The sequence below is a fragment of the Phyllobates terribilis genome, unplaced genomic scaffold, assembly GCF_046119375.1.
Source record: "Phyllobates terribilis strain yellow unplaced genomic scaffold, ASM4611937v1 Scaffold_11__3_contigs__length_659146591, whole genome shotgun sequence".
Lineage (NCBI taxonomy): Eukaryota > Metazoa > Chordata > Amphibia > Anura > Dendrobatidae > Phyllobates > Phyllobates terribilis.
The window spans coordinates 600,258,480-600,330,568 of NW_027362771.1; the positions used below are offsets into that span (position 1 = coordinate 600,258,480).

The following is a 72,089-nucleotide window of genomic DNA, read 5'->3' on the forward strand; positions in this document are numbered from 1 at the left end:
TATAGAGTGTCTGATAATATAAATAATACTGTTATATAATGTCTGATAATATAAATAATACTGTTATATAATGTCTGATAATATAAATAATACTGTTATACAGTGTCTGATAATATAAATAATACTGCTATAGAGTGTCTGATAATACAAATAATACTGTTATATAATGTCTGATATAAATAATACTGTTATACAGTGTCTGATAATATAAATAATACTGCTATACAGTGTCTGATAATATAAACAATACTGTTATATAATGTCTGATATAAATAATACTGTTATACAGTGTCTGATAATATAAATAATACTGCTATACAATGTCTGATAATATAAATAATACTGTTATATAATGTCTGATAATATAAATAATACTGTTATACAGTGTCTGATAATATAAATAATACTGCTATAGAGTGTCTGATAATATAAATAATACTGTTATACAATGTCTGATAATATAAATAATACTGTTATATAATGTCTGATATAAATAATACTGTTATACAGTGTCTGATAATATAAATAATACTGTTATACAGTGTCTGATAATATAAATAATACTGTTATACAGTGTTTGATAATATAAATAATACTGCTATAGAGTGTCTGATAATATAAATAATACTGTTATATAATGTCTGATATAAATAATACTGTTATACAGTGTCTGATAATATAAATAATACTGCTATACAATGTCTGATAATATAAATAATACTGTTATATAATGTCTGATAATATAAATAATACTGTTATACAGTGTCTGATAATATAAATAATACTGCTATACAATGTCTGATAATATAAATAATACTGTTATATAATGTCTGATATAAATAATACTGTTATACAGTGTCTGATAAATAATACTGTTATACAGTGTCTGATAATATAAATAATACTGTTATATAATGTCTGATATAAATAATACTGTTATACAGTGTCTGATAATATAAATAATACTGTTATACAGTGTCTGATAATATAAATAATACTGCTATACAATGTCTGATAATATAAATAATACTGTTATATAATGTCTGATAATATAAATAATACTGTTATATAATGTCTGATATAAATAATACTGTTATACAGTGTCTGATAATATAAATAATACTGTTATAGAGTGTCTGATAATATAAATAATACTGTTATATAATGTCTGATAATATAAATAATACTGTTATACAGTGTCTGATAATATAAATAATACTGTTATATAATGTCTGATAACATAAATAATACTGTTATACAGTGTCTGATAATATAAATAATACTGTTATATAATGTCTGATAATATAAATAATACTGTTATACAGTGTCTGATAATATAAATAATACTGCTATAGAGTGTCTGATAATATAAATAATACTGTTATATAATGTCTGATAATATAAATAATACTAACATACAATGTCTGATAATATAAATAATACTGTTATACAATGTCTGATAATATAAATAATACTGTTATATAATGTCTGATATAAATACTACTGTTATACAGTGTCTGATAATATAAATAATACTGCTATAGAGTGTCTGATAATATAAATAATACTGTTATATAATGTCTGATAATATAAATAATACTGTAATACAGTGTCTGATAATATAAATAATACTGTTATATAATGTCTGATAATATAAATAATACTGTTATACAGTGTCTGATAATATAAATAATACTGCTATAGAGTGTCTGATAATATAAATAATACTGTTATATAATGTCTGATAATATAAATAATACTGTTATACAATGTCTGATAATATAAATAATACTGTTATATAATGTCTGATATAAATAATACTGTTATATAATGTCTGATAATATAAATAATACTGTTATACAGTGTCTGATAATATAAATAATACTGCTATAGAGTGTCTGATAATATAAATAATACTGTTATATAATGTCTGATAATATAAATAATACTAACATACAATGTCTGATAATATAAATAATACTGTTATATAATGTCTGATATAAATAATACTGTTATACAGTGTCTGATAATATAAATAATACTGCTATAGAGTGTCTGATAATATAAATAATACTGTTATATAATGTCTGATAATATAAATAATACTGTTATATAATGTCTGATAATATAAATAATACTGTTATACAGTGTCTGATAATATAAATAATACTGCTATAGAGTGTCTGATAATACAAATAATACTGTTATATAATGTCTGATATAAATAATACTGTTATACAGTGTCTGATAATATAAATAATACTGCTATACAGTGTCTGATAATATAAACAATACTGTTATATAATGTCTGATATAAATAATACTGTTATACAGTGTCTGATAATATAAATAATACTGCTATACAATGTCTGATAATATAAATAATACTGTTATATAATGTCTGATAATATAAATAATACTGTTATACAGTGTCTGATAATATAAATAATACTGCTATAGAGTGTCTGATAATATAAATAATACTGTTATACAATGTCTGATAATATAAATAATACTGTTATATAATGTCTGATATAAATAATACTGTTATACAGTGTCTGATAATATAAATAATACTGTTATACAGTGTCTGATAATATAAATAATACTGTTATACAGTGTTTGATAATATAAATAATACTGCTATAGAGTGTCTGATAATATAAATAATACTGTTATATAATGTCTGATATAAATAATACTGTTATACAGTGTCTGATAATATAAATAATACTGCTATACAATGTCTGATAATATAAATAATACTGTTATATAATGTCTGATAATATAAATAATACTGTTATACAGTGTCTGATAATATAAATAATACTGCTATACAATGTCTGATAATATAAATAATACTGTTATATAATGTCTGATATAAATAATACTGTTATACAGTGTCTGATAAATAATACTGTTATACAGTGTCTGATAATATAAATAATACTGTTATATAATGTCTGATATAAATAATACTGTTATACAGTGTCTGATAATATAAATAATACTGTTATACAGTGTCTGATAATATAAATAATACTGCTATACAATGTCTGATAATATAAATAATACTGTTATATAATGTCTGATAATATAAATAATACTGTTATATAATGTCTGATATAAATAATACTGTTATACAGTGTCTGATAATATAAATAATACTGTTATAGAGTGTCTGATAATATAAATAATACTGTTATATAATGTCTGATAATATAAATAATACTGTTATACAGTGTCTGATAATATAAATAATACTGTTATATAATGTCTGATAATATAAATAATACTGCTATACAGTGTCTGATAATATAAATAATACTGTTATATAATGTCTGATAATATAAATAATACTGTTATACAGTGTCTGATAATATAAATAATACTGCTATACAATGTCTGATAATATAAATAATACTGTTATACAATGTCTGATAATATAAATAATACTGTTATATAATGTCTGATATAAATAATACTGTTATACAGTGTCTGATAATATAAATAATACTGTTATACAGTGTCTGATAATATAAATAATACTGTTATATAATGTCTGATATAAATAATACTGTTATACAGTGTCTGATAATATAAATAATACTGTTATATAATGTCTGATAATATAAATAATACTGTTATATAATGTCTGATAATATAAATAAAACTGTTATATAATGTCTGATATAAATAATACTGTTATACAGTGTCTGATAATATAAATAATACTGTTATATAATGTCTGATAATATAAATAATACTGCTATACAATGTCTGATAATATAAATAATACTGTTATATAATGTCTGATAATATAAATAATACTGTTATATAATGTCTGATACTATAAATAATACTGTTATACAGTGTCTGATAATATAAATAATACTGTTATATAATGTCTGATATAAATAATACTGTTATACAGTGTCTGATAATATAAATAATACTGTTATATAATGTCTGATATAAATAATACTGTTATACAGTGTCTGATAATATAAATAATACTGTTATATAATGTCTGATAATATAAATAATACTGCTATACAATGTCTGATAATATAAATAATACTGTTATATAATGTCTGATAATATAAATAATACTGCTATACAGTGTCTGATAATATAAATAATACTGTTATATAATGTCTGATAATATAAATAATACTGTTATATAATGTCTGATAATATAAATAATACTGTTATAGAGTGTCTGATAATATAAATAATACTGTTATATAATGTCTGATATAAATAATACTGTTATACAGTGTCTGATAATATAAATAATACTGTTATATAATGTCTGATAATATAAATAATACTGCTATACAATGTCTGATAATATAAATAATACTGTTATATAATGTCTGATAATATAAATAATACTGCTATACAGTGTCTGATAATATAAATAATACTGTTATATAATGTCTGATAATATAAATAATACTGTTATATAATGTCTGATATAAATAATACTGTTATACAGTGTCTGATAATATAAATAATACTGTTATATAATGTCTGATAATATAAATAATACTGTTATATAATGTCTGATAATATAAATAATACTGTTATATAATGTCTGATATAAATAATACTGTTATGCAGTGTCTGATAATGTAAATAATACTGTTATATAATGTCTGATAATATAAATAATACTGCTATACAATGTCTGATAATATAAATAATACTGTTATATAATGTCTGATAATATAAATAATACTGCTATACAGTGTCTGATAATATAAATAATACTGTTATATAATGTCTGATAATATAAATAATACTGTTATATAATGTCTGATAATATAAATAATACTGTTATATAATGTCTGATATAAATAATACTGTTATACAGTGTCTGATAATATAAATAATACTGTTATATAATGTCTGATAATATAAATAATACTGCTATACAATGTCTGATAATATAAATAATACTGTTATATAATGTCTGATAATATAAATAATACTGCTATACAGTGTCTGATAATATAAATAATACTGTTATATAATGTCTGATAATATAAATAATACTGTTATATAATGTCTGATAATATAAATAATACTGTTATATAATGTCTGATATAAATAATACTGTTATACAGTGTCTGATAATATAAATAATACTGTTATATAATGTCTGATAATATAAATAATACTGCTATACAATGTCTGATAATATAAATAATACTGTTATACAGTGTCTGATAATATAAATAATACTGTTATGTAATGTCTGATAATATAAATAATACTGCTATACAGTGTCTGATAATATAAATAATACTGTTATATAATGTCTGATAATATAAATAATACTGACATACAATGTCTGATAATATAAATAATACTGTTATATAATGTCTGATAATATAAATAATACTGTTATACAGTGTCTGATAATATAAATAATACTGCTATAGAGTGTCTGATAATATAAATAATACTGTTATATAATGTCTGATAATATAAATAATACTGACATACAATGTCTGATAATATAAATAATACTGTTATATAATGTCTGATAATATAAATAATACTGTTATACAGTGTCTGATAATATAAATAATACTGACATACAATGTCTGATAATATAAATAATACTGTTATATAATGTCTGATAATATAAATAATACTGACATACAATGTCTGATAATATAAATAATACTGTTATATAATGTCTGATAATATAAATAATACTGTTATACAGTGTCTGATAATATAAATAATACTGCTATAGAGTGTCTGATAATATAAATAATACTGTTATATAATGTCTGATAATATAAATAATACTGACATACAATGTCTGATAATATAAATAATACTGACATACAATGTCTGATAATATAAATAATACTGCTATACAGTGTCTGATAATATAAATAATACTGTTATACAGTGTCTGATAATATAAATAATACTGACATACAATGTCTGATAATATAAATAATACTGTTATATAATGTCTGATAATATAAATAATACTGTTATACAATGTCTGATAATATAAATAATACTGTTATATAATGTCTGATATAAATAATACTGTTATACAATGTCTGATAATATAAATAATACTGCTATAGAGTGTCTGATAATATAAATAATACTGTTATATAATGTCTGATAACATAAATAATACTGTTATACAGTGTCTGATAATATAAATAATACTGTTATATAATGTCTGATAATATAAATAATACTGTTATACAGTGTCTGATAATATAAATAATACTGCTATAGAGTGTCTGATAATATAAATAATACTGTTATATAATGTCTGATAATATAAATAATACTAACATACAATGTCTGATAATATAAATAATACTGTTATACAATGTCTGATAATATAAATAATACTGTTATATAATGTCTGATATAAATACTACTGTTATACAGTGTCTGATAATATAAATAATACTGCTATAGAGTGTCTGATAATATAAATAATACTGTTATATAATGTCTGATAATATAAATAATACTGTTATACAGTGTCTGATAATATAAATAATACTGTTATATAATGTCTGATAATATAAATAATACTGTTATACAGTGTCTGATAATATAAATAATACTGCTATAGAGTGTCTGATAATATAAATAATACTGTTATATAATGTCTGATAATATAAATAATACTGTTATACAATGTCTGATAATATAAATAATACTGTTATATAATGTCTGATATAAATAATACTGTTATATAATGTCTGATAATATAAATAATACTGTTATACAGTGTCTGATAATATAAATAATACTGCTATAGAGTGTCTGATAATATAAATAATACTGTTATATAATGTCTGATAATATAAATAATACTAACATACAATGTCTGATAATATAAATAATACTAACATACAATGTCTGATAATATAAATAATACTGTTATATAATGTCTGATATAAATAATACTGTTATACAGTGTCTGATAATATAAATAATACTGCTATAGAGTGTCTGATAATATAAATAATACTGTTATATAATGTCTGATAATATAAATAATACTGTTATATAATGTCTGATAATATAAATAATACTGTTATACAGTGTCTGATAATATAAATAATACTGCTATAGAGTGTCTGATAATACAAATAATACTGTTATATAATGTCTGATATAAATAATACTGTTATACAGTGTCTGATAATATAAATAATACTGCTATACAGTGTCTGATAATATAAACAATACTGTTATATAGTGTCTGATATAAATAATACTGTTATACAGTGTCTGATAATATAAATAATACTGCTATACAATGTCTGATAATATAAATAATACTGTTATATAATGTCTGATAATATAAATAATACTGTTATACAGTGTCTGATAATATAAATAATACTGCTATAGAGTGTCTGATAATATAAATAATACTGTTATACAATGTCTGATAATATAAATAATACTGTTATATAATGTCTGATATAAATAATACTGTTATACAGTGTCTGATAATATAAATAATACTGTTATACAGTGTCTGATAATATAAATAATACTGTTATACAGTGTTTGATAATATAAATAATACTGCTATAGAGTGTCTGATAATATAAATAATACTGTTATATAATGTCTGATATAAATAATACTGTTATACAGTGTCTGATAATATAAATAATACTGCTATACAATGTCTGATAATATAAATAATACTGTTATATAATGTCTGATAATATAAATAATACTGTTATACAGTGTCTGATAATATAAATAATACTGCTATACAATGTCTGATAATATAAATAATACTGTTATATAATGTCTGATATAAATAATACTGTTATACAGTGTCTGATAAATAATACTGTTATACAGTGTCTGATAATATAAATAATACTGTTATATAATGTCTGATATAAATAATACTGTTATACAGTGTCTGATAATATAAATAATACTGTTATACAGTGTCTGATAATATAAATAATACTGCTATACAATGTCTGATAATATAAATAATACTGTTATATAATGTCTGATAATATAAATAATACTGTTATATAATGTCTGATATAAATAATACTGTTATACAGTGTCTGATAATATAAATAATACTGTTATAGAGTGTCTGATAATATAAATAATACTGTTATATAATGTCTGATAATATAAATAATACTGTTATACAGTGTCTGATAATATAAATAATACTGTTATATAATGTCTGATAATATAAATAATACTGCTATACAGTGTCTGATAATATAAATAATACTGTTATATAATGTCTGATAATATAAATAATACTGTTATACAGTGTCTGATAATATAAATAATACTGCTATACAATGTCTGATAATATAAATAATACTGTTATACAATGTCTGATAATATAAATAATACTGTTATATAATGTCTGATATAAATAATACTGTTATACAGTGTCTGATAATATAAATAATACTGTTATACAGTGTCTGATAATATAAATAATACTGTTATATAATGTCTGATATAAATAATACTGTTATACAGTGTCTGATAATATAAATAATACTGTTATACAGTGTCTGATAATATAAATAATACTGTTATATAATGTCTGATATAAATAATACTGTTATACAGTGTCTGATAATATAAATAATACTGTTATATAATGTCTGATAATATAAATAATACTGTTATATAATGTCTGATATAAATAATACTGTTATACAGTGTCTGATAATATAAATAATACTGTTATATAATGTCTGATAATATAAATAATACTGCTATACAATGTCTGATAATATAAATAATACTGTTATATAATGTCTGATAATATAAATAATACTGCTATACAGTGTCTGATAATATAAATAATACTGTTATATAATGTCTGATAATATAAATAATACTCTTATATAATGTCTGATAATATAAATAATACTGTTATAGAGTGTCTGATAATATAAATAATACTGTTATATAATGTCTGATATAAATAATACTGTTATACAGTGTCTGATAATATAAATAATACTGTTATATAATGTCTGATAATATAAATAATACTGCTATACAATGTCTGATAATATAAATAATACTGTTATATAATGTCTGATAATATAAATAATACTGCTATACAGTGTCTGATAATATAAATAATACTGTTATATAATGTCTGATAATATAAATAATACTGTTATATAATGTCTGATATAAATAATACTGTTATACAGTGTCTGATAATATAAATAATACTGTTATATAATGTCTGATAATATAAATAATACTGTTATATAATGTCTGATATAAATAATACTGTTATACAGTGTCTGATAATATAAATAATACTGTTATATAATGTCTGATAATATAAATAATACTGCTATACAATGTCTGATAATATAAATAATACTGTTATATAATGTCTGATAATATAAATAATACTGTTATATAATGTCTGATAATATAAATAATACTGTTATACAGTGTCTGATAATATAAATAATACTGTTATATAATGTCTGATATAAATAATACTGTTATACAGTGTCTGATAATATAAATAATACTGTTATATAATGTCTGATAATATAAATAATACTGTTATATAATGTCGGATATAAATAATACTGTTATACAGTGTCTGATAATATAAATAATACTGTTATATAATGTCTGATAATATAAATAATACTGCTATACAATGTCTGATAATATAAATAATACTGTTATATAATGTCTGATAATATAAATAATACTGCTATACAGTGTCTGATAATATAAATAATACTGTTATATAATGTCTGATAATATAAATAATACTGTTATATAATGTCTGATAATATAAATAATACTGTTATAGAGTGTCTGATAATATAAATAATACTGTTATATAATGTCTGATATAAATAATACTGTTATACAGTGTCTGATAATATAAATAATACTGTTATATAATGTCTGATAATATAAATAATACTGCTATACAATGTCTGATAATATAAATAATACTGTTATATAATGTCTGATAATATAAATAATACTGTTATATAATGTCTGATAATATAAATAATACTGTTATATAATGTCTGATATAAATAATACTGTTATGCAGTGTCTGATAATATAAATAATACTGTTATATAATGTCTGATAATATAAATAATACTGCTATACAATGTCTGATAATATAAATAATACTGTTATATAATGTCTGATAATATAAATAATACTGCTATACAGTGTCTGATAATATAAATAATACTGTTATATAATGTCTGATAATATAAATAATACTGTTATATAATGTCTGATAATATAAATAATACTGTTATATAATGTCTGATATAAATAATACTGTTATACAGTGTCTGATAATATAAATAATACTGTTATATAATGTCTGATAATATAAATAATACTGCTATACAATGTCTGATAATATAAATAATACTGTTATATAATGTCTGATAATATAAATAATACTGCTATACAGTGTCTGATAATATAAATAATACTGTTATATAATGTCTGATAATATAAATAATACTGTTATATAATGTCTGATAATATAAATAATACTGTTATATAATGTCTGATATAAATAATACTGTTATACAGTGTCTGATAATATAAATAATACTGTTATATAATGTCTGATAATATAAATAATACTGCTATACAATGTCTGATAATATAAATAATACTGTTATACAGTGTCTGATAATATAAATAATACTGTTATATAATGTCTGATAATATAAATAATACTGCTATACAATGTCTGATAATATAAATAATACTGTTATATAATGTCTGATAATATAAATAATACTGCTATACAGTGTCTGATAATATAAATAATACTGTTATATAATGTCTGATAATATAAATAATACTGCTATACAATGTCTGATAATATAAATAATACTGTTATATAATGTCTGATAATATAAATAATACTGTTATATAATGTCTGATAATATAAATAATACTGTTATACAGTGTCTGATAATATAAATAATACTGTTATATAATGTCTGATAATATAAATAATACTGCTATACAATGTCTGATAATATAAATAATACTGCTATACAATGTCTGATAATATAAATAATACTGTTATATAATGTCTGATAATATAAATAATACTGTTATACAGTGTCTGATAATATAAATAATACTGTTATACCATGTTTACACATTATAATTCTAATATTATTTGACGCGGTGCAATCACGGTAGAAATGAGCCGATAAGATGCCCAAGAGCTGACAATCCCCCCTGAATGACCCATGAGTGTGTATGGTCAGGTGTGACACACATCCCCCCCGGTGTGTAATATGCTGCTATCAGGTCAGCCATTTACTGACATCTGGCTGGTTTCTTCCTGACGTGGGGCTGTGAGCGGGTGTAGTGATGGGTCGATGTGCTCCCCAGCCCACAGGTGGCGCTCTCCGGGGCGCCCGGCTATAATTACACACTGCCCGGGTCTAAGTGCGCAGACTGCAATGATATAATGTATATATACACAGTAACACATTGTATCTATGAATAATACATGGCTGTCAGCCCTCCTCCCTTCCCCCTCCGTCATCCCCTCCCTGCCCCCTCCCCCTCTGTAAAGCCCCGGATGTTGGTGACGTCATTGAGAGCCATCTTTTGTCAGAAGCTGGTGAAGAAGGAACTGCAGCAGCACCAGAGCAAGCGACCTGCAAGATGTGAGTGTCCTTCCCCATCCCCCTCCCCTGCACCCCTCACATGTACGCTGCACCCCCATATACATGTCCATACAGCCGGTATAGGCACCCAGTGTACAGTGCCACTGACAGGGACCATCCCAGATCTGAGCCCTGCACCCACCGCAATCTGCTGTGGTGTCACCCACTGCAGGAAAACACTCATCAGGGGCTGGAGACACTGCAGCCCACGGGCGTCTGTATATGTGTCCCACACCGGCTGCATGCAGGTGGACACCCACACTGCGCCCGTCACACACCGCCACACACTGCCATCTATACATATGTGCACTGCAGCCAGCGACAGGCCGATGTCACCACGACTGCAATCTGCTGCTGTCACACAGACAGATGCTGCAGCCCACCGGGCAGTTGTGTGACACACAAGCACTGCACGAGGCTGAAGGCCGAGGTCAGCCGTACACACAGTGCGGCCGTGATACACCGTCACACTGCAATCTACTAGCACCCTGTGTGACACACTGACATCTCAGTGACATACAGTGCACCCAGCAAGTACCTAATGTCCTCTATATACAGTGCACCCAGCGAGTGCCTAATGTGCCCTATATACAGTGCACCCAGCGAGTGCCTAATGTCCTCTATATACAGTGCACCCAGCGAGTGCCTAATGTCCTCTATATACAGTGCACCCAGCGAGTACCTAATGTACTCTATATACAGTGCACCCAGCGAGTGCCTAATGTACTCTATATACAGTGCACCTAGCGAGTGCCTAATCTGCCCTATATACATTGTACCCAGCGAGTACCTAATGTCCTCTATATACAGTGCACCCAGCAAGTACCTAATGTACTCTATATACAGTGCACCCAGTACCTAATGTCCTCTATATACAGTGCACCCAGCGAGTGCCTAATGTCCTCTATATACAGTGCACCCAGCGAGTGCCTAATGTGCCCTATATAGAGTGCACACAGCGAGTGCCTAATGTCCTCTATATACAGTGCACCCAACTAGAGCCTAATGTCACCCATCTATATACAGTGCACCCAACTAGAGCCTAATGTCACCCATCTATATACAGTGCACCCAACTAGAGCCTAATGTCACCCATCTATATACAGTGCACCCAACTAGAGCCTAATGTCACCCATCTATATACAGTGCACCCAACTAGAGCCTAATGTCACCATCTATATACAGTGCACCCAACTAGAGCCTAATGTCACCATCTATATACAGTGCACCCAACTAGAGCCTAATGTCACCATCTATATACAGTGCACCCAACTAGAGCCTAATGTCACCCATCTATATACAGTGCACCCAACTAGAGCCTAATGTCACCATCTATATACAGTGCACCCAACTAGGGCCTAATGTCACCATCTATATACAGTGCACTCAACTAGAGCCTAATGTCACCATCTATATACAGTGCACCCAACTAGAGCCTAATGTCACCATCTATATACAGTGCACCCAACTAGTGTCTAATGTCCTCTATATACAGTGCACCCAACTAGAGCCTAATGTCACCCATCTATATACAGTGCACCCAACTAGAGCCTAATGTCACCATCTATATACAGTGCACCCAACTAGAGCCTAATGTCACCATCTATATACAGTGCACCCAACTAGAGCCTAATGTCACCATCTATATACAGTGCACCCAACTAGGGCCTAATGTCACCATCTATATACAGTGCACTCAACTAGAGCCTAATGTCACCATCTATATACAGTGCACCCAACTAGAGCCTAATGTCACCATCTATATACAGTGCACCCAACTAGTGTCTAATGTCCTCTATATACAGTGCACCCAACTAGAGCCTAATGTCACCCATCTATATACAGTGCACCCAACTAGAGCCTAATGTCACCCATCTATATACAGTGCACCCAACTAGGGCCTAATGTCACCCATCTATATACAGTGCACCCAACTAGAGCCTAATGTCACCATCTATATACAGTGCACCCAACTAGAGCCTAATGTCACCATCTATATACAGTGCACCCAACTAGGGCCTAATGTCACCCATCTATATACAGTGCACCCAACTAGGGCCTAATGTCACCCATCTATATACAGTGCACCCAACTAGTGTCTAATGTCACCCATCTATATACAGTGCACCCAACTAGTGCCTAATGTCACCATCTATATACAGTGCACCCAACTAGAGCCTAATGTCACCATCTATATACAGTGCACCCAACTAGAGCCTAATGTCACCATCTATATACAGTGCACCCAACTAGAGCCTAATGTCACCATCTATATACAGTGCACCCAACTAGTGTCTAATGTCCTCTATATACAGTGCACCCAACTAGAGCCTAATGTCACCCATCTATATACAGTGCACCCAACTAGAGCCTAATGTCACCCATCTATATACAGTGCACCCAACTAGAGCCTAATGTCACCATCTATATACAGTGCACCCAACTAGGGCCTAATGTCACCATCTATATACAGTGCACCCAACTAGGGCCTAATGTCACCATCTATATACAGTGCACCCAACTAGAGCCTAATGTCACCATCTATATACAGTGCCCCCAACTAGAGCCTAATGTCACCCATCTATATACAGTGCACCCAACTAGAGCCTAATGTCACCCATCTATATACAGTGCACCCAACTAGGGCCTAATGTCACCATCTATATACAGTGCACCCAACTAGTGCCTAATGTCACCCATCTATATACAGTGCACCCAACTAGGGCCTAATGTCACCCATCTATATACAGTGCACCCAACTAGGGCCTAATGTCACCCATCTATATACAGTGCACCCAACTAGTGCCTAATGTCACCCATCTATATACAGTGCACCCAACTAGGGCCTAATGTCACCCATCTATATACAGTGCACCCAACTAGTGCCTAATGTCACCCATCTATATACAGTGCACCCAACTAGGGCCTAATGTCACCCATCTATATACAGTGCACCCAACTAGAGCCTAATGTCACCATCTATATACAGTGCACCCAACTAGAGCCTAATGTCACCCATCTATATACAGTGCACCCAACTAGAGCCTAATGTCACCCATCTATATACAGTGCACCCAACTAGTGTCTAATGTCACCCATCTATATACAGTGCACCCAACTAGGGCCTAATGTCACCATCTATATACAGTGCACCCAACTAGTGTCTAATGTCACCCATCTATATACAGTGCACCCAACTAGTGTCTAATGTCACCATCTATATACAGTGCACCCAACTAGAGCCTAATGTCACCATCTATATACAGTGCACCCAACTAGAGCCTAATGTCACCATCTATATACAGTGCCCCCAACTAGAGCCTAATGTCACCCATCTATATACAGTGCACCCAACTAGAGCCTAATGTCACCCATCTATATACAGTGCACCCAACTAGTGCCTAATGTCACCCATCTATATACAGTGCACCCAACTAGGGCCTAATGTCACCCATCTATATACAGTGCACCCAACTAGGGCCTAATGTCACCCATCTATATACAGTGCACCCAACTAGTGCCTAATGTCACCCATCTATATACAGTGCACCCAACTAGGGCCTAATGTCACCCATCTATATACAGTGCACCCAACTAGGGCCTAATGTCACCCATCTATATACAGTGCACCCAACTAGTGCCTAATGTCACCATCTATATACAGTGCACCCAACTAGAGCCTAATGTCACCATCTATATACAGTGCACCCAACTAGAGCCTAATGTCACCCATCTATATACAGTGCACCCAACTAGGGCCTAATGTCACCCATCTATATACAGTGCACCCAACTAGGGCCTAATGTCACCCATCTATATACAGTGCACTCAACTAGAGCCTAATGTCACCCATCTATATACAGTGCACCCAACTAGAGCCTAATGTCACCCATCTATATACAGTGCACACAACTAGAGCCTAATGTCATCCATCTATATACAGTGCACCCAACTAGTGTCTAATGTCATCCATCTATATACAGTGCACCCAACTAGAGCCTAATGTCACCCATCTATATACAGTGCACTCAACTAGTGTCTAATGTCATCCATCTATATACAGTGCACCCAACTAGAGCCTAATGTCACCCATCTATATACAGTGCACACAACTAGAGCCTAATGTCATCCATCTATATACAGTGCACCCAACTAGTGCCTAATGTCACCATCTATATACAGTGCACCCAACTAGTGCCTAATGTCACCATCTATATACAGTGCACCCAACTAGAGCCTAATGTCATCCATCTATATACAGTGCACCCAACTAGTGCCTAATGTCACCATCTATATACAGTGCACCCAACTAGTGCCTAATGTCATCCATCTATATACAGTGCACCCAACTAGAGCCTAATGTCATCCATCTATATATAGTGCACCCAACTAGAGCCTAATGTCACCCATCTATATACAGTGCACCCAACTAGAGCCTAATGTCACCCATCTATATACAGTGCACCCAACTAGGGGCCTAATGTCACCATCTATATACAGTGCACCCAACTAGAGCCTAATGTCATCCATCTATATACAGTGCACCCAACTAGTGCCTAATGTCACCATCTATATACAGTGCACCCAACTAGTGCCTAATGTCACCATCTATATACAGTGCACCCAACTAGAGCCTAATGTCACCCATCTATATACAGTGCACCCAACTAGTGCCTAATGTCACCATCTATATACAGTGCACCCAACTAGTGCCTAATGTCACCATCTATATACAGTGCACCCAACTAGTGCCTAATGTCATCCATCTATATACAGTGCACCCAACTAGTGCCTAATGTCACCATCTATATACAGTGCACCCAACTAGTGCCTAATGTCACCATCTATATACAGTGCACCCAACTAGTGCCTAATGTCACCATCTATATACAGTGCACCCAACTAGTGCCTAATGTCACCATCTATATACAGTGCACCCAACTAGAGCCTAATGTCACCATCTATATACAGTGCACCCAACTAGAGCCTAATGTCACCCATCTATATACAGTGCACCCAACTAGGGCCTAAGGTCACCATCTATATACAGTGCACCCAACTAGTGCCTAATGTCACCATCTATATACAGTGCACCCAACTAGAGCCTAATGTCACCCATCTATATACAGTGCACCCAACTAGGGCCTAATGTCACCATCTATATACAGTGCACCCAACTAGTGTCTAATGTCCTCTATATACAGTGCACCCAACTAGAGCCTAATGTCACCCATCTATATACAGTGCACCCAACTAGTGCCTAATGTCACCATCTATATACAGTGCACCCAACTAGAGCCTAATGTCACCCATCTATATACAGTGCTCTCAACTAGAGCCTAATGTCACCCATCTATATACAGTGCACCCAACTAGTGTCTAATGTCACCATCTATATACAGTGCACCCAACTAGTGTCTAATGTCCTCTATATACAGTGCACCCAACTAGAGCCTAATGTCACCCATCTATATACAGTGCACCCAACTAGTGCCTAATGTCACCATCTATATACAGTGCACCCAACTAGAGCCTAATGTCACCCATCTATATACAGTGCACCCAACTAGTGTCTAATGTCACCCATCTATATACAGTGCACCCAACTAGTGCCTAATGTCACCCATCTATATACAGTGCACCCAACTAGGGCCTAATGTCACCCATCTATATACAGTGCACCCAACTAGTGTCTAATGTCACCCATCTATATACAGTGCACCCAACTAGAGCCTAATGTCACCATCTATATACAGTGCACCCAACTAGTGCCTAATGTCACCATCTATATACAGTGCACCCAACTAGAGCCTAATGTCACCCATCTATATACAGTGCACCCAACTAGAGCCTAATGTCACCACCTATATACAGTGCACCCAACTAGTGTCTAATGTCACCCATCTATATACAGTGCACCCAACTAGGGCCTAATGTCACCATCTATATACAGTGCACCCAACTAGGGGCCTAATGTCACCCATCTATATACAGTGCACCCAACTAGGGGCCTAATGTCACCCATCTATATACAGTGCACCCAACTAGAGCGTAATGTCACCCATCTATATACAGTGCACCCAACTAGGGCCTAATGTCACCCATCTATATATAGTGCACCCAACTAGAGCCTAATGTCACCATCTATATACAGTGCACCCAACTAGAGCCTAATGTCACCCATCTATATACAGTGCACCCAACTAGAGCCTAATGTCACCATCTATATACAGTGCACCCAACTAGAGCCTAATGTCACCATCTATATACAGTGCACCCAACTAGGGCCTAATGTCACCCATCTATATACAGTGCACCCAACTAGGGCCTAATGTCACCCATCTATATATAGTGCACCCAACTAGAGCCTAATGTCACCATCTATATACAGTGCACCCAACTAGAGCCTAATGTCACCCATCTATATACAGTGCACCCAACTAGAGCCTAATGTCACCATCTATATACAGTGCACCCAACTAGAGCCTAATGTCACCCATCTATATACAGTGCACCCAACTAGAGCCTAATGTCACCCATCTATATACAGTGCACCCAACTAGAGCCTAATGTCACCATCTATATACAGTGCTCTCAACTAGAGCCTAATGTCACCCATCTATATACAGTGCACCCAACTAGTGCCTAATGTCACCATCTATATACAGTGCACCCAACTAGTGTCTAATGTCCTCTATATACAGTGCACCCAACTAGAGCCTAATGTCACCCATCTATATACAGTGCACCCAACTAGTGCCTAATGTCACCATCTATATACAGTGCACCCAACTAGAGCCTAATGTCACCCATCTATATACAGTGCACCCAACTAGGGCCTAATGTCACCCATCTATATACAGTGCACCCAACTAGAGCCTAATGTCACCCATCTATATACAGTGCACCCAACTAGAGCCTAATGTCACCCATCTATATACAGTGCTCTCAACTAGAGCCTAATGTCACCCATCTATATACAGTGCACCCAACTAGTGTCTAATGTCACCATCTATATACAGTGCACCCAACTAGTGTCTAATGTCCTCTATATACAGTGCACCCAACTAGAGCCTAATGTCACCCATCTATATACAGTGCACCCAACTAGTGCCTAATGTCACCATCTATATACAGTGCACCCAACTAGAGCCTAATGTCACCCATCTATATACAGTGCACCCAACTAGTGTCTAATGTCACCCATCTATATACAGTGCACCCAACTAGTGTCTAATGTCACCCATCTATATACAGTGCACCCAACTAGAGCCTAATGTCACCATCTATATACAGTGCACCCAACTAGTGTCTAATGTCACCCATCTATATACAGTGCACCCAACTAGTGTCTAATGTCACCCATCTATATACAGTGCACCCAACTAGTGCCTAATGTCACCATCTATATACAGTGCACCCAACTAGAGCCTAATGTCACCATCTATATACAGTGCACACAACTAGAGCCTAATGTCACCACCTATATACAGTGCACCCAACTAGAGCCTAATGTCACCATCTATATACAGTGCACCCAACTAGAGCCTAATGTCACCATCTATATACAGTGCACACAACTAGAGCCTAATGTCACCCATCTATATACAGTGCACCCAACTAGTGTCTAATGTCACCCATCTATATACAGTGCACCCAACTAGTGCCTAATGTCACCATCTATATACAGTGCACCCAACTAGAGCCTAATGTCACCCATCTATATACAGTGCACCCAACTAGTGTCTAATGTCACCCATCTATATACAGTGCACCCAACTAGTGTCTAATGTCACCCATCTATATACAGTGCACCCAACTAGTGCCTAATGTCACCATCTATATACAGTGCACCCAACTAGAGCCTAATGTCACCCATCTATATACAGTGCACCCAACTAGAGCCTAATGTCACCACCTATATACAGTGCACCCAACTAGTGTCTAATGTCACCCATCTATATACAGTGCACCCAACTAGGGCCTAATGTCACCATCTATATACAGTGCACCCAACTAGGGGCCTAATGTCACCCATCTATATACAGTGCACCCAACTAGGGGCCTAATGTCACCCATCTATATACAGTGCACCCAACTAGAGCGTAATGTCACCCATCTATATACAGTGCACCCAACTAGGGGCCTAATGTCACCCATCTATATACAGTGCACCCAACTAGAGCCTAATGTCACCCATCTATATACAGTGCACCCAACTAGGGGCCTAATGTCACCCATCTATATACAGTGCACCCAACTAGAGCCTAATGTCATCCATCTATATACAGTGCATCCAACTAGGGCCTAATGTCACCCATCTATATACAGTGCATCCAACTAGGGCCTAATGTCACCCATCTATATACAGTGCACCCAACTAGGGCCTAATGTCACCATCTATATACAGTGCACCCAACTAGGGCCTAATGTCACCCATCTATATATAGTGCACCCAACTAGGGCCTAATGTCACCCATCTATATATAGTGCACCCAACTAGAGCCTAATGTCACCATCTATATACAGTGCACCCAACTAGAGCCTAATGTCACCCATCTATATACAGTGCACCCAACTAGAGCCTAATGTCACCATCTATATACAGTGCACCCAACTAGAGCCTAATGTCACCCATCTATATACAGTGCACCCAACTAGAGCCTAATGTCACCATCTATATACAGTGCTCTCAACTAGAGCCTAATGTCACCCATCTATATACAGTGCACCCAACTAGTGCCTAATGTCACCATCTATATACAGTGCACCCAACTAGAGCCTAATGTCACCATCTATATACAGTGCACCCAACTAGAGCCTAATGTCACCATCTATATACAGTGCACCCAACTAGAGCCTAATGTCACCATCTATATACAGTGCACCCAACTAGGGCCTAATGTCACCCATCTATATACAGTGCACCCAACTAGGGCCTAATGTCACCATCTATATACAGTGCACCCAACTAGAGCCTAATGTCACCATCTATATACAGTGCACCCAACTAGGGCCTAATGTCACCCATCTATATACAGTGCACCCAACTAGAGCCTAATGTCACCATCTATATACAGTGCACCCAACTAGGGCCTAATGTCACCCATCTATATACAGTGCACCCAACTAGGGCCTAATGTCACCATCTATATACAGTGCACCCAACTAGAGCCTAATGTCACCATCTATATACAGTGCACCCAACTAGGGCCTAATGTCACCCATCTATATACAGTGCACCCAACTAGTGCCTAATGTCACCCATCTATATACAGTGCACCCAACTAGTGCCTAATGTCACCCATCTATATACAGTGCACCCAACTAGAGCCTAATGTCACCATCTATATACAGTGCACCCAACTAGTGTCTAATGTCACCCATCTATATACAGTGCACCCAACTAGGGCCTAATGTCACCATCTATATACAGTGCACCCAACTAGAGCCTAATGTCACCATCTATATACAGTGCACCCAACTAGGGCCTAATGTCACCCATCTATATACAGTGCACCCAACTAGTGTCTAATGTCACCCATCTATATACAGTGCACCCAACTAGGGCCTAATGTCACCCATCTATATACAGTGCACCCAACTAGAGCCTAATGTCACCCATCTATATACAGTGCACTCAACTAGTGTCTAATGTCACCCATCTATATACAGTGCACCCAACTAGTGTCTAATGTCACCCATCTATATACAGTGCACCCAACTAGGGCCTAATGTCACCATCTATATACAGTGCACCCAACTAGAGCCTAATGTCACCATCTATATACAGTGCACCCAACTAGGGCCTAATGTCACCCATCTATATACAGTGCACCCAACTAGTGTCTAATGTCACCCATCTATATACAGTGCACCCAACTAGTGTCTAATGTCACCCATCTATATACAGTGCACCCAACTAGGGCCTAATGTCACCCATCTATATACAGTGCACCCAACTAGGGCCTAATGTCACCCATCTATATACAGTGCACCCAACTAGTGCCTAATGTCACCCATCTATATACAGTGCACCCAACTAGGGCCTAATGTCACCCATCTATATACAGTGCACCCAACTAGGGCCTAATGTCACCATCTATATACAGTGCACCCAACTAGGGCCTAATGTCATCCATCTATATACAGTGCACCCAACTAGTGTCTAATGTCACCATCTATATACAGTGCACCCAACTAGAGCCTAATGTCACCATCTATATACAGTGCACCCAACTAGGGCCTAATGTCACCCATCTATATACAGTGCACCCAACTAGAGCCTAATGTCACCATCTATATACAGTGCACCCAACTAGGGCCTAATGTCATCCATCTATATACAGTGCACCCAACTAGAGCCTAATGTCATCCATCTATATACAGTGCACCCAACTAGAGCCTAATGTCACCATCTATATACAGTGCACCCAACTAGGGCCTAATGTCACCATCTATATACAGTGCACCCAACTAGGGCCTAATGTCATCCATCTATATACAGTGCACCCAACTAGAGCCTAATGTCACCCATCTATATACAGTGCACCCAACTAGAGCCTAATGTCATCATCTATATACAGTGCACACAACTAGAGCCTAATGTCACCATCTATATACAGTGCACCCAACTAGTGTCTAATGTCACCATCTATATACAGTGCACCCAACTAGAGCCTAATGTCACCCATCTATATACAGTGCACCCAACTAGTGTCTAATGTCACCCATCTATATACAGTGCACCCAACTAGTGTCTAATGTCACCCATCTATATACAGTGCACCCAACTAGTGCCTAATGTCACCCATCTATATACAGTGCACCCAACTAGTGCCTAATGTCACCCATCTATATACAGTGCACCCAACTAGGGCCTAATGTCACCCATCTATATACAGTGCACCCAACTAGTGCCTAATGTCACCCATCTATATACAGTGCACCCAACTAGGGCCTAATGTCACCATCTATATACAGTGCACCCAACTAGGGCCTAATGTCACCATCTATATACAGTGCACCCAACTAGAGCCTAATGTCACCCATCTATATACAGTGCACCCAACTAGAGCCTAATGTCACCATCTATATACAGTGCACCCAACTAGAGCCTAATGTCATCATCTATATACAGTGCACACAACTAGAGCCTAATGTCACCCATCTATATACAGTGCACTCAACTAGTGCCTAATGTCACCCATCTATATACAGTGCACCCAACTAGAGCCTAATGTCATCATCTATATACAGTGCACACAACTAGAGCCTAATGTCACCCATCTATATACAGTGCACCCAACTAGGGCCTAATGTCACCATCTATATACAGTGCACCCAACTAGAGCCTAATGTCACCCATCTATATACAGTGCACCCAACTAGAGCCTAATGTCACCCATCTATATACAGTGCACCCAACTAAAGCCTAATGTCACCCATCTATATACAGTGCACCCAACTAGAGCCTAATGTCACCCATCTATATACAGTGCACCCAACTAGGGCCTAATGTTATCCATCTATATACAGTGCACCCAACTAGGGCCTAATGTCACCATCTATATACAGTGCACCCAACTAGAGCCTAATGTCACCATCTATATACAGTGCACCCAACTAGAGCCTAATGTCACCATCTATATACAGTGCACCCAACTAGAGCCTAATGTCACCATCTATATACAGTGCACCCAACTAGAGCCTAATGTCACCCATCTATATACATTGCACCCAACTAGAGCCTAATGTCACCATCTATATACAGTGCACCCAACTAGAGCCTAATGTCACCCATCTATATACAGTGCACCCAACTAGAGCCTAATGTCACCCATCTATATACAGTGCACCCAACTAGAGCCTAATGTCACCCATCTATATACAGTGCACCCAACTAGAGCCTAATGTCACCATCTATATACAGTGCACCCAACTAGAGCCTAATGTCACCCATCTATATACAGTGCACCCAACTAGAGCCTAATGTCACCCATCTATATACATTGCACCCAACTAGGGCCTAATGTCACCCATCTATATACAGTGCACCCAACTAGGGCCTAATGTCACCCATCTATATACAGTGCACCCAACTAGAGCCTAATGTCACCATCTATATACAGTGCACCCAACTAGAGCCTAATGTCACCATCTATATACAGTGCACCCAACTAGAGCCTAATGTCACCATCTATATACAGTGCACCCAACTAGGGCCTAATGTCACCCATCTATATACAGTGCACCCAACTAGTGTCTAATGTCACCCATCTATATACAGTGCACCCAACTAGGGCCTAATGTCACCATCTATATACAGTGCACCCAACTAGTGTCTAATGTCACCCATCTATATACAGTGCACCCAACTAGGGCCTAATGTCACCCATCTATATACAGTGCACCCAACTAGTGTCTAATGTCACCCATCTATATACAGTGCACCCAACTAGGGCCTAATGTCACCCATCTATATACAGTGCACCCAACTAGTGTCTAATGTCACCATCTATATACAGTGCTCTCAACTAGGGCCTAATGTCACCCATCTATATACAGTGCACCCAACTAGGGCCTAATGTCACCCATCTATATACAGTGCACCCAACTAGTGTCTAATGTCACCCATCTACATACAGTGCACCCAACTAGGGCCTAATGTCACCCATCTATATACAGTGCACCCAACTAGGGCCTAATGTCACCATCTATATACAGTGCACCCAACTAGAGCCTAATGTCACCATCTATATACAGTGCACCCAACTAGAGCCTAATGTCACCCATCTATATACAGTGCACCCAACTAGGGCCTAATGTCACCATCTATATACAGTGCACCCAACTAGAGCCTAATGTCACCATCTATATACAGTGCACTCAACTAGTGTCTAATGTCACCATCTATATACAGTGCTCTCAACTAGGGCCTAATGTCACCCATCTATATACAGTGCTCTCAACTAGGGCCTAATGTCACCCATCTATATACAGTGCACCCAACTAGGGCCTAATGTCACCCATCTATATACAGTGCACCCAACTAGTGTCTAATGTCACCCATCTATATACAGTGCACCCAACTAGGGCCTAATGTCACCCATCTATATACAGTGCACTCAACTAGTGTCTAATGTCACCATCTATATACAGTGCTCTCAACTAGGGCCTAATGTCACCCATCTATATACAGTGCTCTCAACTAGGGCCTAATGTCACCCTAGTCAAAATGATTTTAAAAATAGAAATGTTAATTGATAAAAAATATGAACAAAATGGAAAGTCAATGAAAAAGAGAAATGTAAATCCCAATCCCACCAGTGATCACCCATCGCCCGTCGCTTTCATCACTTCTTCTTGTCACTTGTTCACGTTTTTTGAAGGATCTCAGCAGGAGATTGTTCCAAACATCTTGTAGCACTGCCCCCAGATCTTCGGTGTATGAGGCTTGTGCGGATCCTTCTGTCTCTTCACGTGAACCCAGACAGACGGGATAATGTGAGATCAGGGTTCTGTCGGGCCGGATCATCACGTCCAGGTCTCCTCATTCTAATTGACATTGGCTGGATCTTTGGGGTCGTTGTCCTTCTGCAGAATAAACTTGGAGCCGATCAGACGCCTCCTGATGGTATTACATGATGGATAAGTATCTGCCTGGGTTTCTCAGTACTAAGGACACCATAATCTTGATCAAGTTACCAACTCCTTTTGCTGAAATGCCGCCCCAAAGTTGCAGGACCCTCCAACATTCTTCACTGTTCCTGCAGACCCTCATTATTGTGCTGCTCTCCAGCGTTCGGAGAACATCTGCTTCTGTTACAGCCAAATAGTTCACATTTTGACTTCTCGTAGTTGAGTCATTCATTCTTGATTCCATGTAGATGTTATAGGGTTTGTTTTTTTTCTTCAATTCGTCAATGAAGATCTTCTCTGAACAAGACATGGCTGTAGCTAAATCACAGAGGTGGACCAGTTCTGAGCTGGTGGCACTGCTGGACATCTTCCTCTTTCGATGTGTCTTTCATCTGCTGCACTAAGTTTCCTTGGCTGTCCACTTCTTCTACTGCTCTTAACGTTGCTTATTTCTTGGTGTCCTCAGTGCTGAGAAATACAAGCATATACTTATCCATCATGTAATACCATCATGGAGGCATGTGATCGGCTCCAAATTTATTCTGCTGCTGAACAACGACGCCCGACATCCAGCCAATGTCATTAATAACGAGAAATCCTGGAGGTGATGATCCGACCCCCACAGAGTCCTGATCTCACATCATCCAGTCTGTCTGGGATTACATGAAGAGACAGAAGGATCCGCACAAGCCTCATACACAGAAGATCTGGGGTCAGTCCTCCAAGATGTTTGGAACAACCTTCATTGATAAACTATGTACAAGCGACAATTCCCAAATAGAAATGATTGAGGCGACAGGCGGTCACCAAATACTGATAGGATTTATACTCTTCTGTTGTTCATTCAGTTTACATTTTATTAATTGATAACAATAAATTATTAACACATATGATTAGCCAGTGGCTTCTTTGACATCTAGATCGGTGCCACAGGTTCCCATGCAAAGAGCAGCAGTCAAGATGAGCTTGTGATCCACTGTGACGAGATAACATAGGTGTCATGTCGATGGAGAGCTTTGTCATCTTGGTCGGTGCCAATGCAGAGCGCAGGAGCTTGATGACATCTTGACTTCTGCTCCGCTCACTGGTAATGGAAAGATCTGTCCTAAATGTAAAAAAAAAAATGTCCTTTGTAAAAAAGAAAACATTAACATTATAATAAACGAAGGGCCGATTTATCATTTGCGTTTTTTTTTTTTTTTTAAGTCCCTTTTCTTTTTTTTTGTCTTGAGGGATTCCTTGATGTTTTTTTCCGCCAAATAATTCAACCTGGCGCACGCGGAATTTAGAGCAAAACTAAAAAAAAACAAGTGATCCTTATAAAGTCTTACTAATTTTTTCTCTACAAAGTCAATGTTTTGCGCCAAAGTATGTGGCATACGCAAAATCACTCCGGGGAGGGGGGAGGGGACTGGAGCTAATTTGCGCCAACTTTTTCGACTTTTTAAAAAAGTCGCAATTAGTGAATTAGCCGAAAAAAACGGGAAAGACTAAGCCCCACCCATAATGGGGAGCTAAAAAAACCCCCCAAAAAACAGGTGAACAACACATATACTGTAAAATAGAGTTTGAGAAAGGCACAAATTAAATGAAGAATTAGGCGAAAATGGAAAACAGGTAAAAAAAAATACATTAAACTCGACAAATAAAGGCAGAAATGCAATAATGGATTAGGCACTAAGTTTTTATATACTTTTCGTGTTAAGACTACAGTGAGGGTTAGCGCTAGGTTTAGGGTTAGGAGTAGGATCAGGACTAAGGTTAGGGATAGGACTAAAGTTAATGTTAGTGATAGCGTTAGGGCTAGATTTAGTGCCAGGGTAATAAAATAATTAATAGAAGTTTTAACATACTTTTTCTAACCCTAACTAGGATTAAGGCTAGGGTTAGGGATAGGACCAGGGATAGGGTTAGGGATAGGACCAGGGATAGGGTTAGGGATAGGACCAGGGATAGGGTTAGGGATAGAACCAGGGATAGGGTTAGGGATAGGACCAGGAATAGGGTTAGGGATAGGACCAGGGATAGGGTTAGGTTTAGTGTTAGAGGAAAAAAATAATTACACAAAAATTAAATGCAAAAATCTAATTAAAAAAAATATAAGAACGCATAACTTTTAATTATTATGTTACGTCTAATGGTCCACTGGTTAGGGGCCCCAAAATACTTGCCTCCTCTTTCTCCAGCAGCCCCTTATCTATAGGGAGACCACCCTATAGGTGCCGCAAACACCCATCCCAGATCACCGCATTTACACATTACCAGACAAGATGGTGTCGCCAGATATTTGTGTGTCAGTGTCCCAGGACCTTGTATATAGAGCATCAATCACACCATCCACATGGACATATCAATGAGGAGCCGTGATTAGTGTCACACAAACATCACACACGGTCAGATCTACAGAAACCCGCCATACACTGCACTAGGACGGGAACTGGTGCAGCACACGCAGGTCTAGGGCCGAGCTGTGGTGATACAGCGTTCCCATCCGTCATACACAGTACTGTGCAAAAGAATTAGGCACTATAAGTATTTGGTGTTCACCCATCTCCTCCATCATCAGTATCTGGTGACCGTCCAGCTCCTCCACCATCAGTATCTGGTAACCGCCCAACACCTCCATCATCAGTATCTGGTGACTGCCCATCTCCTCCATCATCAGTATTGGGTATTCACCCGTCTCCTCCATCATCAGTATCTGGTGACAGCCCGTCGTCTCCATCATCAGTATCTGGTGACTGCCCGTCACCTCCATCATTAGTATCTGGTGACCGTCCATCTCCTCCACCATCAGTATCTGGTGACCGTCCATCTCCTCCACCATCAGTATCTGGTGACCGCCCGTCGCCTCCATCATCAGTATCTGGTGACCGCCCGTCGCCTCCATCATCAGTATCTGGTGACCGCCCGTCGCCTCCATCATCAGTATCTGGTGACCGCACGTCGCCTCCATCATCAGTGTCTGGTGACCGCCCGTCACCTCCATCATCAATATCTGGTGACCTCCCGTCACCTCCATCATCAGTATCTGGTGACCTCCCGTCACCTCCATCATCAGTATCTGGTGACCGCCTGTCGCCTCCATCATCAGTGTCTGGTGACTGCCCGTCGCCTCCATCATCAGTATCTGGTGACCGTCCATCTCCTCCACCATCAGTATCTGGTGACCGCCCGTCGCCTCCATCATCAGTATCTGGTGACCGCCCGTCGCCTCCATCATCAGTATCTGGTGACTGCCTGTCGCCTTCATCATCAGTATCTGGTGACTGCCTGTCGCCTTCATCATCAGTATCTGGTGACCGCCCATCGCCTCCATCATCAGTATCTGGTGACCGCCCGTCGCCTCCATCATCATTATCGGGTGACTGCCCGTCACCTCCATCATCATTATCAGGTGACCGCCCGTCGCCTCCATCATCAGTATCTGGTGACCGCCCGTCGCCTCCATCATCAGTATCTGGTGACTGCCTGTCGCCTTCATCATCAGTATCTGGTGACCGCCCATCGCCTCCATCATCAGTATCTGGTGACCGCCCGTCGCCTCCATCATCAGTATCTGGTGACCGCACGTCGCCTCCATCATCAGTATCTGGTGACTGCCCGTCGCCTCCATCATCAATATCTGGTGACCACCCGTCACCTCCATCATCAGTATCTGGTGACTGCCTGTCGCCTCCATCATCAGTGTCTGGTGACCACCTGTCGCCTCCATCATCAGTGTCTGGTGACCACCCGTCGCCTCCATCATCAGTGTCTGGTGACCGCACGTCGCCTCAATCATCAGTATCTGGTGACCGCCCGTCGCCTTCCAGTATCTGGTGACCGCCTGTCACCTCCATCATCAGTATCTGGTGACTGCCCGTCGCCTCCATCATCAATATCTGGTGACCACCCGTCACCTCCATCATCAGTATCTGGTGACTGCCTGTCGTCTCCATCATCAGTGTCTGGTGACCACCCGTCGCCTCCATCATCAGTGTCTGGTGACCGCACGTCGCCTCAATCATCAGTATCTGGTGACCGCCCGTCGCCTTCCAGTATCTGGTGACCGCCTGTCACCTTCATCATCAGTATCTGGTGACCGCCCGTCGCCTCCATCATCAGTATCTGGTGACCTCCCATCTCCTCCATCATCCGTATCTGGTGACCGCACGTCGCCTCCATCATCAGTATCTGGTGACTGCCCGTTGCCTTCATCATCAGTATCTGGTGACTGCCTGTCGCCTCCATCATCAGTATCTGGTGACCGCCCGTCGCCTCCATCATCAGTATCTGGTGACTGCCTGTCGCCTTCATTATCAGTATCTGGTGACCGCCCATCGCCTCCATCATCAGTATCTGGTGACCGCCCGTCGCCTCCATCATCAGTATCTGGTGACTGCCCGTCGGCTCCATCATCAGTATCTGGTGACTGCCCGTCGGCTCCATCATCAGTATCTGGTGACCGCCCGTCGCCTCCATCATCAGTATCTGGTGACCGCACGTCGCCTCCATCATCAGTATCTGGTGACCGCACGTCGCCTCCATCATCAGTTATCTGGTGACCGCCCGTCGCCTCCATCATCAGTATCTGGTGACCGCCCGTCACCTCCATCATCAGTATCTGGTGACCGCCCGTCTCCTCCATCATCAATATCTGGTGACCGCACGTCGCCTCCATCATCAGTATCTGGTGACCGGCCGTCTCCTCCATCATCAATATCTGGTGACCGCACGTCGCCTCCATCATCAGTATCTGGTGACCGCCCGTTGCCTCCATCATCAGTATCTGGTGGCCTCCCGTTGCCTCCATCATCAGTATCTGGTGACCGCACGTCGCCTCCATCATCAGTATCTGGTGACCGCACGTCGCCTCCATCATCAGTATCTGGTGACCGCCCGTCGCTTCCATCATCAGTATCTGGTGACCGCCCGTCGCCTCCATCATCAGTATCTGGTGACCGCCCGTCGCCTCCATCATCAGTATCTGGTGACCGCCCGTCGCCTCCATCATCAGTATCTGGTGACCGCCCGTCGCCTCCATCATCAGTATCTGGTGACCGCCCGTCGCCTCCATCATCAGTATCTGGTGACCGCCCGTCGCCTCCATCATCAGTATCTGGTGACCGCATGTCGCCCCATCATCAGTATCTGGTGACCACCCGTCGCCTCCATCATCAGTATCTGGTGACCACCCGTCGCCTCCATCATCAGTATCTGGTGACCGCCCGTCTCCTCCATCATCAGTATCTGGTGACTGCCCGTTGCCTTCATCATCAGTATCTGGTGACTGCCTGTCGCCTCCATCATCAGTATCTGGTGACCGCCCGTCGCCTCCATCATCAGTATCTGGTGACCGCCCGTCTCCTCCATCATCAGTATCTGGTGACTGCCTGTCGCCTCCATCATCAGTATCTGGTGACCGCCCGTCGCCTCCATCATCAGTATCTGGTGACCGCCCGTCGCCTCCATCATCAGTATCTGGTGACCGCCCGTCGCCTCCATCATCCGTATCTGGTGACCGCCCGTCGCCTCCATCATCAGTATCTGGTGACCGCCCGTCGCCTCCATCATCCGTATCTGGTGACCGCCCGTCGCCTCCATCATCAGTATCTGGTGACCGCCCGTCGCCTCCATCATCCGTATCTGGTGACTGCCCGTCGCCTCCATCATCAGTATCTGGTGACCGCATGTCGCCCCATCACTTCTTCTCAACACTTGTACAGTTTGTGAAGGATCTGGACAGGAGATTGCTCCAAACATCCTGGAGCACTGACCCCCGATCTCCTGTGTATGAGGCTTGTGCTGATCCTTCTGTCTCTCCATGTGATCCCAGACAGACTGGATGATGTGAGATCAGGGATCCTCCCCAGGACTCCTCGGTATTAATGACATCGGCTGGATATTTGGGGTCGTTGTCCGGCTGCAGAATAAATTTGGAGCCAGACGCTTCCTATATATATATATATACTGTATATACACACACTTAGATGAATCTGATTTTACCATACAGCTATGCGGGGAGAATTGGGGCTTTACAGATTATTCTTGATGATTGGATGACGAGCTACACACCGCCCCCTGTAGGCAGCATCTTGGGAGAGAGGGAGGACATGTTCTTAAAGGGACATGCACTGCTTCTTATTTGATAACCCCCTACCCACATTCACAGTCCTTAACATTGAAATTGTGACAGGAAAAAGGAAAAGTGGTGGAATGATGGAAATCACAGAATGGAGACGTCACTGATCTGCAAATGGTTGTAAATTCCAAATAACATCTTCAGTCTGGAGTCTGAGCCACGTGCTGATATCCCGGCACCTCCGGCCTCAGCTGCTATCACTGAGGTCATTAATGGTCGTCTGAGCAAGGTGCTGCCGCTGAATGCACTTGGGAAAATCATCAAGATCCACTGCTGGCAGCTCCTGTGTAATCACCCACCAATGACGTCCCTGATGTGCTCGATGGAGACAAGTCCGGAGGTTTACAAGACGCCGTCTCCATTGTGTCATCATTTGCAGATCAGTGCGGTCTCCATCCGCTGATTCCAGCATTCACCACTTTCCATCCCGGTGATGGAATTTCAATGTGGAGGAGAATGTTGTATATGCCGTATACTCCACAGTGCGTGTGTACGAGGCTCTGTACACCCTGTATATGCCGTATACTCCACAGTGCGTGTGTACGAGGCTCTGTACACCCTGTATATGCCGTATACTCCACAGTGCGTGTGTACGAGGCTGTGTACACCCTGTATATGCCGTATACTCCACAGTGCGTGTGTACGAGGCTGTGTACACCCTGTATATGCCGTATACTCCACAGTGCGTGTGTACGAGGCTGTGTACACCCTGTATATGCCGTATACTCCACAGTGCGTGTGTACGAGGCTGTGTACACCCTGTATATGCCGTATACTCCACAGTGCGTGTGTACGGGGCTGTGTACACCTTGTATATGCCGTATACTCCACAGTGCGTGTGTACGAGGCTGTGTACACCCTGTATATGCCGTATACTCCACAGTGCGTGTGTACGAGGCTGTGTACACCCTGTATATGCCGTATACTCCACAGTGCGTGTGTACGAGGCTGTGTACACCCTGTATAAGCCGTATACTCCACAGTGCATGTGTACGGGGCTGTATACACCTTGTATATGCCGTATACTCCACAGTGCATGTGTACGAGGCTGTGTACACCCTGTATATGCCGTATACTCCACAGTGCGTGTGTACGAGGCTGTGTACACCCTGTATATGCCGTATACTCCACAGTGCGTGTACGAGGCTGTGTACAGTCATGGCCAAAAGTTTTGAGAATGACACCAAAATTATATTTTCCCATGATCTGCTGGCCTCTGGTTTTTATTAGTGTTTGTCTGATGTTTATATCACATACAGAAATATAATTGCAATCATATTATGAGTACCAATAAGTTATATTGACAGGTAGAATGAGTTAATGCAGCAAGTCAATATTTGCAGTGTTGCCCCTTCTTCTTCAAGACCTCTGTAATTCTCCCTGGCATGCTCTCAATCAACTTTTGGACCAAATCCTGACTGATAGCAGTCCATTCTTGCATAATCAATGCTTGCATTTTGCCAGAATTTGTTGGTTTTTGTTTGTCCACCCGTCTCTTGATGATTGACCACAAGTTCTCAATGGGATTAAGATCTGGGGAGTTTCCAGGCCATGGACCCAAAATCTCTATGTTTTGTTCCATGAGCCATTTAGTTATCACCTTTGCTTTATGGCAAGGTGCTCCATCATGCTGGAAAAGGCATTGTTGGGCGCCAAACTGCTCTTGGACGGTTGGGAGAAGTTGCTCTTGGAGGACATTCTGGTACCATTCTTTATTCATGGCTGTGTTTTTAGGCAAGACTGTGAGTGAGCCGATTCCCTTGGCTGAGAAGCAACCCCACACATGAATGGTTTCAGGATGCTTTACAGTTGGCATGAGACAAGACTGGTGGTAGCGCTCACCTCTTCTTCTCCGAATAAGCTGTTTTCCAGATGTCCCAAACAATCGAAAAGGGGATTCATCAGAGAAAATGACTTTGCCCCAGTCCTCAGCAGTCCACTCCCTGTACCTTTTGCAGAATATCAGTCGGTCCCTGATGTTTTTTCTGGAGAGAAGTGGCTTCTTTGCTGCCCTCCTTGAAACCAGCCCTTGCTCAAAGAGTCTCCGCCTCACAGTGCGTGCAGGAGCACTCACACCAGCCTGCTGCCATTCCTGAGCAAGCTCGGCACTACTGGTAGTCCGATCCCGCAGCTGAAACAGTTTTAAGATACGGTCCTGGCGCTTGCTGGTCTTTCTTGGGCGCCCTGGAGCCTTTTTGACAACAATGGAAGCTCTCTCCTTGAAGTTCTTGATGATGCGATAGATTGTTGACTGAGGTGCAATCTTTGTAGCTGCGATACTCTTCCCTGTTAGGCCATTTTTGTGCAGTGCAATGATGGCTGCACGTGTTTCTTTAGAGATAACCATGGTTAACTGAAGAGAAACAATGATACCAAGAACCAGCCTCCTTTTAAAGTGTCCAGTGATGTCATTCTTACTTAATCATGACTGATTGATCGCCAGCCCTGTCCTCATCAACACCCACACCTGTTTTAATGGATCAATCACTAAAACGATGTTAGCTGCTCCTTTTAAGGCAGGACTGCAATGATGTTGAAATGTGTTTTGGGGGTTAAAGTTCATTTTCTGGGCAAATATTGACTTTGCAAGTACAGTAATTGCTGTTAAGCTGATCACTCTTTGACATTCAGGAGTATATGCAAATTGCCATTACAAAAAATGAAGCAGTAAACTTTGGAAAAATTACTATTTGTCTCATTCTCAATACTTTTGGCCATGACTGTACACCCTGTATATGCCGTATACTCCACAGTGCGTGTGTACGGGGCTGTGTACACCCTGTATATGCCGTATACTCCACAGAGCATGTGTACGAGGCTGTGTACACCTTGTATATGCCGTATACTCCACAGTGCGTGTGTACGAGGCTCTGTACACCCTGTATATGCCGTATACTCCACAGTGCATGTGTACGAGGCTGTGTACACCTTGTATATGCCGTATACTCCACAGTGCGTGTGTACGGGGCTGTATACACCTTGTATATGCCGTATACTCCACAGTGCATGTGTACGAGGCTGTGTACACCCTGTATATGCCGTATACTCCACAGTGCGTGTGTACGAGGCTGTATACACCCTGTATATGCCGTATACTCCACAGTGCGTGCGTACGAGGCTGTGTACACCCTGTATATGCCGTATACTCCACAGTGCGTGTGTACGAGGCTGTGTACACCCTGTATATGCCGTATACTCCACAGTGCGTGTGTACGAGGCTGTGTACACCCTGTATATGCCGTATACTCCACAGTGCGTGTGTACGAGGCTGTGTACACCTTGTATATGCCGTATACTCCACAGTGCGTGTGTACGGGGCTGTGTACACCTTGTATATGCCGTATACTCCACAGTGCGTGTGTACGAGGCTGTGTACACCCTGTATATGCCGTATACTCCACAGTGCGTGTGTACGAGGCTGTGTACACCCTGTATATGCCGTATACTCCACAGTGCGTGTGTACGAGGCTCTGTACACCCTGTATATGCCGTATACTCCACAGTGCATGTGTACGAGGCTGTGTACACCTTGTATATGCCGTATACTCCACAGTGCGTGTGTACGGGGCTGTGTACACCTTGTATATGCCGTATACTCCACAGTGCGTGTGTACGAGGCTGTATACACCCTGTATATGCCGTATACTCCACAGTGCGTGTGTACGGGGCTGTGTACACCTTGTATATGCCGTATACTCCACAGTGCGTGTGTACGAGGCTGTGTACACCCTGTATATGCCGTATACTCCACAGTGCGTGTGTACGAGGCTGTGTACACCCTGTATATGCCGTATACTCCACAGTGCATGTGTACGAGGCTGTGTACACCCTGTATATGCCGTATACTCCACAGTGCGTGTGTACGAGGCTGTGTACACCCTGTATATGCCGTATACTCCACAGTGCGTGTGTACGAGGCTGTATACACCTTGTATATGCCGTATACTCCACAGTGCGTGTGTACGAGGCTGTATACACCTTGTATATGCCGTATACTCCACAGTGCGTGTGTACGAGGCTGTGTACACCTTGTATATGCCGTATACTCCACAGTGCGTGTGTACGAGGCTCTGTACACCCTGTATACGCCGTATACTCCACAGTGCGTGTGTACGAGGCTGTATACACCTTGTATATGCCGTATACTCCACAGTGCGTGTGTACGGGGCTGTGTACACCTTGTATATGCCGTATACTCCACAGTGCGTGTGTACGAGGCTGTGTACACCCTGTATATGCCGTATACTCCACAGTGTGTGTGTACGAGGCTGTGTACACCTTGTATATGCCGTATACTCCACAGTGCGTGTGTACGAGGCTCTGTACACCCTGTATACGCCGTATACTCCACAGTGCGTGTGTACGAGGCTGTATACACCTTGTATATGCCGTATACTCCACAGTGCGTGTGTACGAGGCTGTGTACACCCTGTATATGCCGTATACTCCACAGTGCGTGTGTACGAGGCTGTGTACACCCTGTATGTGCCGTATACTCCACAGTGCATGTGTACGGGGCTGTATACACCTTGTATATGCCGTATACTCCACAGTGCATGTGTACGAGGCTGTGTACACCCTGTATATGCCGTATACTCCACAGTGCGTGTGTACGAGGCTGTGTACACCCTGTATATGCCGTATACTCCACAGTGCATGTGTACGGGGCTGTGTACACCCTGTATATGCCGTATACTCCACAGTGCATGTGTACGGGGCTGTGTACATCTTGTATATGCCGTATACTCCACAGTGCGTGTGTACGGGGCTGTATACACCCTGTATATGCCGTATACTCCACAGTGCGTGTGTACGAGGCTGTGTACACCCTGTATATGCCGTATACTCCACAGTGCGTGTGTACGGGGCTGTATACACCCTGTATACGCCTTATACTCCACAGTGCGTGTGTACGGGGCTGTGTACACCCTGTATATGCCGTATACTCCACAGTGCATGTGTACGAGGCTGTATACACCTTGTATATGCCGTATACTCCACAGTGCGTGTGTATGAGGCTGTATACACCTTGTATATGCCGTATACTCCACAGTGCATGTGTGCGGGGCTTTATACACCCTGTATATGCCGTATACTCCACAGTGCATGTGTACAAGGCTGTATTCATCTTGTATACGCCGTATACTCCACAGTGCATGTGTACAGTGCATCGGGATCAGTGCTTGTTCTCGCGGCACCAGGATCAGTGCTTGTTCTCTAGGTACCAGGATCAGTGCTTGTTCACTCAGCACCAGGATCAGTGCTTGTTCTCTATGTACCAGGATCAGTGCTTGTTCACTCTGCACCAGGATCAGTGCTTGTTCACTCTGCACCAGGATCAGTGCTTGTTCACTCTGCACCAGGATCAGTGCTTGTTCACTCTGCACCAGGATCAGTGCTTGTTCACTCTGCACCAGGATCAGTGCTTGTTCACTCTGCACCAGGATCAGTGCTTGTTCACTCTGCACCAGGATCAGTGCTTGTTCACTCTGCACCAGGATCAGTGCTTGTTCACTCTGCACCAGGATCAGTGCTTGTTCACTCTGCACCAGGATCAGTGCTTGTTCACTCTGCACCAGGATCAGTGCTTGTTCACTCTGCACCAGGATCAGTGCTTGTTCACTCTGCACCAGGATCAGTGCTTGTTCACTCTGCACCAGGATCAGTGCTTGTTCACTCTGCACCAGGATCAGTGCTTGTTCACTCTGCACCAGGATCAGTGCTTGTTCACTCTGCACCAGGATCAGTGCTTGTTCTCTAGGCACCAGGATCAGTGCTTGTTCTCTAGGCACCAGGATCAGTGCTTGTTCTCTAGGCACCAGGATCAGTGCTTGTTCTCTAGGCACCAGGATCAGTGCTTGTTCTCTAGGCACCAGGATCAGTGCTTGTTCTCTAGGCACCAGGATCAGTGCTTGTTCACTCAGCACCAGAATCAGTCCTTGTTCTCTAGGCACCAGCCACAGTCCTTGTTCTCTAGGCACCAGCCACAGTGCTTGTTCTCTAGGCACCAGCCACAGTGCTTGTTCTCTAGGCACCAGCCACAGTGCTTGTTCTCTAGGCACCAGCCACAGTGCTTGTTCTCTAGGCACCAGCCACAGTGCTTGTTCTCTAGGCACCAGCCACAGTGCTTGTTCTCTAGGCACCAGCCACAGTGCTTGTTCTCTAGGCACCAGCCACAGTGCTTGTTCTCTAGGCACCAGCCACAGTGCTTGTTCTCTAGGCACCAGCCACAGTGCTTGTTCTCTAGGCACCAGCCACAGTGTTTGTTCTCTAGGCACCAGCCACAGTGCTTGTTCTCTAGGCACCAGGATCAGTCCTTGTTCTCTAGGCACCAGGATCAGTCCTTGTTCTCTAGGCACCAGGATCAGTCCTTGTTCTCTAGGCACCAGGATCAGTCCTTGTTCTCTAGGCACCAGCCACAGTGCTTGTTCTCTAGGCACCAGCCACAGTGTTTGTTCTCTAGGCACCAGCCACAGTGCTTGTTCTCTAGGCACCAGGATCAGTCCTTGTTCTCTAGGCACCAGGATCAGTCCTTGTTCTCTAGGCACCAGGATCAGTCCTTGTTCTCTAGGCACCAGGATCAGTCCTTGTTCTCTAGGCACCAGGATCAGTCCTTGTTCTCTAGGCACCAGGATCAGTCCTTGTTCTCTAGGCACCAGGATCAGTCCTTGTTCTCTAGGCACCAGGATCAGTGCTTGTTCTCTAGGCACCATGATCAGTGCTTTTTCTCTTGCACTAGGGATCAGGATCAGTGCTTGTTCTCTAGGCACCATCCCTCTCATCTGCTGAAAATACTTTCTTCATGTAATCCCCTGAGAAAACCTCCAGCTTGTGTGTCCTGGCAGCTCAGTGTTATCATAGGGACATAAGACATAGATAAGAAAATCACATGGCTACTCCGACCAGAGGAATTTATCACTTATTTACTTGGATAGGTGTCAAAAGCTTCCATCAGGAATACCCTTTAACTGTGCAGACAGTCATATTTGTGAGTAGAGACAAGAAGGACAATGGCTCTGAACCCTTTAAAGTGATTGATGTTCATGAGAAAAGACATAGTTAGATAGCTAGTTATGCTGCCATGTGAGGATTAATAGTGACCATATAGGTTGTCACCTAAGTTTCCCATAAAGAGATATAACTAACATAGAACATCAGTGCTTGTTCTCTAGTCACCAGCCCTCTTCTGTGCTGAAAATACTTCTCTTCTTGTGTCCCCCTGGCAAAACCTCCAGCTTTTGAGCCCCAGCAGCTCAGTGTTGTCATAGGGTTCTTTTAGGAAGAAGGCTTTATCCCCTATTCACTGGATAGGATGATAGGACCACTGTAAGTGTAACTCAACCCAAAATGTCCAGTTCTGTAATAGTGACAATAAGAGGTTGTCACAGCCCCACCTCTATTACTAGTAATAGCTTAGGTTTTATTTTTAATTCCTCCTTACGCTGCTTAAAGTGGATCTGTCATTTGCAATAAATATGTATTTTTTTTAACCTATTGTAAACGCCGCTGTTCTCCTGAATCCGGCGATGTCTTTCTTTTCTTCCTGCGTCTTTCTGCTCCTGAGATATACTCCTGTTTTCAGCAGGAGTTTTCTTTCAGAACCACACCCAGTTGGCTTAATGGACTAGATTTATATACAGGAAAGAGGAGGCCGTATCTCAGGAATGGAGAGGCGCAGGAAGAAGCTTGTCTGATATAGGTTGGGGAAGGAGGAAAATAATAATCAGTCATGGCCGACCTCCTCCCTGTGCTCAGGAGGCTCCTATCCCAGGTATTTGCAGCTTAAAGGGTTTCTCCACCTAAAAATACTGTAAAAAAACATCTGAATAATAAGGTAAAAGGGATCGAGAAAAGTTGGGTTTACATCTTCCTTCCTCCTGATTTCAGTGTCAGATCATCCATCTTCCGAGTAATACATGACAGACTGGTCACTAGGAAATCTCATAGAATGCGGTTACTAGGCAGTGTATCCATAGCAACCACATTGTCAGACAAAGCTTACTAGCTCTTAAAGGGGCCATACATATTTGTAGGCAGAACCTACCAAAATGTTGCCTTTTTTAATCAGATTTTTGATGTCGTGTAAGACTACACCATGTTGGAGTATCCAAATAGACCGGACATTTTCACCTTCGGCTTATACGCCGCACCCGATAGTGCGCAAGGGTGAAAAATTTACGCAATTATTAAAAACAAAAAAAACCCCTGTGTGTGATATTCTGCGGTGAGAGTCGCAGTCACTGACACAGGCAGATACTGACACAGGCAGTCAGTGACACAGGCAGATACTGACACAGGCAGTCACTGACACAGGCAGATACTGACACAGGCAGTCACTGACACAGGCAGTCACTGACACAGGCAGTCACTGACACAGGCAGATACTGACACAGGCAGTCACTGACACAGGCAGATACTGACACAGGCAGTCACTGACACAGGCAGATACTGACACAGGCAGATGCTGACACAGGCTGTCACTGACACAGGCTGTCGCTGACACAGGCAGTCGCTGACACAGGCAGTCGCTGACACAGGCAGTCACTGACACAGGCAGTCACTGACACAGGCAGTCGCTGACACAGGCAGTCGCTGACACAGGCAGATACTGACACAGGCAGTCGCTGACACAGGCAGTCGCTGACACAGGCAGATACTGACACAGGCAGTCACTGACACAGGCAGTCACTGACACAGGCAGATACTGACACAGGCAGTCACTGACACAGGCAGTCACTGACACAGGCAGTCACTGACGCAGGCAGATACTGACACAGGCAGTCACTGACACAGGCAGTCACTGACACAGGCAGTCGCTGACACAGGCAGTCGCTGACACAGGCAGTCGCTGACACAGGCAGTCGCTGACACAGGCAGATACTGACACAGGCAGTCACTGACACAGGCAGATACTGACGCAGGCAGTCACTGACGCAGGCAGTCACTGACGCAGGCAGTCACTGACGCAGGCAGTCACTGACACAGGCAGTCGCTGACACAGGCAGTCGCTGACACAGGCAGTCACTGACACAGGCAGATACTGACACAGGCAGTCACTGACACAGGCAGTCACTGACACAGGCAGATACTGACGCAGGCAGTCGCTGACGCAGGCAGTCGCTGACGCAGGCAGATACTGGCACAGGCAGTCACTGGCACAGGCAGTCATCATTGACCCGGCAGGTTATTTACAACACTGCCTCTTGCGTTGTTGCCGCCACTGAACAATTTTTGCCAAAGTGTTAATTACGCAGCAAATCTGATTTTTTTTTTTCCCCTGACTCATTCTTAATTTAATTTTTCCAAAACCTTTTTTTTCTGCGAGCGCGCGTCGTCCTCCTGACTCAGCAGTCAGCAGCCTCATCCAATAATGAGAACTGCAATAACGCAGTGCGCCACCAGAGGGAGCTCCAGACTGCAAAATAGATCACTACAGCCTGGGATCCTGAATGGCAAAGAGTTAATCCTATTGATTAATATCTCATGTCCCCACGATAACACTTCCTGTTTTACCATAAAGAACACTGGGCCACAGAGCAACCAATCAGAATCTGTCGTTTTAGTAGGTTGCAAATGATCTCTCCTCCAGAAGGATTATAAGACAACTTCCTTCCTTTGGGAGGAAGAAACTGATTTGCATACCCTTTTCCCTATGATAACACTTAAATGCCAGTGTGTTGGAGCGAGGAGCATGAGACATCCCCTGCCGCTCTGCTGGGACTGCTCAGTCAGTGTTATCATGGGGACACTCAGCATCACATGACTTCCAGCCTGATCCCTTCTTTCATTTTCATCATAAATCTTGGATTCTGTTTGGATGATATCAAACTTGTGAAGACTCGGGGTCTTCCGGGGGCAGAACGCTACTCCGACAACACAGGGTGAGGGTAATACAGCATGGCAACACTTTATTGGACCACAAAGCGGACAATAAACATAGAACAGTCCCAGCAAATACCCAAGATGGTGCAAAATTACACAGTCTCACCCTTCCGCTGGCCCGCCAGGAATAGAACAGCTGCAACTTTGGGACTTCCAGGGCCAACTACCTCAACCAGGGGCCCCCCGCTTCTGGCGGCCCCCACAGAGAGGAGGTAGCGGCAAGCTTAGGAAGCTGACAGTCCATCGAGGTCCAAGGCCAGGAGACCCGAGGGTCCCACCCTGGCCTCTCCGAGAGTTTACATGGGGCCAGATGACCAGCTGGTCCCAATCTGGCTTCTCCGAATGTCTTCATGGATTCCAGGCGACCGGTGGGTCCCTCCTGGCAACCCCAAACAACATATCCATGGGGCCAGGTGACTTCATCGTCCCAACCTGGTCTCCCCCAAATGTATCCATGGGCTCTCTGATGGTCAATGGAGCAGAGCCGTATCTTTCCAGTCAGGGCCATATACCCTTAGGCTGCGTGCCCACTATGCGTTTTTGCCGTGGAATTTCCGCAGCGAAAACACTTAAAAACCGCTTGGTAATACGCGCCCCATGGTCCCCAATGATAATCCGCATGTGCTGTGCACATGCTGCGGAAATTTCCGCTGCGGATTATCATTGCGGAAAAAAACACAGCATGTCCATTAGTTTTGCGGACACGCAGTGTAATCGCCGCCATTGACTTGCATTGAAACACTTAATATCCACATCACGCGGATATGAAGCGATTCAATGTGCGGATGGTACCTGGGTTTGGAGAAGAGGAGACTCTCCTCTGGACCCGGGTACCATAGTACCTGTAAAAAAAAGAATAAAATAAAAAATAAACATTATACTCACCTTCCGATGGCCCCCGGCCTCCTCAGCGGTGCGTGCGATGTGAGGACCTGACATGACATCATAGAGTCATGTGACAGGTCACGCGACCGCTGACGTCGGCGGTCGCATGACCTGTCACATGACTCAATGACGTCATGGCAGCTCCTTTTACACAACCGCGAGACACCGGGGAGACCGGACACATCGGAGAAGGAGACCGGGGCCATCGGAAGGTAAGTATTTTTATTTTTCACCATTCTTATTCATTTTTTTTTTTTAACTATTACTTGGTCACACTATATAAATCCATGCTGTTTGCATGGATTTATATAGTGTGACCAAGTTGTCAAGCACTTTCCAAGTGATGCTAAAATCGCCAGGAAAGTGCTTGACAACCCGCATGCGGAAATGAATGCAAAAACGCTTCACAAACGCTTCTACCTGGCGGGAAAAATGCATATAAAATCCGCATGCGTTTTTCCTGCCAGGGAGAAGCGGAAAAAATATGCAGCATTTATGCATCGTGGGCACATAGCCTTAGGCTGGGAATCATGTTGAATCCAAATCTGTGTCTCTTTGGTTAAAGCCATGCTACCAAGCTGATGGTCTGAGAGAGTCTCTGATCTTTGATTCTCCTTGTAAAGTCTCTTTCAATTTCTGTATCAAATCTGCCTGCTACAGAGACTTATGACCCTTAAAATAGTTACTGTTCTGCTTTTAAGTACACATTCACAGGTAAGGGGTTAAGGAGGGCATTACTCACAGGGCTCAGGTCTCATTCTTTGAGCATTTAATGAATTTGCATAATTTGTCCTCCTGTTTTGTGAGTCAACAAACCACAGGGTCCACACATTTGTCTGCTCCTTCTTTATCACCTTCTTTCTTCGTTATGACTTTCTACTCTTTTTATCTTTCTTTCTCTTCCTTTTCTCTATCACCTTTCTCTTCTTTTTTGGTTGACCTTCACTGTCTTTTACCTTTCCTTGTCTTCACCTTCCTGTCATTTTCATCTTTATTATATCTTTCCTTCTTTTTCATCATCTTCCTTGTTGACTTTCTATTCCATTTATCTTTTTTGTCTTTTTCTCTTCTGTCGTCTTTCTCTTCTATTTTCGGTTGACCTTCACTCTCTTTTACTTTTTTTTTTGCCCTTTTTTGCTTGTTTTCATTATCATCGTGTCATTTTCATCTTTATTATCTTCCCTTCTTTCTCCATCATATTCTTTGACTTTTCACCGTCTTTTTCTCTGTACATCTTATCTATCGTCTTCATCATCTTGTTGATTTCTTCTATCTTGTCCTTGTCTTTCTCATATTTATGTAAAATCTTTTCTTTTTTTTCTTCCTCATTTTCATCGTTGACTGATTATCTTTTTTTGTCTTCCTCTTGCGTGTTTTTTTTCATCATCTTTTTTTGTTGACCTCTTTCTAGTGTTTTTTTGCCTTTTTTCCTTGTTTTCATGTTCACCATCGGCATGTCATTTTCATCTTTATCTTTTTTCCTCATTCATTATCTTCTTCATTGACTTCCTATTCCTTATCTTTCTTGTCTTCCTCTTCTCAATCATCTTTCTTTTCGTCACCTTTTCTTGATCTTGCTTTTTTTTGTTGCTGTTTTATCTAGTTTTCCTTGTGCTCATCTTCATCACTAATGTCATTTCCATCTTTATTATCTTTCCTTCTTTCTTTATCATTTTCTTTGTGGTTTTTATCCCTTTTTGTCTTCCTTTTCTCTATTGTCTTTCTCCATCTTTTTTATTTTTGACCTTTTTTATGCACTTTTTTGGTGCTTTTTTTCCTTGTTTTCATCTTCACCGTCTTCATGTTATTTTTTATCTCTATTATCTTTTTTCCTCTTTCATTATCTTCTTCATTGACAATATTCATTTTATCTTTTTTTTCTTTCTCTATAATCTTTCTCTTCTTCACAGTTTTTTTGTTGTCTTTTTTTTTCTTGTTTTCATCTTCATCATTAATTTGAGTTCCATCGTTATCATGTTTCCTTCTTTCTTCAGCATCTTCTTTGTGGAGTTTTATCCTTGTTTGTCTTCCTCATCTTTTTTCTTTGCTTGATTTATGTCTTTTCCTTTTTTGTTGTCATGTCTTCCTTTTGTTCATCATTAATGTAATTTCCATGTTCATTACCTTTCCTTCTTTCTCCATCATTTTCTTTGTAGAGTTTTTCTCTTTTTTTTGTCTTCCTCTTCTCTGTCGTCTTCCTCTTCATCTTCACTTTCTTATTGTTATTTTCATCTTTATTATCTTTTCTTCTCTTTTGTCATCTTCTTTGTTGACTTTGTATTTGTTTTAGCTTTTTTTGTCTTCTTTCTTTATTATCTCTATCTTCTTCATCTTTTTTTCGGCTTGATCTTTTCTATCTTTTACTTTTGTATTGTCTTTTTATCCTTTTCATCTTCATCCTTCTATTCTTCCTCCTGCCGTTTACCGTGTCATCACCGTTTTGTGGTTTTTGATCTTTCCTCCTTTTTCATCTTATAATAACATTGATGTACAATCGGATGGAATTAGTGTATACCTTATATGTAAATCTTCCTCCTCGTTGGCCCCCATCGGCCTCCCCTGAGGTTCCAACATTCCTCCTCCGATGTGTGCCCCTGACACGCATTGCTGTTTCCTCCATGTACAGTACTCATACCTCGTGGATTTACAGGACAGATATAATCGTGTGTAAATGTGGACAGATTATCCAGACTATGAAGATTTAGATCTTCTTTATTTATACCTTAAACTCAATCCTGTGGCTATTTTTGCTCCTGCTGCAAACCTCCATGCCCCCACTGGTGCCACTATCACCCCGATAATAATTGGCTCCAAAGTTGACTCCATATTGGGTTATCTTCCAAGGGCAGACATTATCAAGGGCTAGGCCCACTAGTTGTGGTACTATAAGGTAACCAAAGTTTTCTCTCTCTTTTAGGTCTGCCCCAGCTGCTGGTCCCCCCGCTGCCCCCGGTGAAGGTGGAGCGCCCCCAGCTCCCCCCAATCTTACCAGCAACAGGAGGCTCCAACAAACCCAGGCACAGGTCGATGAGGTGAGTCCTGAGGAGAGGAGGTGCGAGATACACCATGAAGATACATCCATACGACGGACAGGGTGCGCTCAATGTCTGTTCTCCTCCCACACAGGTGGTGGATATTATGCGTGTGAATGTAGACAAGGTTTTGGAACGAGATCAGAAGCTGTCCGAGTTGGATGACCGCGCGGACGCTCTGCAGGCCGGAGCCTCGCAGTTTGAAACCAGCGCGGCCAAACTCAAGCGCAAGTACTGGTGGAAGAACCTCAAGGTGTGTATAAAGGCAGTCTAGCTTATCCTCCATAACTATGGCCACCACCGCTATGGCCTCGAAATTTATGGCTGAGATTGGGATGCTCTGGAGGGAATGGGTAGAGTTGATGGGTTGAGAGATATATTTAGGTTCAACTATATTAGACATTAGATGTAGTAGACTCCTACTTTTGTCACCTTTACCACAACTGAAGACTATGGTACTAGGAGTACCAAGTGCTGTTGGTCCAAAATACTTTGAAGATATGACACTTGGATTGTCTGTTTGAACTGTGGAGATTGGGCTAGTCCGCTGGATCGAGATTGAACTAATGAGATTGGACCGATCCGTTGGCTGGAGATTTGACTGATCAGCTGGACTGAGATTGGTCCGATCTACTGGATTGAAATTGGGTCATTCAGCCAGATCGAGATTGGGTCATTCTATCGGATTAAGATTGTACGATCCACCGGAATGAGATCACCCCAATCCGTCGTGTTGAGATTGGACTGAAATTGATTCGGTCCTCCTAATTAAGATTAAGCCAATCCACCGAAATGAGATTGCTCCAATCCAATGGGGGTGAGATTGGACTGATCCACTGGACTGAAATTGAGACAATCCGCCGGGTTGAGATTGGGCCAATCTTCCTAATCGAGATTGGGTTGGTTTACCGAGTTGAGATTTGCGCAGATCTGCTGAATCAGGATTGGGCCAGCTGTAGGTGTAGATTGCCGGACGACCCTTTGTACTGCCGTCTTTTTAAGGTCCCCTAATTGACGATCCACCGTCGGCTCGGCCATGGCTAACTTTTGCCGTTTTTTTTTTCTTCTCCCCTCAGATGATGATCATTATGGGAGTGATATGCGCTATCATCCTCATCATAATTATTGGTGAGTGTCCGGTGTGTTGTGACGTGTATATATAGCGTGTGTATACCCGCTTCTGTGATCTGTGCTGTATATATATATATATATACATGGCTGAGTGTACTAACCTCTTCTTTTTCTCTTGCTTTTTTTCTCTCTTCCTCCCATCACTTCCTCCCTTTCCATCTCATCCTCTATGACCCTCATCCTCCTTTCTGCACTCCATGCCCTTTTCTTATAATACCTCGGCCTTCCGATCCCTCGCCTTGCCTACTGTCTCCCCTTGCCTACTGTCTCCTCTGACATTTTGTCACCCCCCCCATCTCTGTATTTCCTTTTTGTTTCCAGTTTACTTCAGCACCTAAGGACCGCGTATCTCTCCCCCGTCTCTCTGTCTAATTTTTCTCCCCTCCTTCGCCGGATCTATCATCATCTCTACCGCCCAGCTGGGACCAGACAAAAACTCGACATAATTCCCTCCTTTTTTCCCACCTCTCCCGCCCCCCCTGTCCTCCGAACACAGGGAAGTGGGGACATGTTGTGTAGAAGCCGTCCCTTCTCGCTCTCTCCCATGTAAATACCCGATGACTGGAGATCCCCCCTAACTTATATATACACACACATATACATATATATATATATATTTAATTTGTCCGTGTGCAGGTTTTTCTGTTCCCTCGTTTCCCTGTGACGCTGTGTGTCTGTGATGTTTATACACTGACCCCCCCCAGCCCCTAGGGGGGGAGGGAGGGGCAATTACCCCCAAACTGGTCTCTTACATACCCCCCACCTCTGCCCTCTCAAAAATTTTTTTTTCCTTTTTGTTTTAAGTTAATTTGAGGATATCATGGAGGAGAATTACGTGTGTGTGTGTACAGTATGTGTGTAATAAAAAAAAATAAGAAAATAAAAATATATAAAATATATGAATCCTCAGATCCACCTACTCCCCATCCCAGTATGCCAATAGATAAGGCTGAAGCGATGGACCCCTGGCCCTTGGACTTCCCAGAAGGCTCCACCGTGCGGCTTGTCGGGCACTTAGGGGGGGATCCCCTTTTACTTTCGCTGATCTGGAGGGATATGGGGTAAGGATTGGGGCAATGTTTCCCCCCCCCCGTGCCCTCGTTTTTCTGCCTTGCAGGGGGCAGAATCAGCAGGTGGAGACACCATGAGGGTCAGGAGATTACCTCGAGGGCAGGTTAGCTTCCTAGCCGCCCCCTTGCCACATTAGGAGGGACGTGGCACTGCGAGGTGGCATGGGATGCTTCATGTTACCCCCGATGGGGTATTATTCCTAAATTACACTGCCCCTCGTAAACCATATATGCCATGATGGGTAACTGTGTCAAACCCCAACTTTTACTACACCATAACTGAAATAAGAGAGGACGCCCTTTTACCCCGAGGACCCACCTTCTTACACCCGTGACATCCAAACCCTGCATGGGAACGGCCATTATGTAGCTGCAACCAGCCGGGCAGCAAGGCACATACCAAGCTGAGAAAGCCCCCCTAATCCCTACCCCGTCACCCCTCTGCAGAATCCCCCCATGTGCCTGGTTGCCCTGTGAATCATTAGGAGGGAGGGGGCGAGTGTGTCCAGGGGCAATAGGGTAAATCTCCCCCTCTCTCCTTGTTACCCCTCCACCTTCTGAATTTCCCCTCCCCTCCTCCGTACCCACAACATAAATATTAAAATAAATGTTGTTTAACCAAAACAAGTGGTCTCCTGACTGATTATTTCGGGGGTTGGCATGCAGACGGGGGTCTCGTATATATCGCCTATCCAAAGGACGTCCACCTGGGATCGCTACCGAGCAAAAGTCCCTTGTGTGAATGGAGCAGCAGTGAGCATGTGCAACCTCGGCTCCGCCCACTGTCTATAGGAGAGTTCACTGCACATGCTCACTACCTCTCCATTCACACAGGAAACTCTGAGCCCCCTGTTCTTGAGAGTGGCGGGGTTCACAGCCTCCAAACCACCCATATATCATTTATTCTGCTGGTAAGTAATACATATTGACTATGGGACAACTCGTTTAAGTATTGAAGTGATAATAGGAAATTGTGTCTGCTTTACTTGAGACTGCCTGTCCACCCTACACAGACTTGTTTTAGATTTCTCCCACTCGGGCAATAAGGAGAATCATGAGAAGATGGCATAAGAAACAGCCAAGACCCAAAGGCTAAGACAAGGAGACATGATGTGAGAGTCCCTTGTGGATTTTAGTAATGAGATATGTTCAGGGCATGCGCAGTGCGAGATTAAATCGAGGATAGAACTCTTCACTGCGCGTGCGCCGTATACCAAGCGGTGAAAACACATGAAAAAATGAATGAAAAAGCATCAAACAACTGTAAAATATCCAATTTCCATTTTGCGTTTCTTAAAGAATCCACCGCGATTTCTGACAATGGTCTTGTAAATCCTTCTTCTCGGTTGTTTTCTCTCCAGAACATGCTACGACCCATATCACCCCAGAGAGATCAGCATAAAGTATAAAGCATGCTCTGTCCGACCTGTACTGTAAGTCTTATTTCCTTTGCGCATGCGCAAATCCAGCTACTCTGTTCTGCTGTGCGCTGGGTCCGCGCATGCGCTGTCAGGCCTCGAGCCCTGCAGCTCTTGTGTGTCAGGCAGCTGCTCTTCCCACTGAGCTATTCAGCTCGCTGGACAGTTCCTGGCTGACTTTGATTCTAGTACATGTATTATTCCTCAGCAGCTCCACCCCATATTGTTTCTGATTGGCTTCATCCTGATTGAGCACCCTATTTAAATCTCGTCTGGCATCTCCCTCCTTGCAAGGTTATTGAGCTTCTAGCCTCTAGTCAAACTCTCCCCCTTCTCCTGCTGCTTCATTCAAGATTATACTGTTTTCCTGTGTACCGATTCCTGGCTTTCCTGGCTACGCTTACCTGCTAAACCCTTCAAGATTATACTCTTTTCCTGTACCGATTCCTGGCTTCCCTGACTACGCTACCTGCTAAACCCTTCAAGATTATACTGCTTTTCTGTGTACCAATTCCTGGCTTCCCTGACTATTCTACCTGCTAAACCCTTCAAGATTATACTGCTTTTCTGTGTACCGATTCCTGGCTTCCCTGACTACGCTACTTGCTAAACCCTTCAAGATTATACTGCTTTTCTGTGTACCGATTCCTGGCTTCCCTGACTACGCTACTTGCTAAACCCTTCAAGATTATACTGCTTTCCTGTGTACTGATTCCTAGCCTCCCTAACTACGCTACCTGCTAAACCCTTCAAGATTATACTGCTTTTCTGTGTACCGATTCCTGGCTTCCCTGACTACGCTACTTGCTAAACCCTTCAAGATTATACTGTTTTTCTGTGTACTGATTCCTAGCTTCCCTGACTTCGCTACCTGCTAAACCCTTCAACATTATACTGCTTTTCTGTGTACCAATTCCTGGCTTCCCTGACTACGCTACTTGCTAAACCCTTCAAGATTATACTGCTTTTCTGTGTACCGATTCCTGGCTTCCCTGACTACGCTACTTGCTAAACCCTTCAAGATTATACTGTTTTCCTGTGTACCGATTCCTGGCTTCCCTGACTACACTACCTGCTAAACCCTTCAAGATTATACTGCTTTTCTGTGTACCGATTCCTGGCTTCCCTGACTACGCTACTTGCTAAACCCTTCAAGATTATACTGCTTTCCTGTGTACCGATTCCTAGCTTCCCTGACTACGCTACCTGCTAAACCCTTCAAGATTATACTGCTTTCCTGTGTACCGATTCCTGGCTTCCCTGACTACGCTACTAACCGGTGCTGCCCCTAGTGGTATCAATATCACTACTCCAACCCAGGTCAGTTCTTAACATGTATATTGCACACAGCCACAAACTAAGTCGCCATTGAAGGCATTGGGTCGGCAAGGCATGGACATGTTACTGGTAGACATGAGGTTGCCGTATCTGGATTACTCGAGTCACATGACCGAAGCTGAGAACTCGGAACGGAATGTTAGAACACAGAGGAATCATGTCTGACCCTGGAAAACCCCTTCAAAGGCCTATCCGCCGCCTCGCACCCCCAACATCGGGAAGCGACTGGTGCCGACGTGGTATCAGCTGAACTCGTGCGCCCCTGACCTGTCAATCAGAATAAGACGCGTGCACAGAGATGCAAAGCGAGAGGCGGCGGAGAATCCCTTTACGTGTCACTGACATGGCTTCAGCCCACGTGAGGCTTTTCTCAGCTTGTGTGGGAGCAACAGCCAAGAAGAGACGTGAAAAAGAATAAAAAATATAAAATAAAAAAACCCCTGAGAACGGCTTTATGACATCAGGACGACCCACGCAGAACGTAAGATATCATTACTCTGCACCTCGCCGCATCTGTCAGTGAGTCACCGCCCGATCATCCCGGAGACCCCGACGCCCCCACACGCTCCGCTGCGTCTCATACGCTTCATTTATTTCTTCTCGTCTCACTTACTGTACATTCTCTAGATTATACTTTTATATCGTGATTTTTATTTTATACATTTCGTACAAAAATGTTTGAACCCCCAACTCTCTCTTTCCATTGTTAATTTGTATATTTTTTTTTTACACTATATTCTTATTTATTTATATAGCGCCATTGATTCCATGGCGCTGTACATAGGAAGGGGTTACATACCAGATACAGATATCACTTACAGTAAGCAAACTAACAATGATAGACTGGTACAGAGGGAGGAGGACCCTGCCCTTGCGGCCTTACATTCTACAGGATGGGGAATAAGACAGTAGGTTGGGGGGTTGCAGCAGCTCCAGTGGTGGTGAGGAGGCAGCTCCAGTGGTGGTGAGGCGGCAGCTCCAGTGGTGGTGAGGCGGCAGCTCCAGTGGTGGTGAGGCGGCAGCTCCAGTGGTGGTGAGGCGGCAGCTCCGGTGGTGGTGAGGAGGCAGCTCTGGTGGTGGTGAGGTGGCAGCTCCAGTGGTGGTGAGGCGGCAGCTCCAGTGGTGGTGAGGAGGCAGCTCCAGTGGTGGTGAGGAGGCAGCTCCAGTGGTGGTGAGGAGGCAGCTCCAGTGGTGGTGAGGTGGCAGCTCCGGTGGTGGTGAGGTGGCAGCTCCGGTGGTGGTGAGGAGGCAGCTCCGGTGGTGGTGAGGTGGCAGCTCCGGTGGTGGTGAGGTGGCAGCTCCGGTGGTGGTGAGGCGGCAGCTCCGGTGGTGGTGAGGCGGCAGCTCCGGTGGTGGTGAGGCGGCAGCTCCGGTGGTGGTGAGGCGGCAGCTCCGGTGGTGGTGAGGCGGCAGCTCCGGTGGTGGTGAGGCGGCAGCTCCAGTGGTGGTGAGGCGGCAGCTCCGTTGGTGGTGAGGCGGCAGCTCCGTTGGTGGTGAGACGGCAGCTCCAGTGGTGGTGAGGCGGCAGCTCCAGTGGTGGTGAGGAGGCAGTGGGGTCATGGCAGGCTGTAAGCTTGTTTGAAGAGATGGGTTTTCAGGTTCCCGTCTGAAGGATCCAAGTGTGGTGGATAATCGTACGTGTTGAGGCACAGAAATCCATAGGACGGGGAATATTCGGGAGAAGTCTTGGAGGCGATTTGGTGAGGAACGAATAAGTGTGGAGGAGAGAAGGAGGTCTTGGGAGGACTGGAGATTACGTGAGGGAATATATCGGGAGATTAGTTAAGAGATGTACGGAGGAGAGAGGTTATGGATGGCTTTGTAGGTCAGTGTTAGTAGTTTGAACTGGGTATGCTGGGAAATTGGGAGTCAGTGAAGGGATTTGCAAATGGGGGTAGCAGAGGAGTAGTGAGGAGAGAGATGTACCAGTCGCGCAGCAGAGTTGAGGATAGACTGGAGGGGTGCGAGAGTGTTAGCAGGTAGGCCACAGAGGAGGATGTTGCAGTAGTCGAGGCGGGAGATGATGAGGGCATACACAAGCGGTTTAGTAGATTGAGGGTTGAGGAAAGGACGGATTCTGGAAATATTTTTGAGCTGGAGGCAACGGGAGGTGGCGGGGGCTTGGATGTGGGGTTTGAAGGACAGGGCAACGGTTACTCCGAGGCAGCGGATTGCCGATACTGGGGAAAGTGTGATGACATTTATTGTGATAGAAAGGTCAGGTGGGGAAGATATGAGAGATGGGGGAAAGATGATGAGTTCAGTTTTGTCCACATTGAGCTTGAGAAAGCGAGAGGAGAAGGAGGATATGGCTCTTGAATGCGAGTGTTGCTTGTTTGAATGCAGTGCAGTCATCTTGCGAATGTGTTTTCTTCCAACGCCGCTCCCCAACCCTGGACGCTTGCTAAATCTGTTTAGTGAGGTTATTGTGCCAGGGTTGTCTATTGATTAGTCGTGCTCTGCCATACACAAGAGGGGCGACCAAGTCAATAGCTGATGCGAGAGTGGCATTGTAGAAAACAGTTGCACTGTCTGTGTCGGGAAGTGAAGATATGGATGTCAGTGGTAGAATAGAGTCAGAGAATGTATGAGTGACTAGATGTGCAAGGTTTCTGTGGGGGTGTGCTAGTTGCTGGACATGGGTGACAGGTGAGGAGGACAGGGATGAGAACTTGAGTAGATGGTGGTCAGATAAGGGTAAGGGAGAGGTTGTGAGGTTAGATAGGGAGAACTTGTGAGGTTAGATAGGGAGCAGAGTTGGGTGAAGATTAGGTCTAGTGTGTGTCCATCTGTGTGGGTGGCTGAGGAGGACCACTGAGTAAGTCCAAAGGATGAAGTAAGCGACAGGAGTTTGGATGCTGCTGACTGGCGAGTGTCAGTGGGGATGTTGAAATCGCCCATGATGATTGTGGTAATATCAGCAGAGAGAAAATAAAGAAGCCAGGAGGAGAATTGGTCAATAAAGGCAGTGACCGAGCCTGGAGGTCGGTATATGACAGCCACTTGGAGGCTGGAGGGAGAGTAGATGCGGACAGAGTGGACTTCAAAAGAAGGGAGAGTAAAGGAGGGTAGAGGTGGGATAGGGCTAAAGGTGCAGTTGGTAAAAAGGAGAAGACCCACTCCTCCACCATGTCTGTTACCAGGGCGAAGAGTGGGGGTGAAGTGGAGGCCACCATAACAGAGTGCAACAGGGGAGGCAGTGTCGGAGGGTGTCAACCATGTCTCTGTGATGCCCAGGAAGGAGAGATGACAAGAGGTAGAGAGGTCGTGGACAAAATGGAGCTTGTTGCAGACAGAGCGGGCGTTCCAGAGTGCTCAGAGAGAGGGAGCAGGGAGATGGGCGTCAGGGGCTCGGGTTTTATGTAGGAGAGGTTGCGGTAGTTTGCAGTTGGTTGGAAGCGATAGGAGGAGGAATTGGTGGGAGTTGTGGCAGTCCAGGATTGGGAGATATGTCACCAGCAGTGAGGAGAAGCAGAGAGAGGGAGAGCAGGTGGGAGAAGGAGAGTGTCCGGCTTGTTTTATGTTTTGGTAGGATAGATCTGAGGTTGAGGAGCAGGTCTGCAGATGAGGTCAGGTGGGGGGGTAAGAGGGAAGGAGAGATGATTATTTGGTTAGAGAGTGCTGGGGTTTGTGGATAGCAAAGGAGAGTAGGGATTAGTGGTGCAAAGACAGTAAAGGTGTATGTAAGCATAATGAAGGTTTAAGTGTGAATGAGAAAGCGAAACTAAGCACAATTAGTAAGTAGTTACTCCTACCTTCTGGCCACTTCTGGCCTATTTCCGGGATATTTCAAGTAAGACCCTTAAGCGCGACCCTTCTCAGCCAGACCCACGGTCTTGGCCAGACCTCTGGAGTCTGGATATATACAGTATATAGCTCTTAACAGCACATGGAGTTTGATCAGCTGTGATCAGAAGGCAGGAGCCGCAGGGAGACTGGACACAGAGCACAGGGTGCAGGAGCCGCAGGGAGACTGGACACAGAGCACAGGGTGCAGGAGCCGCAGAGAGACTGGACACAGAGCACAGGGTGCAGGAGCCGCAGGGAGACTGGACACAGAGCACAGGGTGCAGGAGCCGCAGGGAGACTGGACACAGAGCACAGGGTGCAGGAGCCGCAGGGAGACTGGACACAGAGCACAGGGTGCAGGAGCCGCAGGGAGACTGGACACAGAGCACAGGGTGCAGGAGCCGCAGGGAGACTGGACACAGAGCACAGGGTGCAGGAGCCGCAGGGAGACTGGACACAGAGCACAGGGTGCAGGAGCCGCAGGGAGTCTGGACACAGAGCACAGGGTGCAGGAGCCGCAGGGAGACTGGACACAGAGCACAGGGTGCAGGAGCCGCAGGGAGAGTGGACACAGAGCACAGGGTGCAGGAGCCGCAGGGAGACTGGACACCGAGCACAGGGTGCAGGAGCCGCAGGGAGAGTGGACACAGAGCACAGGGTGCAGGAGCCAGTAATTAGGAAGGAGGCTAAATTCATTCAGGAAGTAGACAGATGGACCAGTGGGAATTGGGATCAAAGGAGAGGTGATAAACAGGGACAAACAGATTGATACAAGCAGGGATCAATGGGTACAGCAGATATTGGGTGCAGGACACATACCTGTGGATAAACAAAGATACAGATTGTCAGATGAAGAGTGGGGGGCTATATTTTCGACATATTTCAGATAAGACCCTTAAGCGCAACCCTTCAGAGCCAGACCTCTGGACTATATATACAGTGCCTACAAGTAGTATTCAACCCCCTGCAGATTTAGCTGGTGGACACATGCGGAATTAACTTGGCATTGTGACATTTGTACTGTAGATCAGCCTGGAAGTGGGAAATGCACTGCAGCAAATTTTTTATTTATTTTTATTTTTTTTTAAAACGTTAAAAGTTGATTCAGAGTGTCATTTATTATTCAACCCCTCAAACCACAAGAATTCTGTTTGGTCCCCCTAAAGTATTAAGAAGTAGTTCAGGCACCAAGAATAATGAGCTTCACATGTGTGGATTAAAGATCTCTTTTGCCAGCCTTTTCTGACTATTTAAGACCCTCTCCAAACTTGTGAACAGCACTCAGACATGGTCAACATGGGAAAGACAAAGGAGCATTCCAAGGCCATCAGAGACAAGATCGTGGAGGGTCACAAGGCTGGCAAGGGGTACAAAACCCTTTCCAAGGAGTTGGGCCTACCTGTCTCCACTGTTGGGAGCATCATCCGTAAGTGGAAGGCTTATGGAACTACTGTTAGCCTTCCACGGCCTGGACAGCCTTTGAAAGTGTCCTCCCGTGCCGAGGCCAGGCTTGTCCGAAGAGTCAAGGCTAACCCAAGGACAACAAGGAAGGAGCTCCGGGAAGATCTCATGGCAGTGGGGACATTGGTTTCAGTCAATACCATAAGTAACGTACTCCACCGCAATGGTCTCCGTTCCAGACGAGCCTGTATGGTACCTTTACTTTCAAAGCGTCATGTCAAGGCTCGTCTACAGTTTGCTCATGATCACTTGGAGGACTCTGAGACAGACTGGTTCAAGGTTCTATGGTCTGATGAGACCAAGATCGAGATCTTTGGTGCCAACCACACACGTGACGTTTGGAGACTGGATGGCACTGCATACGACCCCAAGAATACCATCCCTACAGTCAAGCATGGTGGTGGCAGCATCATGCTGTGGGGCTGTTTCTCAGCCAAGGGGCCTGGCCATCTGGTCCGCATCCATGGGAAGATGGATAGCACGGCCTACCTGGAGATTTTGGCCAAGAACCTCCGCTCCTCCATCAAGGATCTTAAGATGGGTCATAATTTCATCTTCCAACAAGACAACGACCCAAAGCACACAGCCAAGAAAACCAAGGCCTGGTTCAAGAGGGAAAAAGTCAAGGTGTTGGAGTGGCCTAGTCAGTCTCCTGACCTTAACCCAATTGAAAACTTGTGGAAGGAGCTCAAGAATAAAGTCCACATGAGACACCCAAAGAACCTAGATAACTTGGAGAAGATCTGCATGGAGGAGTGGGCCAAGATAACTCCACAGACCTGTGCCGGCCTGATCAGGTCTTATAAAAGACGATTATTAGCTGTAATTGCAAACAAGGGTTATTCCACAAAATATTAAACATAGGGGTTGAATAATAATTGACCCACACTTTTATGTTTAAAATTTAATAAAATTCAACTGAGCAACATAACTTTTTGGTTTGTAAGATTTATGCTTCTGTTCATAAAACCTACTCTCGTTTGCAGTTTGAAGGCTCTAACTTATTTGCATCTTATCAAACCAGCTAAATCTGCAGGGGGTTGAATACTACTTGTAGGCACTGTATAACTTTTCATTTTTCTCTAAATATGTTTGTATTTTTTGTATCCATTTATAAAATATGCTATATATTTTTGTTGAATCCCCTATTTTTCTTTTTTTTGCTTATTTTTTATGCAATTTATTATTTATCTGCTGTTTATTTTTTCCTTTATTCTGTTATTGAGTTTTGTTACACTTTTTTGCTAATTTTTTCCATGCAGTCTTTCATTTCTTTCTTTTAATTTGTTCATTTTTCTAGTTTTTATTAATTTGTATTATTTTGTCTTTTATATATATATATATATATATATATATATATATATATATAATATATATATATATATAAAGCGAAACCCCCAACTATTCTTTTTTCCTTGTTTTTTAGCATACTCTCAAAAAGCAAATTCTGTTCTAATACAGTGGGGGAAATAAGTATTTGATACACTGCCAAATTTGCAAGGTACACTTCACCTGTGAGAGACAGAATCTAAAAAAAATCCAGAAAATCACATTGTATAATTTTTACATAATTAATTTGCATTTTATTGCATGAAATAAGTATTTGATACAATAGAAAAACAGAACTTAGTATTTGGTACAGAAACCTTTGTTGGCAATCACAGAGGTCAGACGTTTCCTGTAGTTCTGGACCAGGTTTGCACTCACTGCAGCAGGGATTTTGGCCCCCTCCTCCATACCGATCTTCTCCAGATCTTTCAGGTTTCGGGGCTGTCTCTGGGCAACATTGAGTTTCAGCTCCCTCCAAAGATTTTCTATTGGGTTCAGGTCTGGAGACTGGCTAGGCCACTCCAGGACCTTGAAGTGCTTCTTACGGAGCCATTCTTTAGTTGCCCTTGCTATGTGTTTCAGGTCATTGTCATGCTGGAAGACCCAGCCACGACCCATCTTCAATGCTCTTACTGATGGAAGGAGATTGTTGACCAAAATCTCACGATAAATGACCCCATCCATCCTCCCTTCAATACGGTGCAGTCGTCCCGTCCCCTTTCCAGAAAAGCTCCCCCAAAGTATGATGTTTCCCCCACCCCCACCATGCGTCATGGTTGGGACTGTGTTCTTGGGGTTGTACTCATCCTTCTTCCTCCAAACACGGCGAGTGGAGTTGATACCAAAAATTTCTATTTTGGTCTCATCTGACCACATGACCTTCTCCCATGCCTCCTCTGATCATCCAGGTCAACGGACGTGAGCAGGGGAACCTGGCGTTCCCTGCAGGATTTTAATCCATGACGGCGTAGTGTGTTACTAATGGGAATGTTTGAGACTGTGGCCCCAGCTCTCTTCAGGTCTTTGACCAGGTCCTCCCGTGTAGTTCTGGACTGATTCCTGACCTTTCTCAGAATCATCCTTACCCCACGAGGCGAGATCCTGCATGGAGCCCCAGACGGAGGAAGATTGACAGCCATCTTGTGTTTATTCCATTTTCCAATAATTGTGCCAACAGTTGCCTTCTCACCAAGCTGCTTGCCTATTGTCCTGTAGCCGAACCCCAGCCTTGTGCAGGTCTACAACTTTGTCCTTTGTGTCCTTAGACAGCTCTTTGGTCTTGGCCATGGTGGAGAGGTTGGAGTCTGATTGATTGAGTGTGTGGACAGGTGTATTTTATACAGGTAACGAGTTCAAACAGGTGCAATTAATACAGGTAATGAGTGCAGAGCAGGAGGGCTTCTTAAAGAAACATTAACCGGTCTGTGAGAGACAGAATTCTTGCTGGTTGGTAGGTGATCAAATACTGTATTTTTTTGACTATAAGACGTACTTTTTTCCTCCAACATTTTGGAGGAAAGTGAGCGATGCATCTTATAGTCTGAATGTATAATTTATATATGCTGTCTGTGGTGTGGGGGGAGCGACAGCGGTGGAGGAGTGGGGCACAGGAGGCAGTAGCCGGCTGCTGTATCCTACACTGTGCCCGCTGCTAAAGAAAATTAATAGTCATGGGCGGCTCACACAGTGAGATCATTGTCGGCAGCAGCGCTGGAGGAGAGAGGAGGTGAGTATAATTGTTTATTTTTTGTGTGTGCGGCCAAGTATACCAGGATGGAGGAGTGCCATGCATAACAGGAACAGGGATGAAGGGTGCCATACATACCAGGAAGAGGGATAAGGTGGAGCCATACATACCAGGAAGAGGGATAAGGTGGGGCCATACATACCAGGAAGAGGGATAAGGGGAGCCATACATACCAGGATGAGGGGTGCCATACATACCAGGAAGAGGGATGAAGGGGAGCCATACATACCAGCATGCAGGGTGCTATACATGCTAGGATGAGAGATGAGGGGTGCCATACATACCAGGAATAGGGATGAGGGGTTCCATACATACCAGGAAGAGGGATAAAGGGTGCCATACATACGAGGAAGAGGGATGAGGGGTGCTATACATACCAGGATGAGGGATGAAGGGTGCAATACATACCAGGAAGAGGGATGAAGGGTGCCATACATACCAGGAAAAGGGATGAAGGGTGCCATACATACCAGGAAGAGGGATGAAGGGTGCCATACATACCAGGAAGAGGGATGAAGGGTGCCATACATGCCAGGATGAGGGATGAAGGGTGCCATACATGCCAGGATGAGGGATGAAGGGTGCCATACATGCCAGGATGAGGGATGAAGGGTGCCATACATACCAGATACATACCAGGAAGAGGGATGAAGGGTGCTATACATACCAGGAAGAGGGATGAAGGGTGCCATACATACCAGGATGGGGATGAAGGGTGCCATACATACCAGGGAGAGGGATGAAGGGTGCCATACATACCAGGGAGAGGGATGAAGGGTGCCATACATACCAGGGAGAGGGATGAAGGGTGCCATACATACCAGGATGAGGGATGAAGGGTGACATACATACCAGGAAGAGGGATGAAGGGTGCTATACATACTAGGATGAGGGGTGCCATGCATACCAGGATGAGGGGGGCCATACATACCAGGATGGGAATGAGGGGGGCCATACATATCAGGATGGTGGATTGGGGTGCCATGCATACCATGATGGGGATGAGGGCCACATATAACAGGAAGGAGGGGCCATATATACCAGGATGGGGGATATTAACAGAATTGGGGGACATTACCCCTATAACAGTATCAGCAGCAGACCCCCTCCCCCTTAATAGTGCATCATGACCACATTTTTTGCTTAAGTTTTTTTCTCCTACTTTCCCCCTCTAAAACCTAGGTGCGTCTTATAGTCCGAAAAATACGGTACTTATTTCATCCAATAAAATGCAAATTAATTACGTAAAGATCATACAAAAAAACTAAATTACAGACCTCTCCATTCTTCGTAGGTGGGAAAACTTGCAAACTCGGCCGTGTATCCAATACTTATTTTCCCCCACTGTATATATATATTTACATTTCTTTTTTTTTTTAGCATATTTTTTTCACCACCTCCCTCTTTAGGCCTTAGTCAGATGTCTGTTTTTTACATATGAGGTCTGTCCGTGTTTTTCACAGATACCTATTATAGTCTATGGGACAGGTGACATGTCTGTGTTTTGTTTTTCCAGACCAAGTGTCCGCAAAAAAGAAAAAAAAAGTAGACTGTAGACATTTTTTTTTTTATAGGATCAAAATCCCCCTTTCAAATCAATCAGTCCATAAAAAAACCAGACAGCACACGGATGCCACCGATGTGGATGGATAACAAAATAGAAATAATACAAATATATATACAGTATAGACCAAAAGTTTGGACACACCTTCTCATTTAAAGATTTTTCTGTATATTCATGACTTTGAAAATTGTACATTCACACTGAAGGCATCAAAACTATGAATTAACACATGTGGAATTATATACTTAACAAAAAAGTGTGAAACAACTGAAAATATGTCTTATATTCTAGATTCTTCAAAGTAGCCACCTTTTGCTTTGATGACTGCTTTGCACACTCTTGGCATTCTCTTGATGAGCTTCAAGAGGTAGTCACCGGAAATGGTCTTCACTTCACAGGTGTGCCCTGTCAGGTTTAATAAGTGGGATTTCTTGCCTTATAAATGAGGCTGGGACCATCAGTTGTGTTGTGCAGAAGTCTGGTGGATACACAGCTGATAGTCCTACTAAATAGACTGTTAGAATTAGTGTTATGGCAATTAAAAAGCAGCTAAGTAAAGAAAAACGAGTGGCCATCATTACTTTAAGAAATGAAGGTCAGTCAGTGCGAAAAATTGGGCAAACTTTGAAAGTGTCCCCAAGTGCAGTTGCAAAAACCATCAAGCGCTACAAAGAAACTGTCTCATTTGAGGACCGCCCCAGGAAAGGAAGACCAAGAGTCACCTCTGCTTCTGAGGATGAATTTATCCGAGTCACCAGCCTCAGAAATCGCAGGTTAACAGCAGCTCAGATTAGAGACCAGGTCAATGCCACACAGAGTTCTAGCAGCAGACACATCTCTACAGCAACTGTTAAGAGGAGACTTTGTGCAGCAGGCCTTCATGGTAAAATAGCTGCTAGAAAACCACTGCTAAAGACAGGCAACAAGCAGAAGAGGCTTGTTTGGGCTAAAGAACACAAGGAATGGACATTAGACCAGTGGAAATCTGTGCTTTGGTCTGATGAGTCCAAATTTGAGATCTTTGGTTCCAACCACCGTGTCTTTGTGCGACGCAGAAAAGGTGAACGGATGGACTCTACATGCCTGGTTCCCACCCTGAAGCATGGAGGAGGCGGTGTGATGGTGTGGGGGTGCTTTGCTGGTGACACTGTTGGGGATTTATTCAAAATTGAAGGCATACTGAACCAGCATGGCTACCACAGCATCTTGCAGCGGCATGCTATTCCATCCGGTTTACGTTTAGTTGGACCATCATTTATTTTTCAACAGGACAATGACCCCAAACACACCTCCAGGCTGTGTAAGGGCTATTTGACCAAGAAGGAGAGTGATGGGGGGCTACGCCAGATGACCTGGCCTCCACAGTCACCAGACCTGAACCCAATCGAGATGGTTTGGGGTGAGCTGGACCGCAGAGTGAAGGCAAAAGGGCCAACAAGTGCTAAGCATCTCTGGGAACTCCTTCAAGATTGTTGGAAGACCATTTCCGGTGACTACCTCTTGAAGCTCATCAAGAGAATGCCAAGAGTGTGCAAAGCAGTCATCAAAGCAAAAGGTTGCTACTTTGAAGAACCTAGAGTATAAGACATATTTTCAGTTGTTTCACACTTTTTTGTTAAGTATATAATTCCACATGTGGTAATTCATAGTTTTGATGCCTTCAGTGTGAATGTACAATTTTCAAAGTCATGAAAATACAGAAAAATCTTTAAATGAGAAGGTGTGTCCAAACTTTTGGTCTGTACTGTATATCTAAAAATGATATACTGAAAAAAAATAAGCAAAAAAAAAAAAATAATATTACAAATGTTTGTAAAAACGGATGAAAATTGGATCCAGAACACTGATAAAAAAATTGTCCTTTTTTTCTAGTATGGAAAAAAAAAAATATGGAGGTCTGAATGAGGCTTTAGTTTATTATTTTGATTTCTTTTCCGGAGCCTTTGTCTTCCGGCTCTCACACTCACACCGCTGTCTTTCCAGCTGACTGCCGGCGCGGCGGATTGGTCGTCGCTTGGCACCGATACACAATCAGCCGGTATTCAGACTGTGACGCATCCTGCAGCCGTGAGTCATCAGGAAATATTCTCGCTGCTGGAGACTCGCTTGTCTCTCACCGTCGTTTGTGTCTATTATTATGTCATTTATTACAATCACCCAGGAATTTTTTTTGTTTTTTTTCCATCACGGTTATATAACCCGGTGCGAGAATAGAGGATTTTTTTATAGAAATATTGTTGTTTTTTTCCCCCCTAGATTTAGATGTGGTTTCCGGGATTATATAACTACAGGGAGCGGCCGGCTCGTTAGCGGATGCAGAGCAATTCATGCCACTAAATAGGACGATTATACAGATACACTCAGTGGCCACTTTATTACAGACACCCATCTCGCAGAATGTTGGACCTCCTGTGGCCTCCAAACCTCGATCCTCAGGTATCAGAGGAGGCAGAGTGTGGCAAAAAAACACAGTAGTCTACCTCTACATACCTGACAGTAAGAGATCATCCATCTTCATGTATCAGAGGAGGCAGAATATGCCAAAAAATATTCTTCACACCTTTAATCTACGTCTACAAACGTGACAATGAGGGATCATCCATCCACACGTATCAGAAGAGGCAGAGTGTGCCAAAAAATATTCTCCACACCATTACTTTACCTCTACCAAACTGACAGTAAAATAGCATCCATCAACATGTATCAGAGGAGGCAGAATGTGCCAAAAAATATTCTTCACACCTTTAATCTACATCTACAAACGTGACAATGGGGGATCATCCATCCACATGTATCAGAGGAGGCAGAGTGTGCCAAATAAAATTCTCTACACAGTAGTCTACCTCTACATACCTGACAGTAAGGGATCATCCATTGACATGTATCAGAGGAGGCTGAGTGTGCCAAAAAATATTCTTCACACCATTACTCTACCTCTACCAACCTGACAGTAAAAGAAAATCCATCAACATGTATCAGAGGAAGCAGTGTGTGGCCAATTTTTTTTTCCATACCATACTCTACCTCTACCAACCTGACAGTAAGGGATCATCCATCTACATGTATCAGAAGAGGCAGAGTGTGCCCAAAAAATATTTTCCACACCGTAATCTACCACTACAAATGTGACAATAAAGGATCATCCATCCACATGCACATGTATCAGAGGAGGCAGAGTGAACCAAAAAAAGATTCTCCACACCATTGCTCCACCTCTACCAACTTGACAGTAAGGAAGCATCCATCAACATGTATCAGAGGAGGCAGAGTGTGCCAAAAAATATTCACACCGTACTCTACACCTACAAACCTGACATTAAGGGATCATCCATCCACATGTATCAGAGGAGACAGTGTGAAAAGAAAGCCTTTTCCCAACCATTACTCCACCTGCACCAGTCGAATGAAAGGGATCATCTATCCACATGTATAAGAAGGGGCAGGTTGTGCTAAGAAAACAAACATTCTCTACACCATTACTCCACCTCTACCAACCTGACAGTAAGGGATCACCCATCTACATGTATCAGAAAAGGTAGTGTGCCAAAAAATATTCTCCACACCATTACTCCACCTCTACCAACCTGACTGTAAGGGAGCATCCATCCACATGTATCAGAGGAGGCAGAGTGTGCCAAAAATATTCTCCACACCATTACTCCACCTCTACCAACCTCACAGTAAGGGATCATCCATCTACATGTATCAGAGGAGGCAGAGTGTGCCAAAAAAAGATTCTCCACACCGTACTCTACCTCTACAAACCTGATAATAAGGGATCATCCACATGTATCAGAGGAGGCAGAGTGTGAAAATAAAGCCTTTCCCCAATCATTCCTCCACCTGCACCAGCCGAAAGAAAGGGATCATCTATCCACATGTATCAGAGGAGTCAGGTTGTGCCAAGAAAACATTCTCTACAACATTACTCCATCTCCATCAACCTGAGAGCAACAAGTTTCATTCTGCTAGCACCTTTCGACCTTCCCATCAGCCCATCTACAGCAGGAGATTTCTGCCCGTCAGCTGCCCCAGCTCCAGCCTGTGCCCTCTGCACCGACCACAAAAAGCACAGCAGGGAGCAGAAGACCTGCCCCATTCATGGTGGGAGCGGGGCAGCTGAAGGGGTTTATAAGGGGGGAGTGGTGGGTTTGGAGACGGTAGTTGGAGACCAGCTTGTATTTTATTGCAGTTTTCTTGACTGTGCACCGCCTGTTCATCAGAAAGTTTCTTTACAACCTCCGCTGATCCTGTTTGTCAGAATGATTCTTCACATCCTGTTCTGATCCTTTCACCAGAATTATTCTTCACCTCTTCCTCTATTTCTTCTCCTGTGATCTTTTTATCTGAACCATCCGTCACATCGTCCTCTTATCCTTTCATCAGGACAATAATTTGACTCTTCCTCTAATCCAGTCTTCAGGACAGTTGTTCACATCCCTCCCTAATCTTCAGTAAAACGATTTTTCAAATCCTCCTCTGATCGTTTTGTCAGAATAATTCTTCACAACCTCCAAGGATCCTTTCATCTGGACAATTCTTCCCATCCTCCTCTTTTTTCATCAGGACAATACTTTACCTCCTCCTCTGATCCTGTCTTCAGAACAATTCTTCACATCCCTTCCTAATACTGTTCATCAAAATGATTCTTAAAATCCTCCTCTGAACATGTTTATTAGAACGATTCTTCACATCCCCTTCAGATTTTTTTTTTCTCAGAACAATTCTTCATATCCTTCTCTGATCCTTTTATCCATTGATTTTTCGCATTCCTGGTCGTATACTGTACAGTTGGAGTGCACTGCGGTGTCTGTGCTTTACAGTTGGAGGGCACTGCGGTGTCTGTGTGCTGTACAGTTGGAGAGCACTACGGTGTCTGCGCTGTACAGTTGGAGTGCACTGCGGTGTCTGTGTGCTGTACAGTTGGAGAGCACTACGGTGTCTGCGCTGTACAGTTGGAGTGCACTGCGGTGTCTGTGCTTTACAGTTGGAGGGCACTGCAGTGTCTGTGTGCTGTACAGTTGGAGTGCACTGCGGTATCTGTGTACTGTACAGTTGGAGTGCACTGCGGTGTCTGTGTACTGTACAGTTGGAGTGCACTGCGGTGTCTGTGTACTGTACAGTTGGAGTGCACTGCGGTGTCTGTGTTCTGTACAGTTGGAGGGCACTGCGGTGTCTGTGCTGTAAAGGTGGAGAGCACTGCGGTGTCTGTGTACTGTACAGTTGGAGTGCACTGCGGTGTCTGCGCTGTAAAGTTGGAGAGCACTGCGGTGTCTGTGTACTGTACAGTTGGAGGGCACTGCGGTGTCTGTGTGCTGTACAGTTGGAGTGCACTGCGGTGTCTGTGTGCTGTACAGTTGGAGTGCACTGCGGTGTCTGTGCTTTACAGTTGGAGTGCACTACGGTGTCTGCGCTGTACAGTTGGAGTGCACTGCGGTGTCTGTGTGCTGTACAGTTGGAGTGCACTGCGGTGTCTGTGCTTTACAGTTGGAGGGCACTGCAGTGTCTGTGTGCTGTACAGTTGGAGTGCACTGCGGTGTCTGTGTACTGTACAGTTGGAGTGCACTGCGGTGTCTGTGTACTGTACAGTTGGAGTGCACTGCGGTGTCTGTGTTCTGTACAGTTGGAGGGCACTGCGGTGTCTGTGCTGTAAAGGTGGAGAGCACTGCGGTGTCTGTGTACTGTACAGTTGGAGTGCACTGCGGTGTCTGCGCTGTAAAGTTGGAGAGCACTGCGGTGTCTGTGTACTGTACAGTTGGAGTGCACTGCGGTGTCTGTGCTGTACAGTTGGAGTGCACTGCGGTGTCTGTGTGCTGTACAGTTGGAGTGCACTGCGGTGTCTGTGTGCTGTACAGTTGGAGTGCACTGCGGTGTCTGTGTGCTGTACAGTTGGAGTGCACTGCAGTGTCTGTGTACTGTACAGTTGGAGTGCACTGCGGTGTCTGCGCTGTACAGTTGGAGTGCACTGCGGTGTCTGTGCTGTAAAGTTGGAGAGCACTGCGGTGTCTGTGCTGTACAGTTGGAGTGCACTGCGGTGTCTGTGTGCTGTACAGTTGGAGTGCACTGCGGTGTCTGTGTGCTGTACAGTTGGAGTGCACTGCGGTGTCTGCGCTGTAAAGTTGGAGTGCACTGCGGTGTCTGTGTGCTGTACAGTTGGAGTGCACTGCGGTGTCTGCTGTAAAGTTGGAGTGCACTGCGGTGTCTGTGCTTTACAGTTGGAGTGCACTGCGGTGTCTGTACTGTAAAGTTGGAGTGCACTGCGGTGTCTGTGTGCTGTAAAGTTGGAGAGCACTGCGGTGTCTGTGTACTGTACAGTTGGAGTGCACTGCGGTGTCTGTGCTTTACAGTTGGAGTGCACTGCGGTGTCTGTGCTGTAAAGTTGGAGAGCACTGCGGTGTCTGTGCTGTAAAGTTGGAGGGCACTGCGGTGTCTGTGCTTTACAGTTGGAGAGCACTGCGGTGTCTGTGCTGTACAGTTGGAGTGCACTGCGGTGTCTGTGCTGTACAGTTGGAGTGCACTGCGGTGTCTGTGCTGTACAGTTGGAGTGCACTGCGGTGTCTGTGCTGTACAGTTGGAGTGCACTGCGGTGTCTGTGCTGTAAAGTTGGAGAGCACTGCGGTGTCTGTGCTGTACAGTTGGAGGGCACTGCGGTGTCTGTGTACTGTACTGTTGGAGTGCACTGCGGTGTCTGTGTGCTTTACAGTTGGAGTGCACTGTGGTGTCTGTGTGCTTTACAGTTGGAGTGCACTGCGGTGTCTGTGTGCTGTACAGTTGGAGTGCACTTCGGTGTCTGCGCTGTACAGTTGGAGTGCACTGCGGTGTCTGTGTGCTGTACAGTTGGAGTGCACTGCGGTGTCTGTGCTGTAAAGTTGGAGAGCACTGCGGTGTCTGCGCTGTAAAGTTGGAGAGCACTGCGGTGTCTGTGTACTGTACAGTTGGAGGGCACTGCGGTGTCTGTGTGCTGTACAGTTGGAGTGCACTGCGGTGTCTGTGTGCTGTACAGTTGGAGTGCACTGCGGTGTCTGTGCTTTACAGTTGGAGTGCACTACGGTGTCTGCGCTGTACAGTTGGAGTGCACTGCGGTGTCTGTGTGCTGTACAGTTGGAGTGCACTGCGGTGTCTGTGCTTTACAGTTGGAGGGCACTGCAGTGTCTGTGTGCTGTACAGTTGGAGTGCACTGCGGTGTCTGTGTACTGTACAGTTGGAGTGCACTGCGGTGTCTGTGTACTGTACAGTTGGAGTGCACTGCGGTGTCTGTGTTCTGTACAGTTGGAGGGCACTGCGGTGTCTGTGCTGTAAAGGTGGAGAGCACTGCGGTGTCTGTGTACTGTACAGTTGGAGTGCACTGCGGTGTCTGCGCTGTAAAGTTGGAGAGCACTGCGGTGTCTGTGTACTGTACAGTTGGAGTGCACTGCGGTGTCTGTGCTGTACAGTTGGAGTGCACTGCGGTGTCTGTGTGCTGTACAGTTGGAGTGCACTGCGGTGTCTGTGTGCTGTACAGTTGGAGTGCACTGCGGTGTCTGTGTGCTGTACAGTTGGAGTGCACTGCAGTGTCTGTGTACTGTACAGTTGGAGTGCACTGCGGTGTCTGCGCTGTACAGTTGGAGTGCACTGCGGTGTCTGTGCTGTAAAGTTGGAGAGCACTGCGGTGTCTGTGCTGTACAGTTGGAGTGCACTGCGGTGTCTGTGTGCTGTACAGTTGGAGTGCACTGCGGTGTCTGTGTGCTGTACAGTTGGAGTGCACTGCGGTGTCTGCGCTGTAAAGTTGGAGTGCACTGCGGTGTCTGTGTGCTGTACAGTTGGAGTGCACTGCGGTGTCTGCTGTAAAGTTGGAGTGCACTGCGGTGTCTGTGCTTTACAGTTGGAGTGCACTGCGGTGTCTGTACTGTAAAGTTGGAGTGCACTGCGGTGTCTGTGTGCTGTAAAGTTGGAGAGCACTGCGGTGTCTGTGTACTGTACAGTTGGAGTGCACTGCGGTGTCTGTGCTGTAAAGTTGGAGAGCACTGCGGTGTCTGTGTACTGTACAGTTGGAGTGCACTGCGGTGTCTGTGTGCTGTAAAGTTGGAGTGCACTGCGGTGTCTGTGCTTTACAGTTGGAGTGCACTGCGGTGTCTGTGCTGTAAAGTTGGAGAGCACTGCGGTGTCTGTGCTGTAAAGTTGGAGGGCACTGCGGTGTCTGTGCTTTACAGTTGGAGAGCACTGCGGTGTCTGTGCTGTACAGTTGGAGTGCACTGCGGTGTCTGTGCTGTACAGTTGGAGTGCACTGCGGTGTCTGTGCTGTACAGTTGGAGTGCACTGCGGTGTCTGTGCTGTACAGTTGGAGTGCACTGCGGTGTCTGTGCTGTAAAGTTGGAGAGCACTGCGGTGTCTGTGCTGTACAGTTGGAGGGCACTGCGGTGTCTGTGTACTGTACTGTTGGAGTGCACTGCGGTGTCTGTGTGCTTTACAGTTGGAGTGCACTGTGGTGTCTGTGTGCTTTACAGTTGGAGTGCACTGCGGTGTCTGTGTGCTGTACAGTTGGAGTGCACTGCGGTGTCTGCGCTGTACAGTTGGAGTGCACTGCGGTGTCTGTGTGCTGTACAGTTGGAGTGCACTGCGGTGTCTGTGCTGTAAAGTTGGAGAGCACTGCGGTGTCTGTGCTGTAAAGTTGGAGAGCACTGCGGTGTCTGTGTACTGTACAGTTGGAGTGCACTGCGGTGTCTGTGTACTGTACAGTTGGAGTGCACTGCGGTGTCTGTGCTGTAAAGTTGGAGTGCACTGCGGTGTCTGTGCTGTAAAGTTGGAGAGCACTGCGGTGTCTGTGTGCTGTACAGTTGGAGTGCACTGCGGTGTCTGTGCTGTAAAGTTGGAGAGCACTGCGGTGTCTGTGTGCTGCACAGTTGGAGTGCACTGCGGTGTCTGTGCTGTACAGTTGGAGTGCACTGCGGTGTCTGTGCTGTAAAGTTGGAGAGCACTGCGGTGTCTGTGCTTTACAGTTGGAGTGCACTGCGGTGTCTGTGCTGTAAAGTTGGAGTGCACTGCGGTGCCGTTGCTGTACAGTTGGAGTGCACTGCGGTGTCTGTGCTGTAAAGTTGGAGAGCACTGTGGTGTCTGTGTGCTTTACAGTTGGAGTGCACTGCGGTGTCTGTGTGCTGTACAGTTGGAGTGCACTGCGGTGTCTGCGCTGTACAGTTGGAGTGCACTGCGGTGTCTGTGTGCTTTACAGTTGGAGTGCACTGCGGTGTCTGTTCTGTAAAGTTGGAGAGCACTGCGGTGTCTGTGCTGTAAAGTTGGAGAGCACTGCGGTGTCTGTGCTGTACAGTTGGAGTGCACTGCGGTGTCTGTGCTGTACAGTTGGAGTGCACTGCGGTGTCTGTGCTGTACAGTTGGAGTGCACTGCGGTGTCTGTGCTGTACAGTTGGAGTGCACTGCGGTGTCTGTGCTGTAAAGTTGGAGAGCACTGCGGTGTCTGTGCTGTACAGTTGGAGGGCACTGCGGTGTCTGTGTACTGTACAGTTGGAGTGCACTGCGGTGTCTGTGTGCTGTACAGTTGGAGTGCACTGCGGTGTCTGTGTGCTGTACAGTTGGAGTGCACTGCGGTGTCTGCGCTGTACAGTTAGAGTGCACTGCGGTGTCTGTGTGCTTTACAGTTGGAGTGCACTGTGGTGTCTGTGTGCTTTACAGTTGGAGTGCACTGCGGTGTCTGTGTGCTGTACAGTTGGAGTGCACTGCGGTGTCTGCGCTGTACAGTTGGAGTGCACTGCGGTGTCTGTGTGCTGTACAGTTGGAGTGCACTGCGGTGTCTGTGCTGTAAAGTTGGAGAGCACTGCGGTGTCTGTGCTGTAAAGTTGGAGAGCACTGCGGTGTCTGTGTACTGTACAGTTGGAGTGCACTGCGGTGTCTGTGTACTGTACAGTTGGAGTGCACTGCGGTGTCTGTGCTGTAAAGTTGGAGTGCACTGCGGTGTCTGTGCTGTAAAGGTGGAGAGCACTGCGGTGTCTGTGTGCTGTACAGTTGGAGTGCACTGCGGTGTCTGTGCTGTAAAGTTGGAGAGCACTGCGGTGTCTGTGTGCTGCACAGTTGGAGTGCACTGCGGTGTCTGTGCTGTACAGTTGGAGTGCACTGCGGTGTCTGTGCTGTAAAGTTGGAGAGCACTGCGGTGTCTGTGCTTTACAGTTGGAGTGCACTGCGGTGTCTGTGCTGTAAAGTTGGAGAGCACTGCGGTGCCGTTGCTGTACAGTTGGAGTGCACTGCGGTGTCTGTGCTGTAAAGTTGGAGAGCACTGTGGTGTCTGTGTGCTTTACAGTTGGAGTGCACTGCGGTGTCTGTGTGCTGTACAGTTGGAGTGCACTGCGGTGTCTGCGCTGTACAGTTGGAGTGCACTGCGGTGTCTGTGTGCTGTACAGTTGGAGTGCACTGCGGTGTCTGTGCTGTAAAGTTGGAGTGCACTGCGGTGCCGGTGCTGTAAAGTTGGAGTGCACTGCGGTGTCTGTGCTGTACAGTTGGAGGGCACTGCGGTGTCTGTGTGCTGTACAGTTGTAGTGCACTGCGGTGTCTGTGCTGTAAAGTTGGAGTGCACTGCGGTATCTGTGTACTGTACAGTTGGAGTGCACTTCGGTGTCTGTGTGCTGTACAGTTGGAGTGCACTGCGGTGTCTGTGTACTGTACAGTTGGAGTGCACTGCGGTGTCTGTGTACTGTACAGTTGGAGTGCACTGCGGTGTCTGTGTGCTGTACAGTTGGAGTGCACTGCGGTGTCTGTGTGCTGTACAGTTGGAGTGCACTGCGGTGTCTGTGTACTGTACAGTTGGAGTGCACTGCGGTGTCTGTGTACTGTACAGTTGGAGTGCACTGCGGTGTCTGTGTGCTGTACAGTTGGAGTGCACTGCGGTGTCTGTGTACTGTACAGTTGGAGTGCACTGCGGTGTCTGTGTACTGTACAGTTGGAGTGCACTGCGGTGTCTGTGTACTGTACAGTTGGAGTGCACTGCGGTGTCTGTGTACTGTACAGTTGGAGTGCACTGCGGTGTCTGTGTGCTGTACAGTTGGAGTGCACTGCGGTGTCTGTGTTCTGTACAGTTGGAGTGCACTGCGGTGTCTGTGTTCTGTAAAGTTGGAGAGCACTGCGGTGTCTGTGTACTGTACAGTTGGAGTGCACTGCGGTGTCTGTGTACTGTACAGTTGGAGTGCACTGCGGTGTCTGTGTACTGTACAGTTGGAGTGCACTGCGGTGTCTGTGTTCTGTACAGTTGGAGTGCACTGCGGTGTCTGTGTTCTGTAAAGTTGGAGAGCACTGCGGTGTCTGTGTACTGTACAGTTGGAGTGCACTGCGGTGTCTGTGTACTGTACAGTTGGAGTGCACTGCGGTGTCTGTGTGCTGTACAGTTGGAGTGCACTGCGGTGTCTGTGTTCTGTAAAGTTGGAGAGCACTGCGGTGTCTGTGTTCTGTAAAGTTGGAGAGCACTGCGGTGTCTGTGTACTGTACAGTTGGAGTGCACTGCGGTGTCTGTGTACTGTACAGTTGGAGTGCACTGCGGTGTCTGTGTTCTGTAAAGTTGGAGAGCACTGCGGTGTCTGTGTACTGTACAGTTGGAGTGCACTGCGGTGTCTGTGTACTGTACAGTTGGAGTGCACTGCGGTGTCTGTGTACTGTACAGTTGGAGTGCACTGCGGTGTCTGTGTACTGTACAGTTGGAGTGCACTGCGGTGTCTGTGTGCTGTACAGTTGGAGTGCACTGCGGTGTCTGTGTTCTGTACAGTTGGAGTGCACTGCGGTGTCTGTGCTGTACAGTTGGAGTGCACTGCGGTGTCTGTGCTGTACAGTTGGAGTGCACTGCGGTGTCTGTGTTCTGTACAGTTGGAGTGCACTGCGGTGTCTGTGTGCTGTACAGTTGGAGTGCACTGCGGTGTCTGTGTGCTGTACAGTTGGAGTGCACTGCGGTGTCTGTGTGCTGTACAGTTGGAGTGCACTGCG

General features: G+C 43.2%; 1 protein-coding gene across 1 annotated transcript; it reads left to right on the plus strand.

Moving 5' to 3' along the window:
* The first annotated feature begins 11,606 nt into the window (after positions 1 to 11,606).
* Positions 11,607 to 48,118, plus strand: VAMP2 (vesicle associated membrane protein 2). The gene is made up of 5 exons (XM_073654454.1): positions 11,607 to 11,726; positions 45,176 to 45,290; positions 45,385 to 45,543; positions 46,367 to 46,418; positions 46,743 to 48,118. Coding segments are annotated over exons 1-5 (345 nt in total). The 5' UTR covers positions 11,607 to 11,724; the 3' UTR covers positions 46,760 to 48,118.
* The last annotated feature ends 23,971 nt before the right edge of the window (positions 48,119 to 72,089 follow it).

What these genes read in the sequence shown, in the direction of transcription:
- VAMP2 (XM_073654454.1), top strand. An exon ending in CCCAGGCACAGGTCGATGAG is followed by an intron (nt 45,291 to 45,384) that starts GTGAGTCCTGAG and finishes CCTCCCACACAG; the next exon opens with GTGGTGGATATTATGCGTGT. An exon ending in ACTGGTGGAAGAACCTCAAG is followed by an intron (nt 45,544 to 46,366) that starts GTGTGTATAAAG and finishes TTCTCCCCTCAG; the next exon opens with ATGATGATCATTATGGGAGT.